At 38.3% G+C, this 65,140-nt stretch overlaps 1 protein-coding gene across 2 annotated transcripts; it reads right to left on the bottom strand.

Annotated features, from left to right (window-relative positions):
• Nucleotides 1-4,578: 4,578 nt before the first annotated feature.
• Nucleotides 4,579-45,649, bottom strand: LOC107187289 (tribbles homolog 2). Of its 2 annotated transcripts, none has more exons than XM_015575363.1 (4): nucleotides 45,528-45,649; nucleotides 31,754-32,497; nucleotides 19,983-20,284; nucleotides 4,579-6,791 (listed from the first exon to the last, which is right to left on the bottom strand). In XM_015575363.1, exons 2-4 carry the CDS (start codon nucleotides 32,042-32,044, stop codon nucleotides 6,332-6,334), a joined length of 1,053 nt encoding a protein of 350 aa, XP_015430849.1. In that variant the 5' UTR covers nucleotides 32,045-32,497; nucleotides 45,528-45,649; the 3' UTR covers nucleotides 4,579-6,331. The 2 variants fall into 2 exon arrangements, with proteins under 2 accessions (XP_015430849.1, XP_015430841.1); XM_015575355.1 differs by lacking the exon at nucleotides 45,528-45,649 and adding an exon at nucleotides 34,628-35,141.
• Between the last annotated feature and the right edge of the window lie 19,491 nt (nucleotides 45,650-65,140).

Raw genomic sequence — 65,140 nt, 5'->3', positions numbered from 1 at the left:
TATGCACAGTAAATAAATTGATGGTTGTCGAATGCCTGCAACAAACAATGGGTTAGTAACAAGAGAAAGGACGAGTATGAGACGCGCGCCCACCCTCCGCGACGGCTCACGAGAAAGTGAGGAAGCTAACGCTGTTATGTATTGGGCGTACGCAGGTTTGTTCCCGTTGAATTGTTTTTGCCGGCTTGAACGACCCAAACACCAGATGGTACGGCCAGGTACGCAACGTCACTAGCGCGTTGGACCGACGGAGAGCACCGATACCGCGGCACGCTCTACCGTACTCTCTCGCTCGCACACCCATAGACCACCAAAATTCTTCGGCACGCGTCAACACCGACGAAAAGCATCGAACCGCGGCTCGCTTTATCGCTCTCGCTCGCATGCCGTGACGTCACCCAATTCCCGAATCCCGCGGCTACGAGATGGCTCATTACAGTAAGGCATTCCCGCAAGGGAAATTGTAAACCGCCGGCCAAAAGGTAGATTTGATAAACTATTTATGAAACTACATTTATTCTGAATCTATCTGTTACAAATATACAAATGTAAGGCAAGATATAAAAACGAATAAAACAAGATCATGTAAAAAGTAACATTAATAAAATGTTCATTAACGATGCATTTAGAATAAATGTAGTTAAGTGAAAAAATATATACTTTTACGTTTCATGTTTCATGACTGTCATATTTATCCCTTAGCCTTAAACTGAAGCACCGGATATTTTTATTCCCGTCAAATCATATAGATACACGCAATATGAATGGAATATATAACATTTCATTTGTGCTAATAATACTCAGAATTCATGCTTTATCGATAACGTTAGGTATTGTTACTAAAATGGTAACAGGGTTACGTAGCCCTATGAACGTGGGACAGAAAAAAGCATTGGATGATAGATGTATTCTATACCTAGTCGGTGGTTATATCCTATATAGTGAAGGAATAATTAGAAACAATGAAGAATAATTAATAACTTAATTATTATAAATTATAATCTACGTGTTACCTAGCAAATCATTCTTTTAGAATTTTTTGTTTTTTTTTCTACTGATTTTTACAAACACAAATAGTAATGTAATTCATCGTAAAATCATATTGAATATATTTTTCTGTTTAAAGATCAAGGACTTACGATCGCAGTGAGCAAATTCACTCTAGATAAAAAAATCGCAATCACGGTCGTGAATGAAGTTAAATCACGACCGTGATCGTTATTCGGCGATCACTGTGATAAATCACCGTTAGTGATTTTGTACGCCATCTCTATTTGTGTTACATTCTTGTTAATTTCCAATCTTACCAATCATTTCGAGTTGTAACTTTATTATAATTACACCACGGAAACACTGCAAATTTGCAACTGTGTTAAAACGTGGAAATTGTATGTTCACATTGATAAAGTCTTGGATATTGAAGAAAATGAAACTCAGATTACATACCCCGTCTTTTCAGGAATTTTGTTCGAGCGTTATGTAAAAGAGTTTCGATTATAATATGTGTAATATCTTATTTCCTAATTTACGACTGAGAATGATTAAAGTTGTTCAAATGATTAAAGCCTCGTTTTCCTTTTAAATCAAGTTTGTAATACTAACTGAAATTTATATTCTATTTTATGTAATAAATCATTTTTAGTTGTGAATAACTTTTACCACAGGTCGTGAAAATTGATGTCTTCAGAGTGACTGTATGATCTATTTTTGATACACTACTAAATAATTGCAGATACTTTAAACCAAAATAAATCTCGAAAAGAAGGTACAAATTATTTCACTCAATCCATCATGTTCATTGTAAATCAGTGCCTTTGACATTCAAGGATATTCTATTTTTACGTAGGAATAGGAGCTATATGATGAATCATAGGTTTTTCAACAATAATTTATCATAAACGCCACTTTATTTGTCTATGTACAGAAGATTTTATTTTAATGTTTCTAATTAACGATTTAGTAGGACTTAGTGGACTGAACTTATATACATTTTACCGTCGATGAACGCTCTCACCATATTACCCTGACTCAAATGATACGAGGAAATCGTGCACTGAAACGGCCGCTTCCAGTGCACAGAGGATCGCATTAGAAAATATAAAAGAAAAAAAGTCTCTTACACTCACATTGTTCGGCACACGTATTCGGATATCTTGCACTTAACCGTACTGTCGCGTAGTTACAAAATAGTTTGTATAGATATCAAATACAAGAACACTTGGTACTTTCTTCAAACCAAAACAATCAGCGAAGATCAGAGGGTGTAATCGTTCAATATGAATATTTCTGTCAATATTGACTTTCCGATGATCCCATGAAGTTACAGGAATCTTTAGAGACTAGAGAAACCAAAAAAGATATATAGTAAACTGCTCGTTGAAAATTGTTGTAATTTACAAATTTACATGTAAAAAGTTTGTAAAAGTTTATTGATTATTGACACAGAAGGTAACAAACAATAACGAATAGCATATGCCTTAAATCGTGTGAAGACGATTCTTCGATGTTTCGTTAAGCAAAAATTGGAACTATGATTTTTTGTGAATTGGTAGAAGTATATTTTTTTCCAATTTTTGCTTATATATATTATTGACATTTACTTCTTTTTTTTAATAAGACAATATTTAACATTTCAACGAGTTCAATACATGAAAGTCCAAATACAAAGACATACGAGCTTTTTACAAACCAAAAAATAATTTTTAATACACAAACTGTGTCCAAACAATAGTGAGTGAAAAGTACATCACTTTGTAAAATACAACATAAATGAAATTATATTTCTATCGTATCCTACCAAATTTTATAGAACCGAGAATGAATTAGCTCGTAGGTCTGCGTTCACAAAGAATCGGAATTAACGATCATCTTCCATTAGACCTTCTCTAATGTTTTCCAACGAAATCTGTTTTTAACCTAGACCATCCCTTCCATCGTCGCTTCGACAAAACAAGAAAGAAAGATTTGGGACCAGACGGTCCTTCGATGCAACAGTTAACATTTAACCCTTTATTTGGTAAACTATGGGGATAAGATGAACATGGCTTTTAGGCACAGTCTGTGCACAAAAGCGTAGACGAGTTTCTATTCGATATAAATGTTATTAAATAACATCACATGCGAAGGAACCATCACGTTCTAAAACGCCAAACCAGTATATATGTCTTGTAGTTCACGCTCGCACCAAGTAACAGAAAATTTTGCGTTCAGAAAAACATAAGATATTCGGTAAAAACATTTTGTACGAGGCTTCAATGTAGAAAAAGGTTCGAATTTTAATTAAAACGTTCTTTTACTTAACGACGTATTCGGATACAAAAAAGATGGCACATACATATATGCATATATTAGCTTACAGTTAACAGAGTTTTGCCTAACAGTGTTTCGATTATTTAGAAATTTGCATAATTTTACATTGAAGCTGAAATTACTAGATACCAAGCAATTGAGACATACAGACATTACGATAAATGCCAAAAATATATGTATTTATGGCATACGAAGGAAAAAAATGCTATCAAAATGTGTACACGTAGAATCAGAGAAATGACCTTAATACCATAACCTTGATAATCACTGTATGATTAGTTGTCGACATTCTGTATTCTACTAAATAGACTGCGGATGATTAAACAAATTTACATTTTCATAAACTTATTTTCAAAAACAGGAACTGAAAAGATATTTAAAAGATCTCATTTTATTCTACTTTATATTATTCATATATGCTGTAAATGTCCAAACATTCGCAGACTACTAATGATCATTCTCATTTCCACGTTCATCCATTATACATGTATTGATAACTGCTTTGCTCGTACAGCAGAACCTAGCCTACGATGAAATTAATCGGTATTTATGGTCCTTCCTTAACTCTGCTACGATCTTCGAGTCCTACCATCGATCCAATCACGTTTTCGTTTTTTTAACGCTGTTTACACACTTTTTCGTTGCAATTTTATTCTCGTGTTTTCAGAAATGTTCTTAGGTTTGCGAAACGTGTTAGGAAATTGTAACTCATCTGCTTGTGTTTCCTTTCGCCGTTGTTATAGCGAATGTGTAACTGGACCGAGGATCGTTGCAGCGTTAACCTGATCTTATAAACATAAATCAGAGTGAATGGCCAATATAACTTTAACTTGCCAACTCAAACAACAACGGACTTTACCAACGCCTCGTACAAAAGTCTTTTTGACCAAGTAATAGTTTCTATTTCGATCGTACCACACATTAAAACAGATACCTTGTACAGGTATACGCTCTAGAACCTATACAGTGAGGTCGTAAATAAGAGCCTTAAGATGGTTCGTACCTGACTCTCTAGTGAATAAAGCATCATACTAATAATTGGTATTAAACACCCGCTAATACATTTTAATAATATATAACAATTATATCTATGAAATTCAACGACATTTCCATTGATCATTCATCATTATATTGTAAATAAAAAATATAGTTTGGTTAGTCGTACGACTCTACTGTGCTCGTTTTTGGTACGTTTCAGTTTTAAAGTTAATTATATTCTCGTGCATTATAATTTAGAAAATTAGAATTCACTAAAACACATAATAAGTACAATATTTATTAAATGTATTTGTATTTCGCGGGTATGACCCTACTTCATCAACGTTGCCAAGTCCTCCACATAGTCCCAATAACCATCCAATAACCTACATATCCTGGACTTTATTGTCAAATATCTTCCTGGAATGTTCGGCATGGTACAAGATTTAGTTTATTATCAGAAACCTCAAGATTTATACTTTCAGTGCCTAGTTTTTAGTTAGCAGTTCTAATTTCTGTGAATAGAAAAGATTATACTTCCGGTAAGAAATCGTAAGACTGCCATAAGAGCTGTGTTGAAAACCCAATTTTTGACAAACATTTTCTTATTTATTTGATCGGCGTCCGAGTTTCAAACTATTTTTGTGTGTGTATTTCGTTCTAATAAACAATTTGTGTGAATTTTATTTAATTATCTAGTCGTTCGAATTTGGCACGAACCACCTTAAGTGGGGACACCGATAGATGTAGCCACACCCAGGGCCGTACGCGTCTTATACAAGTAGTGCCCTGAATGTCAGGCTGCAAAAGTCATTTGTGAATTGATATTTAAAATTTCTGCCAACAGGCCTTTTATTAACCCTCGGAAGACGGACTTTTTTGATGATCGAATAGATGGTGGTACCTACGTCCAGATTGATCCCTACTCATCTAGTCTTTAGATGTGTTTTGAAACGAATTTCTTTAATACAATCTGGTCTTTTTATAAAATACTGATGCAAACAACTGTACGCTTTAGTTACTGTTTCTGTAAGCAGTAATGGTGCGTGAAGTTTCCGAAATCTTGGGACAGAATGTACCCAAACACCGTCATCGGAGGGTTAAGACTGTACGATATTAAGTCTCCATCGTCTCTTGCTCAATAACAATTGAGGGATCCACTGCAAGTGAAAGCTATGCCACAGAACACGTTGAAACATGAGATTTTTATTAATTTTGGCACTTCTTGGTGTCTAGTTATTATCCCTTAATTTATAACTACGTGACAAAATTCCTGCCTGTGCTACGAAGTACACTAACTTTTCATAAAAGCCTTAACAATTTCTCACAATGCTATTGTTGTGACATTGCGCCATCTTGCATTGGACCCTTCAACTACCGTACTGGGAAAGATTAGCCTGCAGTCGGTTAAGAATTAGAACTCATCCTTTTTCCACGTCTTCTACTAATTATTGTATCGGCGCCCGAAACTGTGTAAAATTTTGACTCCCACCACAGACGAGATATAAGAATAGGCCTAACATGCAATGTAATTTTCTGTCTTATGCTTCGGGGGCGTCAGAAGCCCCCGTACCATTTCAGTAATCCATTTCTTGCTAGCAAAAGCAGGGTAATAATATATGTATCGCTATATGCAGCCACGGGTGTGTGTGTGTGTGTGTGTGTGTGTGTGTGTGTGTGTGTGTGTGTGCAGTGCGTTATCACGGTGTCGATCGTAGTCCCTGAAATAGAAAACTTTTATGTAGATGTGCGTTCGAACCAGTGTGATTTTCGTGGGACATCAAGTCCCGTAAGATGTTAGGTCTATTCTTATATATCGTTTGTGTTCCCATCAATTTTACGACCTCGCTGTACAGGTGTTCCAGGTTACACGAACGTATTTTTTCCTGGTACTCGGGCATCGTCGGCGACAGGGAAAAGAAAAAAGCCATGTCCCCCCTAAATCCAGACATCGGTTCCTAATGTCCGTGTCGGCCAAACAGAGGATTAAGACGACAAGCTGGCTTCAGCGTGCGCGGAATATAACGTTCTTCACCCGGAAGAATCAGTCTTGAGGATTGTTAGGTAGCTCTGGTACGACTTGATCCTGACAGGAGGATCTGCTGTTGGACGACGGTGTCGTGCAGACTCGTAACGGTTTCGAGAGCCACGGGTGTCTGGGCACGTCCTCGGCGTACGGTCTCTCGGCGGGCTCTTTTCGCAGCAGCGAGCGGATCAGGCATCGTGCCCGCGGGCTAAGACACTCTGGGACTGCGAATTGGCCGCGGGAGATTTTCGCGAACAGGGACGCGTGCTCGGCGTCGTTGAACGGATAACGACCGACCAGCATCGTGTAGAGAAGAACACCGAGGGACCAGATGTCGGCGGCTTTGCCGGAATAGGCCCGGCCCGAGCGTAACACTTCTGGCGCCACGTATGCAGGACAGCCACGTCGGTCGGTCAGTTTGTCATCCCCGTCCTCGACGATCACGGCGTCCTCGAGACTCTCCAGACGAAGCCGTGTCCTGGAAACGAATAACATCGATACGTTAGGAAGGTTGAATTTTTTTAGATTCCAAGGCTTCTGTGACCCAGTCGAGAACCGACACTCGAGAGAAAAAGTCGAAAGTATGGAATATAGGGTCATTCCACCCGGAATCGGACACTTTTTGGAGTAACATTTCGAATTCTGATGAAATTTGGATATGTTGTTGGTTTTCGTGATACATACATGTGGCTCGAAGGATTTTGGAAAATTTTAACAGTTGTTGGTTTTACAGCTGCTTGAAATATAGCGTCAACCTTATTTTTTTATCAATGAATCGTAACTGTTGAAGTAACGAATTGATCGAAATGAACTTTGTGGGCGCTTACATGGCTAAAAAAACATTTTTTAACCATTGATTTTGTAATTGTTTTAAAGAAATGCAATTTTATAATAGCGGGGTACTAGTGAAAAATTTGGAAAGAAATGAGGTATAGATATAAAATATAGTCCTATTTGTCCTCTTTATGGACAATTTTTTAGAATCTGGACCCTTTAAAAGTGGCCGTGTGAAAATTAGTTAACGCTGTGTCGATGCAGCGTTAACTTCAATTAATTCTCATATGGCCCATTTCGAAGTGTCCATATTTTAAAGTATAAGTAGGAGTATACCCATATTTTTTTTTCAAATTTTCAACAGTGCCCTCCCTATTATAAAATTGCATTCCTTTAAAACAATTGCAAAATAAATGGTTGAAAAATATTTTTAATTGAAATAATTTTTAGTATGTATGCACCTTTATGTCTTCACTGTACGCACCCACTAAGTTCATTTTGATCAATTTGTTAATTCAACAGTTATGATTTATTGTAAAAGGTTAACACTATATTTCAAACAGCTGCGAAATCATCAATTTTTAAAGTTTTTTAAAACCCTCCGAGCACGTTTATATACCAGTAAAGACTACAACATATCAAAGTTTCAACAAAATTCGAAATGTTAATTCAAAAAGTGTCCGATTTCACGTTTAATGACCCTATATAATTTATTCGTGTAAGTCTCTCAATTTTTCGAGTAAAATCTCTTTTACGTATATATGTTCATGCTTACAATAAATAAAGTAGATCTCTGGATAGACTCCCCGACAAGCGGGTCCTATTGATATCATAGGACGCAGGGCGGTACATATTATTTCGTTTCACCCCCTGAAGAAGATAATGCCGGTATAATGACAACACTAATTTAGTTAACTTCACTAGCATTTGTAAGATCATTCACACCCGATGTTTAGGTCACTCCTTCTATTCCTCAACATTCTTGCTCGTATTTTCAACAGTTAATGACTCAAAAACGAAACGTCGAACGCAATTTCATCGTTCTTGATTTTCGTTTCGGTTTTCCGTATAGAATTTGTTATCCTGTATCCACACATTTTTATTAACCCTTTATAGCCCTGTGTGACTTAGAAGTCGCATATCGATATATCGATACTTTTTTTTATCTAATTCAATTTTATAGCGTATACATTGTGTTCTACAACCTCTATTTGGTAACCTATAAGATTCTTTGCAGCGAATATCAACTCCAGCTCAAGATATCGGAGTAATAATAAACTCTTTGAAAATTGTAAATTTCTATTAATTGATATTTCTTGGTTTGAGGTTACATAAATTTTTCTATAGTATACTCCTTCTCTTTTATAATATACTCTTATATTCTCCACCAATCAGACACGATCACGAAAAATCACCGTGATTAGGAACGAACGTGATCGAATCACTCATGATTCAGGAGTAACAGTTCACACCACCTCTAGTGAACATATCAGCGAAACGATTTCTGACCTGACCATTGAACTCTATATCTGGAACGATAACTGTAAGTATTGGAGACGACGCCGCCCTGTTAGACAGACAACACTGTGTGAGAGGTATCCCTATTTCATTCTTACACACATCATTTCTGAACGTACAGTCGCATCTGTGTATATCTGCCTATACCCAAATTTAGGGAATGGGGGAAGGATATTATACCCAAATTTGGGGAATGGAGAAAGGATATTATACCCAAATTTGGGGAATGGAGAAAGGATATTATACCCAAATTTGGGGAATGGAGAAAGGATATCATACCCAAATTTGGGGAGTGAAAGGAGAGGTACTGATATATACCTTCAAAACAACTATCTCCCTCAGGCCCGGCTTATCTAGGGTTTTCCGTACTCTGTTATCGTTCTAGGCATATAGAGTTCAATGGACCTGACCCGTTCATGCGAATCGCCACGGAAAAAATGGAAGACGTCAAAGAGACCGTACAACCTTTTACGCGTGTACGCCCAAAGGAGAGGTATTTTAATGTAGCAAGAGGACACGGGGATTGAGCCATCGCGCTTCGCGTAACCGTCGACGAGGCATGCCTCTCTGGCGGTGTATATATATATATATGTGTGTGTGTGTGTACCCGTGGAACACAGGGGGCACGACGAAAGGACTGGGTGAAAGAAAGGAGAGTGCCGGCCGGCAGTTGATCAACCTGCAACGCGGAAGTCGCGGAACGCATGTACGTAATATTCCCGTGTCTCTTGGGTAACCCCCTCACCAAAGCTTTCCACGATGCTTCTTCTCACACTGGTTACGATACCCGATCGATACGCAACGGGTAGCGTTGTCTTCTTGCTCAAGCGTCCCAGACTAACCTCCCTCGCCCCCCTCAGGTCGATGAATAAGGAACGAGAAATGAGTGAATCGACCGATATATGGTGGCGTACGGCGAAGTTCTGAATGCTTCTTAGGTTTCTTCAGACCATACATTTCACTTTTCTTCCCCTAACCCTCAGAGGACGGGGTTTTTTAACGTCCCTACAGACAGAGGTGCCTGGACCCGTTTGGACTGTTTGGACCCTTATGCCTTCTTCTTTGTAAAAGTATTTTCGATGATAATTATTCAAAATCTGTTTTGTTGTAAATAGTTCCCAGCCTAAATTCGATTTATGAGTTGATGATTGCGATGGAGCTTTTAAAAAGTTGGATCTAAACGGACCCAGGCAATGGCGTCCTATTGTGAAGTCATGCGATTTTCTTTGGTCGTGTGTAGTTCAAGAATTCTTGTTGTTAATAGAGGTTATTAACGGTAGGAATCGGTGGTGTTGCATTTTTTAATCTTTTTTTTTTTTTGTATAAGATCGTGCTGCTTTCATGTTAGACGGTCCTTTAGTTTTGTTAGCACAGGGTTGAAACTGTAAAAATTAATTTCAAACTGTCGTCGAAAAGAATTGTGACAATTGAGACGGTATATGTCATCCTTCATTATTTTTTTTTATTACAGTAACCCGTTGTCGTTCGAACGAAGCTGTCAGTTGCGAGACGAGGGAACTTTGAAATCGAATTATTGCCAACAGTAACGTTCTTAGAATACATTTAATACAGACCCGGCGGGAATGCGCGTACGTAATATTCTCGAGTCTTGAGCAACTTTAAGCTCTCCACGATCCTCGTTCTCATATCGTCCGAGACACACTCGGTCGATATGTAATGGCGAAATCGTTAGGGAAGCGCACATGCGTCGAGAGAAGAAAATATATAATTGGTGCCACGGGGCACCCCGTTTCATCACGCAGACACACCAAAAAGGCAAAAACAAATTGTATATCCAAATAGGCCGACGACTAGTATATGTAAAGCGGCAATTAATCTTTTCTTTAAGTGCGACAATTAACATACAGTTTAAATAACTTATAAATAAATCAACTGATTACTGTGCAATTAAAAAAAACAAATTGCAATTCGTACATCCCTATTTCGTGTTGTGTGATCATCGGTTGAACTTCCGAGCAGCTCGTTAACACGTCAGAAACTATGGAAAGTGGCCCAAGTCAGAAATCTTTAAAACTGGAAATTCTCGCTTCATTTCGTGTCACCGAACTATTGAACACGTTAAGCGTCATCATGTAAAAATAAATTATGTTTCTTTTGGTTACTTTGTAAAAAAAAAACCCCGAATCCGAATGAAGGACACGGTATCCAAACTGATACAGGTGTCCCATTAGGCCAGAATGTATCCATTTGGATGCAAATGGCGTTTAACTTGTTAAATACCGTTTGTCAATAATTATCGTCGTACAGAAATTCAGTCGATGATCCAGATATTGAAACGGGAAATTGAAACATCTCAAAATGCTAAATAGATGATGAAGGTGCTTCCATAATTGCTGGGCGTGCTTCGTATGAGTCGATCTGGTGACTTAGCTGTCGATAGTGATGGGCTCTAGAGCACTTCTTATGATACTCATTGGAAGAAAGTATTTGAAATGCTTATGTAAGATGCTAAATATTCATCAAGCTTTCAAGACCTATCGAAACTTTTGTGACTCACAAGACCTACTAAAACTTTTGGGACTTTTAAGGCCTACCAAAATTTTTGAGACTTTCAAGACACTATCAAAATTTTTGGGACTATAAAGGCTTTCGGGACTTACAAGACTTTTAGGACCTATCAAATCTTTAAAGACTCAAGACTAATCAAGACTTAAAATTCAAGACTTATCAAAACTATCATGTTATGGCCGACTGGTTCGAATTTCCACACTATTCACTGAACAATTTCGAATCGTTTCGAAATTGAAATCCAAACGCCTATATCACTAGCTGTCGAGTAATTAGCAATACTACTACACCCGTAATACTCAAGAATCGTAAAAACCTGATTTTTCATGAGCGAAGACCCATTGTCATTTACTGGAAGTCTAGAAGGATCTACGATCGGCCGAGTATTCTGTCCAGACCATCCTCCGTTTCCATCCCGTCTCAGCGTATCGAGTCGAGGAGAAAAGGAAGGGACAGTCTGCCGCGCGCACGATCTTGAAAATCCGAGCGCGAGTGTCAACGGCCTCGAGTTATCGTTTCCGAGAAGGAACCCGGTTTCGCCCGGCACAACCGCTCCGCTCTCTGGTTCGGATACACGAGAGGCACGGCTGTGGCCCGTACGCGCGCGCGCGCGCACGCGGCGAGGATAAGCTGCCGCAGCTCGGCAGCTTTCTTCGCAAACTTTCACTGGTAAGCAAACTACTCCTACGACACGCGGCGGGTTCAAGAACCCCAACGATGGATTCTAGCGCGATGGATTTCCCGAGAGGCTCATGTATTCTCGTGGGAGACAGTTGAGTCTGGAAAACGATTAAAACTTTGAGCCTTATAGACGTTCAAATTCTCTGTGGACGTCATACGACGTCTTTGAATTTAAAAATCCCACAAAAATCGATAGTGACGTCTACCGTTAGTATACATATACAGGGTGTCTCGGCTAACTTGATCACCTCGAATAATGACGTAACTTTATGAAAATTTTGGGACCTATTTCATTTTCAAATTTTGCACTTATGAGCATCATGGGCCCCTCCTTATCATACAACTTTAGTAAATAAAGTTTGTCCATATCTTCTAAAAGTAACGGAGATATCCAAGGTGATCAAAGTTGTCGGGTCACCCTATATATGGCCCCATGTAATTTCAAAAATGGCTCAAATCTTGTTCCGTCACTCTGACGCTTAGTGTTCCGTTACGTATAAAACCTCTAACTAACGTTTCCCTAAAAAAAAATAGTTCACGCCCCATCACCCAGAATCTAACAAGAGTTCAAGAACTCTTTCGTTTCGAAATCCAACAATAATCACAACGATAGGTAACCAACACATAAAACTGTCCAATTTGAAAGTTTCGAACGTCAGAGCCTTCAAAACCGGAATCGTAAAAGGAAGTTAGTTTCCAATGATGAGATACGTTTCGACTGGAATTCGATTTATAGTTCACAGATGGGGGGAGGGGGGAGGGCAGCAGACGTTAACCTAAAAGACTTCCGGTCGGTGTAGATTATTCCTCGAGGCGTGGACGATGTATGCGTTGTCCCTTTTGTGTTATCAACTAGTTCACTGAAAGAGTGAGACAGAGAGACATACACACTTGAACTCCATAAAAAGGCACATCCGGGAAATCGCTGATTCGATCAATCGATCGGTTCACGCCGGTGTCGTTGGAACGGAAGGCGGCGGGCGGTGGCAAACAAAAGGCGCCAAGGACTTTAATGGAAATGAATTCTGGGCCGGGTGTCGCGCGTTATCGGCCGATCGATCGGTCCAGGGTCGAGGAACAGGGACAAGAGGAAGAGGAGCCTAGCTCGTGTCAAGAACCTTGATGCCAATGAATTCTATGTATGATGCTGCACGCCAGAATTAGACGCGAGAAAAGACCAGAGTCGCCGCAAGCCGTCTCGTTGTTGGGCCAGAATTTACAGGCGAACCTTTGTCGAGAGACAGAGACACAGACAAAGATCTTCTCTCGTTTTTAAGGATACTGCCACCGTGCATATCTGATCGCGTCGTCGCTCCCGCGTCACCTCGTGAACGGCAACAGCCGTGGATGAATCCGTTTAAAAAGAAGAAACCGCTGCTGCGTCCAGAAGAGTACGGTTTTGATACGATCGGTCATTGAATTCCAAGCGAATTTCGACGAGGGAGAAGAATAGACCTTTTATTTTATGGGAGTTGGTGGTCCACTTAAACTGTAGTACCGACACCTTAAAAATAAAGTTTGTCCACATCTCTAAAAGTAATGGATATATTCAAGATGGTCAAAGTTATTGGGCTGTCCTGTATACTATCGCTCTGTGATAAGAAGAGGATGCTTGTGGATGTTAGTAATAGGATGAGTAAGTAGAAATTCGGACTTTGGGAAAAATAAAGGTGACTAACATGTTTCTGGGGCAGAGCAACGCGGTCGCAGTTATTCATAGAGTGAATCAAAGTCAATGGATACCTAGGTTGGTCATCTAACAGAAAATTGAAAATTTTACATCTCGTATGACTGGAACGATTCCAAAAAGAGTTCATTCATTCTTTTCGATGGATATTTATTTACTAGTAGAAGATACGATGAACGGAACACTATACCGGGTGAGCCGAAATTCTGTATATTACTGTTTAAACGATTCTAGCTATTAATAATACTGTAAGTTAATCAAATCTTCGAATACTATTTTGTTGTTTTATTGACAATGTGAACATTTTGCGACGAAATTTTGGGCTCATTTACTATCCTACTAAATTTTTGTTTCGAAGTTGCGATTCAGGCTAGACGAGTAAATGCGAATCTTAAATTTGTGAATGGTTACTCTTATAAATAATAACTTAAAGTAGTAACTGCAGTGCTTTTAGTACTTTTCGATCATAAACGTCATGATTTACTGGAGGAATTTGTGCAGTACGTTCTCCAAGTTCTTATGGATTCGTTCAGTTTTAAAAATACGGAATTTTTACTGATTCCCTCGTAGTTCACGCAATATCAGATAGAAAATGTCCGTACAGGATCAACAATACCTAAGGTTAACGTTTCCATTGGGCGCGCAGATAAGGTGTGAACAAATATTCATAATAGCAAGCGAAAAACCTGACGTAAAGCCGAGCCAAAGGGGAACACAAGGATATTTACATAAGTGCGATTGCTGCAAGACGGAGGGATAGTTACGTATCGTATTGCAGGCTGCAACCATCGTAATCACGTTAGTAACAATTTATCGTGCACAATTTCATGTTCCCTGCGCTTTTCCAAACCACTGTTACCACAAACAATTACTTAACAAAATTCAATAAAAGCCAAGAAAAATTTTTCCTCGATTCCTTTTTCTGTGAATTATTTCACAACCCATGTAAATTATAACACCATTCGTTCACTTATTGACAAGTTTTAGATATTACTATACATATTAAAAAAAAACGAAACCAATTTTTTTACATTAAAACGTATATCTATATCTATCGAATCGATAAACATGAACTACTTTTGAAAATATACAAACTGATAAACTAATTTTTTCAGTTTCCCATTACAAAAAAGGTTGCAAAAGATTTGACAAAATGCATTTTTATCATCGTTATAGGTATGTACAAACTAGTAATTTCATCTGCTTTGATGGTTCTAGTTTTAACAAAAATCGCTGCATGTTCCGAATTATATGTACCAACCAAACAAAACAATAAACGGTAACTTGAGTATACATTTAGTGGAACAGAAAAAATTTCTGGATCTTCTATAAAAATAATCATTGTATTCACCTGACCTGCACAAATACTTCCATCACGCGACTGTATATAATTTTCCCATTTGAGTAACGTATAATAATTTCCAATTATATTTCAAGAGTTGTTCGTGTAGATTTTTGTGTGTTGACCTTCTTTTAACGTAGAAAATATCAGGTCCCTTCCAGCAATGTCGCGAAGTAATTGAAAATTAAAAAAGGAAAAGGACAGATAAATACGCGCGGTCCGTAACGCAATCGAGTCGCAGGGAGAGACGTCTGGACTCGAGAGGGTCTGGGGGAGGTGGAACGAACCACGCGCGTTTCCTAATTATACCAGCATTTCAAAATCTCCCCAGCCGATGAACCAATATGCTTTTCTGGCTTGCAACATTCCCTGTTGCTCCCTCTCTCCCTCTGGCCCCGTCGTCCCCCCTGTATCAACGGTGATCTTTCCTTCTTGCTTCTCGTTATTCTACGCGCGGGAGCAGTTCACCGTATGCGAGCGCAAGGCGCGATTGGCCAACACCGAACCGACACGACTCACACGAGTTTCTTGGTCTGGTTCGTTCTCCGTGCTTTTATCGAGGCGCGCGCGAACGACTGCCTGTTCTACCGCGCGCCGGTGTCTCTTTTCCACCGGTTAAGCTCGATTCCCAGTGGCCGCTGATCATGGGACGCGTCTTGGACCAGTCATCGAGGCTTGACGCTCTCGTCGAACGCATAGTGCCCATCGATATCGAATTATTTTAAATGAATTTGCGAACCTAGCCATGTTTTCAACATTAAAGCAGGATAGAAGAAGCTATTCGAATTGAATGAAACTTGGGACCAGTATCGCTGGACCCAGAATTATCTTATCCTAAGTAACTGATTGACCGCCATTCTGGTCATTATCATATCATTGTTATAAAGAATCCTTGAACTTATCCACGTTTCGAACATCGAAGCAAGATACAACGAGCTTATCACATTGGAGCTATAGTCGATCTAGATGACAAAAGTCTAAATCAATATCCTTAGGCTCAGAAAGATTGTATCCTTGGTAACAGGTTGACCGCCATTGTGGTCATCCGAGACCGTTATCGGATCTTTTCAGTAGCGCTCTGATGATGGCTGATGACCGGAGATACTAAGTTCTTTTAAGATGCACAACAAATAACTACGTAACAATGCAAAACAAGTATTCCAATTAACTCGAGTGATGACAGCCAACGTGTTAAGGGATCTAAACAATATTAATCTTTCGGACGGCGGTGTCAGGGTCCATTTGGACCCAGGATCTCGGAAACTTCACGTACCAATCCAGCTTACAGTAGTTTAATCCTTTAACTGGTAAGGGTGACTATAGTGGCCCACTTATTTTCTTGCTTCTAAAGCTACAGGTATAAGATTCGTCATTTATAAGAAGACCAGCATATCTTGAAGAAAATTGTTCCGAAACATAAATTCAATTAGCTAGCTAAATTCAAAAGCAATTCCTCTGATTCTACTTCAATCTTTTCCACCTAACAATCAGATAAAGGTACGTGAGTTAATATTCCCACGTTTTAATAAGCGCCTCTTTAGCTACAGTTTACTTCTTTTACTACTCATAACAATTTTATCCAAAAAAGGGGACTCTTTCGGAACTAGGTCAAAAAAAAATTTTTAAATGTAACAACCAATCCTAGTCTTCCTTATTCCCTGATCGATCTTTAGTTTCCTCGATTGCCTTCGAGAGCCTAGCTCGTGCATCGTGTATCGCGCGAATAGTCACGTTTGGCTGCGACGGCGAACACGCCTAGCGAATTGTTCGACGTGGCGTGGCTCTCGGCGTGGTCTGGCGTGCCGCGATCCGTTCGTTCCACGAATCCATTCTTGACCGCTGCAGCGTTATACGGGGTGACGACTAGGGTAAATGACCCATTTACTGTCACCTACCGAATTACTGTCATCCCAGACTGTTTTATTTAAAATAACAAATAAACGTTGTGAAGTTAAAGATAAAGAAAATTCTGCATGCACTTAAAACTGTTATTCATACAATAGAAAGAGCAGTACTACTTAATTTCCTTCCTCCATTAATTTTTGTAAAACGATCAAAAATATTTAGTTTATTGGAAGAGTAAAAACGACGACTTCCTTACTAGCGATGTAAACTACTACTGTACTGCGGGTGAAAGTAATAACTTTCGGAATATATTTTTGAAACTAATGAATTTATAAACAAAAATAAAGGTTCAGAAGGCTACAACAAATTTTTCCTTCAATGGAACATTAAATAATAATAAATACAAATAAAAACTTATGGTTTTGATTGGTTAATACAAACATTATGCAACAATGTCAGTGTCATTTTTTAAAGTGTCAGTAATTGGGTCTTTTACCCTAGCGCCGTCGCTTTCGGGGCAGAGACGTCGGAGGACCTTCTTCTTCGCGGCGCGTATGGAAGCCTCTCCTTGTGTGCTATACTTGAACTCCGGATGTTGGGGCGAGTTCACACGAAACATGGAAATCAGACTGATATTTACATTTACCAGGAGCTTATCTTCCATAATCTTTTGATTCGTTCAACTTCTGGTCGTTTCGAGGCATAATTGTATTGTAAATATATTCTTTCGCCTTTTTGTCGAGCATTTGCTCCAATATCCATTTTATAAGCTGTTGCGGGGGATTCAGTTGCCATTACATTTGACTACCTATTAGCAGAATTTTAAATTTCAGTGCTCATAGATAAGACGCCTATTAATTTATCCTTAGATCAGGGATATTGAAGAAATTTGAAGGCTCCACGATACTGAACATTAAATATTTTATAAGTTAATGGCCAGATGCGGCTGAAACAAATTTGATTGGCTTCAGAGTTCGAAGCTCTAGCATTGTGCTAATCATTCATTAAAAAAATTAGCGTTATCCCTGAGGACCTCTCCTTGTCAGGACCAAGAAGCCTTCGTACACTCATCGAGGATTTACTACAATTCCTAGGCTGTTAATCGTTGGATCTACTAACCTATTAAACCGCAGCAGGTAGGTAATATATAGACTGCGGATATTTATGCAAATTTGCAATTTTAAATATTATTTTATACGCACGAAAATTAGTTAGAAATTTCTTCCTACCAGATGTCTTATTGTGTTGATAATAATAAGCGAATATCATTGAATTTCATTAAAGTCTTTATTTTACTGTATTTTTCATGTTAACATCCGCAGTCTAATAATGTATTAACACTAATTTTGATATCAACCAAGCCTGACCATACATGATGGAATATTTCTAATCGATCTACAAGATCTTCCTGTACCAGGGACTACGTGAAACGAATAAAGAACCGAAATGTACAAAGGCGGGTGTATAAAAAACGTCTAAAAACAAGGAATCACGAATAGAAATGAATTTCAAATAGAAACACCCTCAGGGTCTGTTTCGAAGGCAGAGAATAAGACATGTGTCTATCGAGCGATAAACATCGCGAGAAGCTAAATCTGGGAGTCCAATCCGATGAAGTCATTCCCCGGTAAATGGTAACCTTTCGAACCGCTAATTGCGATAAATAATCGAATGAAAATAAAACCAGAAAATAGAACGGAATTCATTTGAACGTAGGAGGGCTTTAAACACATTGTACGTGTCCGTTACGAGTGAAGGGGAAGTTAATTTATGTAGGTGTGGAAGTACTTCTTTTCCCCCCGAGACACCTCCTCCTCCAACTTCCATATACACTCGATGGCGCAAAAGAATTACAGGCGAATATGGAAATGGAAAACGAATACGAACTGGTTTTGCTCTTGTAACCGGCGTGTACCCTCTCTCACTCGCTCGAAGAATGCTGCAGACGTTCGCGTGGGCGTACCATATCGTTAACAGTCACGTCAAATTAGCAGCTAGTTTCTCACCTCGCTACACACCCCCTATTTCGCGCTTTTTCAACGGCACCTTCTCGGTTCCGATCGAACATCGAACCCCGTTCACTACAACGAAGCAAACGCACGTGTTAAAATCAATTTTCGTTCATCTGAATTTGCATATCAAGACGCTGGAACTGGAAGCCCGTTTTGTTTTGTCAGAAACTGAATGTGAAGCATTTTTGCGCTAAAGACTCGTAGCAACTACTATCGTAAACGTAAGTTGTATAATTTGAAGAATTCAATATGTGAAATATTTCTGTTTTTATGGAACAACATTTGAAAGTCACAGATGTACACCCACGAGGAAACTCGGTTTCCATTAGGGGAAAAAGTGAGGTAGGTGGAGGGCCTCCTACCATATTTAGTTTTGGCAGTTACTGAAATTTATGCCAAATTAACATTTGGTTTAATATTTATTTCAGTACTTGAAATAAATATGAAAACTTAACTTTGTATAAACATCTGTAATCTAGCAATCATTTGTCGCTACTTTGTTTCTTGTATTATTTGTCCCAATATTCGGAACGGAAATTATAATTTTTAATTGTATTGGGTAAAGTAGTGTGAATAAAATAACAATTTGCATATAATTTCACAGTCTATTGAAGTAGTCTAGTCACCCTGCGTACCTCGTGAATATAAATTCGAATTTGTAAAAAAAATGCATGATACAGTTTAAAAAAAAAACAAGTTTGATTTTTATATGTACTCACAAAAAAATCTCATCAACTTTTTGCACTCAAAATGGCACCCCCGTTGCACCATTTGTAACACTTTACGTGGGACGCCCTGTATAGGTACGTACTTTAGTAGTTAATAAATATTATTATTAAAATACGTTCTGGCCTTTTAATTCCAAGTTACCGCGAAAAATTTCGATAATCATGAGTGGCCCTAATTCATTGGCCAAGGACTGTATACTTTCAGAAATAAAAAAGTACACGATACTGATACTTTCTTTCGTAATTTAGAATACAGCAGCCATATGGCAACCGTGGGAACGAAAGGGTTAATACAGACTCCTCTCGATTATCGTCTAGCTTGTTCTACGCGATTATTGTCCAAGCGTCATCCCCACCACTTTGTTGTCGACGCTCAGTCTTCGGTCAAAAAACGAATTTACGAGGATCTGAAGCATTTCTCTCTACAAGATTATTGTCCCGGGCGGGGACCCGTTGTCGGGACGATAATCGAGAGGAGTCTGTACTCTGTATATCGCGTGTCTACACCCTGTTTCCCCCTGTTCGATGAAATGGGGACTGTTTGTGGTCTCACCTTGCTTCGTCTGCGAAGACAAACTTCCTGAGCTTCAGGTCCCGTAGTACAACACCGTACTCGTGGCACGTTGCTACGGCCCTGGCCGCCTGCCGGAAGAGCCGCCTCGCCTCCGGTTCCCGCAGCCTTCTCCGCGCCCTTACGTAGGCGTGCAGGTCACCGTGGTGGCCCTCCAGCAAGAGGTATCGTCGACCTCCAGGTGTCTCCACCACGCCCGCGACTCCACTCGCCGCGCCGGTGCCTTCTAATCGAAGGTGAGCTTGCAACAGCGCCTCACAACCTTTGTCGCCCACGGTCAACGCCTGAAATTCAGGAAAACCGTTGCGTCACCAAGAAAAAACGCCGTTTTCTACGACCGGAGGAGTTCCGGGCTGAAATTTGGAAATACATTTGAGGGGGGGGAGGGGTGTTTGTGGTTCATGCCGCGAGGTATGTATCCGTTTGCTCTTTGGAGCCTGTCGATCGATGGGAATCGATAACTTTCCCACGATCGCGGGGTCGTATTAAAAAATTGAGCAGCTTCGAAATTTTGTATTTTGTTCAGATGGAATTGAAAGTAAATGTTCCTCGATTCTGGGAAATATAAAAAACGGGTTGAGATCGGTAATCAAATTCAAAGTCGAATTAAAAGACGCAGAAGCTAATTCAAGTAATATTGTACATTACAGATATTTATTTGGCGGATGACTGTTGTGTTTGTGAGCAGTTTTCTTTCATTTTTGTTGTGAAAGCGATAGAAAAGTGTCATTTTAATATTAGGGTCATTCCGCGGACAGTTTTTGGAGTCACATTTCGGATTTTTGTTTAAACTTGGATATATAGTCTTTAGGGATATATAAACGTAATTGGAAGAATTTTCAAGAATTTTAAATTTTATACAACTGTACAATTAACAATTTAAAAAATTTGGAAAAATCCCTCGAGATATTTAATTGTGATCGAGATATTAAAATTGTGTTTTTTACTAACAAAAACAACTGCTTAAGTAGTTTTTCGTAATACTAATTTGTTTAATCAATTATTGTTCAATATTTAAACCTCCTAGTAGTTAGTATCTACCTTAGTTAAACCTTCTGCGTTTTTGCGCAATTTACAATCTTTGCGTTCTCTTCTACAGTCTTTGTCTCCAAGCTTCAAACAGTTCCAAAATATTATCTTAAAATGTTGAAAAATTTCGATCCTCGTAATAAATTTTACATTTTTGGGACAGCTAATCAGCCGTACAAACAGTTTCAGGGCTCCTTAAATTTCATTCCACGTCTCAAGACATCCCAAGCACGGTTCGAGTCCCATCATTGACCCTAATAACTCGTACCCTTTCGTACACAGCTCCGTAGCACCGATCCCCGCCACGGCTGGCCTGATACGCAAATTTCTCCTCCTTAATTTTCACATTCAAATGGGTAGCCGGCTGCGAAGTATACTCGTGAAACTAGTTCCTGCACACAAGATCCCCCATTAAGGAGCGAATCACGTGAACGTTCTCAATAACGCGGACAATATCTGCCATTGTGCTAGATAATTGTACGTTAGCATTGACCGGTTAATACGGATATCCGCAGCAGCGAGCGGGACAATACAAATATCCGGATCCCTGGGCCCGTCTGCTCTCTTCGACATTTCGTCTCTATTCGGTACCTACATAACGCTAATCTTCTGCTTTCGTTTCGATTTATAACGATTTTCTCTTGCAACATTCCGTTCGCGTATTGTTCCAAGCATACTGTTATCTGTACTGATAAATTCGGTCGAGTAACGAGAAGCGCTTAACTGTTGCAAAATGTGCCTCCAATAGCCGTTCGAACATCGTTATCGGTTATCGAGGGATGTCGTGAACGATTAGTTGATGATCACCATCCGGGGGGATTTCGTTGGGGGACGAGTGATACGGATATTTCGATCGAAAACGAAGAAAATAGATACGATAGTTGTACTATGTATATTGCTTTATTGTTCATTAGGGATGGTAGTGACATAGTACCTACAGGTGAAAGTAAAATCATTTCTGATTTATTATGATTTATCTATCACATAAACTTAGATTTTTATTTCTATTAACAGGGTAAAGGCCATTATGTAAAAAAACTTAGTAAAGTGCTAAGAGAGTTAATCATCTTCTCTGAATACTTTCGTGTATCGACTGACGAGAAGAATTGATCTAATTACAATATACATATAATATATGTCTTTTAAAAATAAAGGTGTAGTTACATTTTGCACGACTACACTTATAAAAAGAGTATACGTAAGACTTGTAAAAAATCAATTTTGTTATATTATTCTCCCTTATCTTCTAGTTTACACCAGAATCACATGTTCAGCACGATAAACAAGAATCGATCGTTAAATCTTGGAAAGAGATTCCTGTAGCGAGAGAGTAATTCCATGGTAATTACGATCGAAGTTCAAGACTCCCGCCGCCAACTGTGCGTCCGGTTACGGAACGCTCGTGGAACGGTGTTGGTATTTCCAAGCAACAGGTTTAATTGATCTAATTAGAAATCGAACCCCGTTGATCGATCGAATACCATCGGAGTATAGAGTCGCGAAACGCGTTGACGAGTTTATCCCACCTGTACAAAAAGGTAATTAATCGGTCTTCCGAAGACTCGAGATTCCATCTCGCAGAACCGATTAGGAAACACAAAAATAGGCATTCCAGAAATCCCGATTGATCGATGTTTCCTGCAAATTATCGACGACGTTTTGTCGACCAACGAACAATGAGGGGATTTAAACGAGAGACTTAAGGAAGTCGATAAAATAAGAATCGACGTGGTTCGTATAACCGCTAGAATACCGCGTGAAGGTGTCGAAAAGTTGGAATTAACAAGTTAATTATTCTAATAGGGCCGGCTATAGTAGTTTTATATTTCATAAACTAATAGCTCTATAGAGCTGAAACAAATAGCACTGGCTTCGAAATTCCAAGCTCGATCATTGTGCTAAACCTAATTAAAAAGTCAACGGTACACCTGAAGGCCTCTCCTTGTTAGTGCCGAGGAGCTTTCGAACACTTATCAAGGATTTACTGTAATTCTTTCTCATATGGGCCGCGTGTAACCAAATGAATACAATCTATATAATTACTGTCTAAGAACGGATTAAAAAATGTAACATTATGTTTTACATATTTCTTATATTACTCTATGGGAATTTAAGAATCGTTAATAAAAAAAACAGACAGTGGCTAAAAGCAATATAATTTGTTTTACATGATCGCACTTAACCTGTTTAATTCTCATGTAATTCGGTGTATATCGACGGAAGACGACGACTGGTGTCACCGTAAGCCCGGTTTACAAAACCACTCGATAAGGGGCCGCACGAAATCTCGGCTACTTTTGAAACTTTGTTCGTCCGGCCGTTCATCTCGCGTGTCGAAACCTGACACGATTTCGAAACACGGGCCCCCCATTAGTTTAATAAGGGCACAGTGCGTTCTTTACGAAATCAAGCCCGATACCGATCGATCATTACGGTTCAAAAGTTTGATCATCTTTCTGGACAAGAACAAACATTCCTTGTGACGATTGTTCCCGCCTTTCTTTGGAAATTCAATCACTTGTACCCATTTGACTGTTTCATAAAAACTGTAGACACTTCGGATGCATATGAACATTAACTGGTCCTAAATTTTTTAACAATGTCATTTGACGATCTTTCGAATAGAGGTGGCAACTGTTAGATGTAAAAGAAATCTGGGCGTTTTATTTTGAATCGATTTCCGATTTCACTACTTTCTCCAAATTATGGGTCACTGAAGATCCTGGAATTTCGGATTGGATAATTTAATATAGAATTTTCTTAATAGTACTTCGTAAGATTATTAGATACCCCTGTTGCTTCTTTTTATCGCAGAAAAGTTCACGGTTTTAATTGCTTCGCGGTCTTTCGTCAGAAAGACTAACGCAACTTTTTCACAAGGTCTTTCAAATTTGCCTTTCGATTGCGCCAACAAGCGCACGCCTTCTGTCCGACTGACATCGAGCGATTTATGGTTTGCGTTACATACGGTTCGAGGATCCGAAGACCTCGAGCGAATCGTAAATCCGAAGAACAAAATTAACTTCTCTTCACACCTTCGAGACCTAAAGCGTAACTTTCATGGGAACCGATAAGCGTGAAGAAAGTGTAGAAAAAGCAAAGAAAAGTAGCGCGAACACAGCCTAAATCGGACCACTTTGAATTTTACCGAACAATTGTTGGTATCTGACTTTTATTAGTTGATTATGTACAAAGTCCTTTATTCGTATGAGAAGTTGACACAGTTCTTTTTAGAGAACGACCTAGTTTGAATAATACCTCGCGAGCACTTAAGACGAACCTGTCGTATCCAGTGACCGTAAACAGAGTTAGCAAAAATTACGTTAACACGGATATAGAAACCTACTCTATCGATGTCAATTACACTTGATATATTCAATAATAGTGATTATTGCGTTAGCAAAACTTCGACTAACCTTGGACTTCCAAGGAGTAATGGAGTCATCACCGAGTAATATATAGGTATAACCCCCGTATAACACGGTTAGAACCCTAAAAATTGCCGTGATGAAACGATTCTCTAACCGTGTTTGACGGAAACCGTGTTATTCGAAAGTTTCCCCAAGTGTCTAACTGAGGTACGGGGAAACCATCTTATGGAAATACCGTGTTACATGAGGATTTACTGTTTTCAATACATGAATTGCTAACTACAGAAAGGGGACATATCAAAATGTTATCATTTTCAGAAGACGAAAATTTTAACATGTCTTTTTTCCATTTTCTATTTCCAAATGCTGTAATGTCCTTGATTTCTTTCTAAGTATGTTATAACTTGATGTATATGTCTAAAATATGAAGTTATATGTAAAACAGAAATAATTAACATTTTATTTATAACAAGAATGTCGAAGAAAAGAAAATAATGGAAAGGTTCCTTCGGTGATATTTAACCTATAAGTTCACTTATAAAATACATTAAATACTCTGGTGAAAATAAGTTATTGCATAGTGCTTTTTATGCACATGTTTTTATTTTGTAAGAATAAACCAAGAACCAAAGAATCACCAAAAGCTAAAAAGAAGAATGTTATGCGTAGGTCAAGATAGAAAAGCGTATGCAATTTGCGAACTCTACAAAAAATATGTATGTGGCGAACATAAAAATGCTATTTATATATGTAATAATTGCAAATATGTAAGGAATAAGTTAACAAATGTAACTAACTTTTTATGAAATATAGTTTAATAGTTTAATAATAACAATTAATTGGAGTGTAAAGAAAAAATAGGTAAAATATCACCCGAGGGTCTTTCATGTTATTATTTCTGAGGAGCGTATGTGGGTTAAGATACATTTTGCACCTCCTTCACCTCGACTGATAACCTGGCTACGCCCATGGATCCGCACTAAACGATCCCAAACTCTCCCGACGTCACAATATTTTGTTCGTCGAGGGACGCGTCTTCAGAAGCTGGACATGCGGGTGTTGCGAAAGCGTGCCCCATGCGAGGCTCCCGAATGCCGATGTAATCGTCAATTAAATTAAACGGCCCTGGCTTTAGAAGCGATTATGAATAACGGGCAGCGGCGATATGACGATGTAAAGGCGCGGTGAGGCAAGGTGCAGCCTTGTGTTTGTTCACGAGCCGGTGATGTAAGCGGCCCACCGCCGCGCGCATTGTATAACGTGACGATTGTAAAATGTTAATGGAAACGCGCCGTAGCGGCTCGGAGCAGCTGGCCACACGGTGGGAACGCGTGTCGCGGCGTTTGTGCGCACGCGTCGCCGTTGCAGTTCGCAGGGGTTAGAGCGGCGGGCGCCACGGGGTCTGCCCGAAACGGTGATATTAAAACTGTTTACAGTCCGTTCGAGCGGGATTTCCAACGCGTTCCAGTCAAACGACTCTGTGATCCCGATAACGGAGACGACGCAACATTGTCCACGCGCTCGCGATAGGAAAAGTTCCGACGGTCAGACTCCCTTCCTCATCAATTATTTATGAGATGCATTTATGTACTTTGTCTATATCCGCGTTGCAGCGTCGTGGTGTGAACAAAAAAAAAAAAACAAAACAGTGTAGAATGAAACGATCCCTGTGTGGTCTGCTTTGGTTACACGTGTCGCGTCAGTTGAGGTACTTGTCTATCCCCTGACACCCGATCGTCGGCGTGTTGGTCAGTGGTAATCGACGTTAGGGACGTCAAAGGATGTGTTCTTTAAGGCAGTTCGAATAGTAATATTTCAATGTACGTGTAACAATCTTTCGAAGAATTTTCGTTCAACCCTTTTCGTACTTTAGAGCCGATAGATTGTGTGGGTTCTCTGAAAAATATTTTCAGCCAATCCGTTTTCCATTTTTAATGTAATTAAAAGACTTGCAATGACACTTTATTTTTGTAATATAAGTTTGTATAGAGGAACATATGTTTACTGTATAGAAATAATAAAATAAAAAAAAGTGAAAATGTCTTCATTTTTAAGAGAAATATGTTAATTTTAATAGATACCTCAATTTTTCAAGGTATTTCTGTACGGTACCCGGAAAACTTATAAGGTACTGTAACAGTTAAACAGGAAACTGATCGAGATCTATTAACGATAAGGCTTAAGAAAGGGTTGTCACATTACAATTATTGACTGCGAAATCATGATTGCACAATGAACGGGCATAAGTAATGACAAAATAGAACAACAGTTTGACGAGTATATCCGCCATATGAAAGAATAAGTTCTTTAAGAGACTAAGATCATTGTGTTATTAGAAGATATAGATACAAATTTCCAAAAGAAAATTCCACCGTTAAAGGGTTAAATTCATCGCACACGAGACAACGAAACAACAACAGTTTAATCCCATTCTTCGAGTTAAGAATTAAAGTGATCCGTGGGTGAACTACCGACAATTATGATCCAATTCTATCATCGCGAAAAAAACCACGTCCTAGAGCAAATCCAATTAGACATGTTGACGATCTCGGAACAAGTTTCCCGTTCGCAGGCTTCGATGGCGTTGGACATTAAAAGGGAACCGTTGCACCTCGATGTTTCATTGTATAACTGCCATTGGAAATTGCATACTGCTGCGCCCCGTGTAATGTATGCGCCGTCTCGGTTTATAACTGTAATCGTAACAGCGCGTGGCTCTCAGGCTTTTTTAATTCGCACCCGTGCACGAGCTGCTGCTCTTACGTGCTCACGTATTTACGATCGATTCGAACACCTGTTATCTAACTCATCCATGATGTGCACTGCGAATTACTGCATATATTACCGTGCGCGTGGAAAGTACGCTGCGCAAGTCGACCGAAAGATGTGTCTGTAGTTATAAACTTTCTGTATATGTTAATGCTATAAATTACTGGGAGTCATTTAATCAGCTTTTAAGGAACTACCAATCACTAAATAAAATTTTAATTCACAGTCACAAGTTTCAATGATGATCCAACAAAGTGACCTGAGTAATATACATAACAACTATTTTTTTTTAATTCTTATTTGAAGGAAAAGTAATAGGGGTTCGAGGAGGGAAATGTTAACGTACAAAGAAGTCACTACATTTAGAAAGTATGTAATATGAGTGTAGTTTAACCCTCAACTGCAAGACTATGTATTCGTTTCGGAGACAAATTTGAATTTTTCTTTCTCTATCACAACCTGAAAATAAAGATATCTTTCAATTGGTTATTAAAAGTGTTACAAAGTAGTCGTCTAATTGTTCATTCGTGAGACTAGTGATCTGTAGTTAAGGGTTACCATTAATTCAATTGTTAGCAATATAACAACAGTTACAAGAGACGAAAATAAAATGGCACAGTGGTATCCTTCTAATACAACGGATTAATTACATTACATTAAGCCGACTACATATGTTATATTGATTACAGTAGATTTATTGTATTAGTTTATGAATAAATTTTGACATAAATTAGCTGATGTGCTAAAAAAGTGACTATAATTGTTACCGCCGATTTCTAGCACTACGAAGATAGGTGGACTACAATGTAAGGCAAGAAAGTTTACAAAGTGTATGAATTATCGTTCCAACGTTATCCGTGAAATGTAAATAGCTGCTGAACTTTCTAACACGATAAATAACACAATTAAAATTTTCTGGAGCGCGTGCCCCGTTTTTGTTGGAAGTGTACACAAACAGCTACCCGGAAGATTTGCCCGCGTAACAAAGTGCACGAAAACATCAAATAATATATTACTTCGAAATACAGCTGCCAGTTACGTCAACAACCCTGGGAAGGTTTTATATAGCGGAAGTAACGACTGCGCGCGATCGGTTACGACGTTGCAACGTGTTGTATAAAACAACGGTTCTCAACCATCAAAAAGTCTTATTAACACTAGAACTCTCAGCCTTGCATGTCCACTAAATTAAATAGTACAATATCGTAATGTACATAATATATAATACAATCTAGTATAATATAAAATTCATAGTAAATTAAAAGTCAACATAAATTCCGCTAAAAGCACCATTGTAATTTCAGTAATAGTAAAATAAGAAATCTGCAATCTGTCATTCTTATGGGTTTGGTAGTTCTAGTGTTAATGCTTCAAGAACTAACGATACCATATCGAATTATTCACGTGCTAATGAAGAATATTGTTTAAATATAAACCTTACTAAGGTAACTAAAAAGATTTCTAAGTCGGATAAGATGCAAAGTTCATGAATATAATTTCTTTCGTGGGTATTAAAATATAATTCGGAAAAATTCATAAAAGTGTATAAAAGTTGACAATCATTGGAAATGTAGCAGGAAGCTTGAAACTTAACAAGAAATGATTTCTTAAACGCACGATCACCTATTGCAGTACGATTCCACCGGTGACTATAACGAAATGCTGTGAAAACCATTGTGCGACTACAAATAACGCGTGAGACAGAAGTCTTAAAGGATTAATCGGAACAAGTCGACACTACAAGGAATCGCCGACATTGATCCATCATTTTCTTGTTTGCAACTCTGTCCATCTGTAAATCATTTCCGTGAACAGTTTTATCTGTTCCGGGAGGAATTTGCATAAAGAGCAAACGTTCGAAGATAGGAAACCAGCACTTTCGAGAATCGCCGTAAAATAAGTAATTTCTAAAAATGACTATCTGAACTGAATTTCAATTGTAAAGTTTCATCCCACGATTCTTGAATCGATTATTTTTTAATTGGATAACTCCCTATCTGGAAGCATAATAAATTTTAACTATTTCAATCAAAATCTTGATGATACACTGAAACTGTCACCTGTTCCCAATCGATCAATAGTGACCTACAAGTCCAACGATAAAGGCGCAATCCTGTTAAAATATATCGTTTAAAGGAAAAAAAAAAGCTGTAAGGATTCCAGATTTACGCGCGTCTAAATGTCCGACGTATGACTTTAAAAACAATTTCCAGCGGTTGAAGGTAAACGTTGCGACACCCCCAAGGTTCGCGTTCTTAAAACAGCAATGTTCATTAGAAATGCAACAACCACGGGATTTAATTGCGAGAAATGCGGTGAAGGTTGACGCAACAACATTCTGAGGGACTTTTCTCAACGAGTGACATACACACGAGGCCTACGACACCCGATGACAATGGGAATAATGGTCGACGGTTGCGCGGGAAGAGACACCGGAATGATACTTAGGGGATCCGCTACCTTTTCCAGCCGGTATAACCGTATCTACGGTCGGGGGACACGCTCTGGAAAGTACTGAAACCACCGTTTCTGCTTCTCAACGTCCGCTTCCTGTCCATCCGCGGATCTTTATCTTCGACAAACAACATATTCCATAGATAAGCTCCACGTGGTACACAAAGATGAAAGAATTTTTACATCAAATTCACGAATGTTAACACATTTGTAACGTGTTTTTTCTTCCTCGGCTAAGTCTGGAGTAGCTATTTAGTCTTAATCTCTTAAAAAGGGGGTCCTGACAAGTCATCGCTGAACCACGAGAGAGATAATCCATACCGTGCTACGTGAGTCACCAATGATCTAATGTCGAGTCTTACGGTATAAATCAGAAGAAAGACTTGGATCAACTGGATAGTCCTATTCAACAATGAATAATGAAGAAAAACTTGATAAAAAGGTGAATAACTTTCGCTTAGAACGGTGCTTGAGTAATCTTTGCTACTAGTTATACTGGAAAGCATGCAAATGAACAGCAAGATCATTGTGGACATATTTGAAAGAGGCTAGTCCTTGAGATGCTGTGTGTCTTCCTATGATGAATACATTATTTATCATCCAAGTTGTGACACTAAAACTAATAAAGCTTATGTAACGTTTTGAAGTATTTATTTACTGACCTCCACTTTATTCTTAAAAGTTCTACAAACAACTTTTTCGTATGACTATCTGAATTATTGTGAAGAGTTTGTAAGGTCTTACATAAAGTGTAAGACCCATACAAGGAAACTGCTCTATGCGTAATCGACCAGTAGAATCGTGGATCATCGTAAACAAGAAGCAAATGAATCGTATCCGGCGCGAACCAAAATAAAACCAGACCAGCTAACTTTTCGCCATCCGGGGTTACGTATCAAGTGGCATCGACCGATAACGCGTGAACCCTCGTTCCCGGTCGACCTGAATACGGAACGAAGAGAGCCTGCAGGCGACAGTTTAGAAAGGTGATTTTCATCGATACAACGCGTAACTTTTATTGGACGTGTTTCTTGCACACCTGCCTTCGAGTCTTACGTGACACATATCCTGAAGGCAGGATGCGTTTGCTCTATCAAGGATAAACACGGAACGTTTCGACATCGACGATTGGCTATTTTTCTTCGACGACCGTGTGGTATCTAACGTTAGATACTCTTCTTATCTCTCGTAAACCGGTGAGATTTTAAGTTCCGAGATTTCTCCGAGTATGATCTTTACTTCCATTCTACGCGACTTGTTATTGCAACTTTTCCGTGTAGGAGAAAAAGGCATATAATCCAAACAAAGATGGCTGCCGCGGTTTACCGCTGACATTCATATAACGGTAAGTCATCATACATGTTGTGTAAACTAATTAGCCGTAGAGCACATTGTTTCAATAATTGGTTATTTTAATGAATCTTTTATAAATATAAAGGGTATAGCTGGTTCGTTCATTAGTAGTTGACTAAGTACAGTAATACAGTGGATTCCGGTTATGTGGGACATATCAGGACTAGTGTCCTTTGGCACGATTAAGCGGCTGTCCCAATTATGCGGAGTATCACATAGGTAAATACGGTACATTCGATTAGGTTTTGTTCGTTGAGTATTGTTCCATATAAGCGAAATCCACTGTACTTCAGCCTGTACCTAATTTCAAGTATGAATAACTTGAATAATACATGCAACTTTTCGTTTCGTCAGTGTAGCAGTAGTCATGTAACGTGCAACGTCATTTAACGTGGTAGTCAACAAGTGTTGCACAATTATCTTCAATTATACTGAATACATATTGCAACATTCGTATAGCTTCCTTTGTTTTCACGTGAATTCTTCACTAGCTATTACTAATATCACGTTAATAAATGAATATGTTTTTAAGTATTTGACATTATTTAAATATATACATATTTATAATTATCGATATTTCTACATTTTTAAATTGCTTCCATTCAAAATACACGCTTCGAGGTTTTCGATCCTTCCCCTTTGATAATACCGAACGTATCGGATTATATTTATCGTAGTGACTCTTACCCGAAGCTACTATATAATACCATCGCGTGCTATAGTACCAGATTAAAATCAATAATATTGATATCTTTATTATGAAAATTCGAAACTCACCTTCGCGACAAGTTGTCGACCGGTGTGCACGTCAAGGCATCGGTACAGAGCGCTCCCCTCGGCCGGACCAAGAAGTAGGTACCTATCCCCGAGTACGGCAGGTCCATGGTGATCGGTGGGCAACGGTTCGTAAGTAGGCAAGACAACTGCCGGCACCGAGTTCGACTCGTCACTCGTCGGCTGCTGACTGATGTCCTGATTATTGTTCGGACTGACCAGGAACTTTCCATTGTTAGTGCGGGTCACTTGCAGATGTAGAGGATGCTGCCTGCTAGCGGCTGTCACTCTCATATTGTGCCGGTTTCACAAACACGTCACCGTTTTTCACACTACACTACTACTTCTTCCCTTCCACACTGCTGGTCCTTTCGTCGTGGTAATTTTTTTTATTTTTCGTCCCAGACAACGCACGCATGTGTCTGTACCAAAGCTCGAAATAATTTTCTAACTCGTAATATTGTTTGTTGTTAGTCGGCCGTTAAAGCAGAAAAACCTTGAACACACTTCACACGTCACGAGGTTACCAACACGGTAGCTGGCGACGGTTTATATATCGATTTAAACGGACCGATTAACGCCCTTTTAAGCTCTACGGATACGAAACGCGTGTATAGGTACGAATTATAATTATAGTTAAGAATATCACTTGTGCGGGGGCCCACGCAGAGTTGTTTCGTGTTCCCGGGTGGGTCCTTGGACGGAGATCTTCGTGGGTGACAATCGGTCACTTTTTACGAAAAAGCTCTGTAACATATACAAACGAAATAGAGCATGAGTAAAATTGCGTAAACGAATATTTTGTAGTAGTAACAATACCAAGATCGATTTTGAAATTATTGCATAAAATCGGAAAATTTGTGGTATACATTTTGGACAATTTGGGTTTGCGAAACAGAACAAAGCACAATGATACATTGTAACGCGTAACATTGTACAGCCAGTTACATGTATACATACATAATGAGGCTCAAATGACAAGAGTTCCGTTCATTAACTCTATGTGATTCACGGACAATTTCAAGACATTTCGACATTCGTCCTGCCTTGTGCACAATTTCTATAGAGAAGGGGACACCGTAAGGTCAGGGATATCGCTATAAGGCGGTTGTTGCGCTGTAACGTTCTACCCAGCCAAGGAAGGCAGGTAGTAGAAAAATTGTAAAATATGATGCAAGAGAATCCTCAAGCATTTTTAATGTCAATACTGTTAAACCGAATTTCTATCGAACGTTCCCCTGATTTGTTCACATCTTACGTATCGCCTATAACCTAAAAATGGTTTATTACCTCATTTTGCGTATTATTTAAATACACTTTGCATATACATATATATACGTACATATATGTTCGAATATTTTTGAATTAAATTTTGAAGTTAAATATGTATGTATATATAAAAACTGTGTCCCTTGTCAATGTTTAAAATGATTAAATAGTTTGTTGCAATAGTAATTTTAAAAAAACGTAAATAAATATAACCTTGTAAAGACTGTTGAAATTCGAAGATATGTACGTAAATACAGTCTTTCGTAATATAAAACGTAAATTTCGCTGTGACAAAAGATAAAAAGAGTTCGAAACTGAGAACAAACTTATAGGTTACCGGTCATGTTTATTCGCCGCAGCGTGCAGTTTCATTTAACTTTTGATTATTGGTCTTGGGATAATACGAAATCGAGCAGTTAACCTTGGCAACGGAAAAGAATAATTTGGTCACGTAATCCGAACTTCGAATTACGAAGCTGACTTGGTTGCTCGAATTTATCGTTGAAATGAATGTCGACTATCGAAACATTCGCGAAATCGCGCCATGATGATATCAACGCACTTGCGCAAAACTCTTGACGTTCCAAAGATCAGGGATGTGTGTGGCGAGAAGTTGTATGTATTCGTTGCCACCTCCTTGAAAGATACTCGATATGCCCGACCCGCGACTCTAATTCGTCGTCTTTATCTTGAAAAAATTGTTTAAAACGCTCGTTCCATTCGAATCACACATTACAAACGGACGGATATTCGAACGCAGAGGACAACCAATGTATGTGTATACCAGCGAGGTGGCTGAAGCCTTGAATCTAGTGAGCGTCTCTTGTTCGCGTTTATTGAATGAACGGAGAATCTGACGAAATAGCGAGCTTCGAATTAGTAAAGCATTGCGTCCGCATGGTAGCGCGTGTCGAAACACGCGTATACTTAAACACGCACACCACCGAGTAGATAGCAGATATCCTTCGGTAAGGTCAAAATGGCGGAGTTTCAGAGTTGTCACGGCGATATTGCGAGCACCGGTTGCATTAATAGCGCACGAACATGACGCAATACTGTGAAATAAATTGCCTAATATGTCCGCTCGAAGCAGCCCATAATTTCCTATCGATGGATAAGCGCCGGCGTTAGCGAAACTTCCGACATCTCTTAAGAGGACAGTGACAACACACAACTGACACATTTGATCTTTCGGGGGGACACGCAAGCGGACAGCTATTATTTAAAATTACAAGTGTTTCCATAAAATATTAATATATTGATAAGATCCTCGCGACAATGGTTTTGCTGTAACAATTCCAGTAACCGAATCTCTTAGTTCTCAAAAAATTGTCAATTACAAAAGTAAATGACCCGATCGGAAAACAAGAGCAGGGGTGCACGGATATCAGGGCAAGCGCACCAGTGTAAATATACGATATAACCAAGAGGCTGACATCGATCCGGTACGCGTCGGTAATAATCACTGCACTTTGCACTGTACTCACGCGAGGCCGATATGTAAAATAATACGTGTACGCACACACAATTTGTGACTCTTTTCTTTCTATTTAGAAAAGCATATTTATGTATGCTCCACCGGTGTGAAACAGCGTCAGCACAAATTACCTTTCAATGTTCTTCTTGTTGTGTCGCCGTACGTTCCTGAACGGGAGGTTGGGTTTTTGGAGAAACGGTCGGACGTAGCCCGAGTTGCCCCCAAAAACGTTGTTGATAAACCGCCCGTCTGCTGGAAAAGCGAATCCCCGGAAACTTCCGGGCGTATCGGTTTTTCGAATAGCGCGCGCTGGACCAAACCTGGCTTCTTGCAGTTGGCCCTACCTGGGATGGTGCTGGTAGTCTCTTCACGGTTCTTGCAGGTTCGTTTTCCGACCAGCCGTCGTTGTGCTGGATGTTTCTCGTCGTCCGTAGCAGTGGACTGCGGAGAGGTACTTCGAGAAAGACTGGAGAGCTGAGCGGTTACGAACAAGGGAGAATTGTGCAGAGAGATTTGTATCCCGCGCAACGGACGGTCCAACGTTTTGGGCCGACCCTCCGCTCAGAAACGACGGCGGCAGCAGAACGAACAAGCACAGACCGACCGCGCCATAGTGCAGCAAAGGACTGAAGCCACGGTCGCCGCCTCAAATCAACCCGATAGACTCGGTGAGTAAAGTGGTGGAGGGAAAGGACAGATGCGCATGCGTGTTTCACGGTCTTTACAGTATCGGCGCACGAATCCGTCCCCATGGATCGGCGCCCTCGCGTGCTTTTGTGTGCTCGTGAAAAACGTGACTGAATTTTCGAGGGTCAATCACAATAGACCTTCCTGCGGTAAGATGTCTCCTTTTCTTATAATCCTTATGAATCGTAATAAATACGCCCTGCACGCGGGAAAACGGAAGGGCTTGATATTCTGTACTGAACGTGCTTGTATCGTGTCGGTATTTTTAAGTCTTATCATTTATTACCCGAAATTACCACAAAGACATTAGTTATAATGCAAATACGGATTTTATTAATTTACTTGACCGTGTTACTGATTCATTGCTGTTGCGTCTGCCTTCAAAACATTTCTAGCAATATACTTCTGAGTTACATGTAATCTACGTTAGTGATGCAATAAGGGATATAGTTGTAGAATATTAGATATTAGTTTGTAGAAGCGCTGTCCTGATAACGAAAACGGGGCCTCGCGAGGCAAAGCTGCGTCACTGGCCACACCAGTGCGTATGTCACCCAAAATTTCCACCGGTTGACGTCACTTCGACCCCTAGACATCATACGTCCAAATAAGGATTTGTCACCCAAAAATTTCACCGGTTTACGTCACTTCAACCCCTAGACACAGGCGTCCAGATAAGAATTTGCCACCCAAAAATTCAACTGACGCACCACGTCCCAACCTAAAATTCTTTGTTATCGAATATGTATAAATACTGCCGCATTTCCACAGCTCGTTAGTCTGAACTGGGAATCGATACTTATAAGTTATATTAACCAGTGTAATATTCTTGTATTAGTACTTGGGAGTTACGGCTCTCAGGAAATAAATATTTTCTTTAAGAGTTTTTACGTGACACGTACGTGGGCATCCTAAACCGCGACGCGCGGTCATACATGCAAATCTATCCGTACGTTTACAACAGACTATCTGTAACACTAATTACTGTTTTTTACATCACTCGAGTGCTGGCAACTCGTTGCAACTTACCGATGAAATTTTCCACTTGTCCGGCAATGTGCTTCCTAACGGAACATTTACACGGGTATTTTTCGATGTGAAAAATTCCCTAGATTAAAGATTGGGTTTAATAGGTCGAATTATATTCAACAGCGTTTTCAATCGGCGAAAACTAGTCGTAAGGTAGGAGATTCTGTCGAGATATTCGTTTCATATAAACCACATGCCCTTGACCTACCTTAACGTTCCTTAGCAACAGAAACAGGCGTGTTTTGAACAGTCGCCGGTAACTAAGGGCAAATAACCTCACCTATGTATGTAACTACTTTGATATGACCGCGAGAGAGTGTATCATTCTTATAGGTAGCTGTTTGTCACAAATGAATACAAAACGTGTTGCTTTTTTCGAGTCATTTCTTGAAATACACTTCATAACACTACTGTTCCGCGAAGAAGCAAAGAAATCTAATATGCAAAATTATAAAACGCATGGAAAATGGAAAACTTATATATGTAGATACGGAAAACCGAATCACTTAATGACGTATCACAGATCACACGTAGCATATTTTATGACAATAACGTATCATTAGAAAATATTTTTATTTCAATTCGTATGTTGACTAGAGCATTTTAACGGACATTTTTTTAAGTAAGGATTTGAATAAAAAATTAAATCTTAATTTTTCGACACATAAATTTGGCGTCTTTGTATTTCTGGAATAGTTTTGTAGACTGGAAAACCTTTATATTCAATTCAGTTTCCGGTCAAACAACAACGGTAATTATATAAACGATTTCCGTTCGACGGAAACAGTGAAATTAGATTTCCGGTATGGAAATCAAGCTCCTAGATTTTACAATACTTAGCGTAATAATAAATATCTGTGTTTTAAATTCACGAAACGTTACCACACCGTTAAACGATCAGAACAATGATCATTTTCGAAAACTGACTACGTTAAGTAAACCATCTGTCTTCTGAGATACGAATCACAACTGTATCGTCAAAACAAAACGATCATTTTTGTCAAGTAATATCATACGGTACACAACGTAAAATCGTTTAAATCTATTGCAACGCGAGGCATACATCGGTAGACTCCTGGTAAAGGTTCAATTATCAAATGAATTCTGTCGCTGAGGGCCTCGATGGTATACGATCTGAACGGTAAGAATCATCCCGAGTATGGCGTATACTATTTGCCCGAAGAGATATGGCCGATTGCGTGGCGTTTTGATCACGCTCGAGCTCAGGCCAGGCCTTCGAATTTCCAAACCAGCTCAGCCTCAGACCGGATATTGGTTAAGCTAGTGCCTTTTTTTTTAACGCACTTCTTTCTGCCACTTATACGTGGGTGCCGGTTGGATCATTCCGCGGGATGATGATTCAACCGAACGAGAGACTTGAACGAAAATAACGTTACGATGGCTTGTGCCAGAAATTCATCGGTTTATAAACATAAATAAATTGTAGATTTTGATTTTCTGCAATTTGCAACCATTTTAATACTTTGTTGTAAGAATTTGATGAAGAAAAAGAAAAATTTTTCAGTTTCGAACAGTATAAATAGAAGAATATATTTTTAGCTGAATTGTGTCATTGTATTCCCAGGAAATATTAAGTTTGATATTTTAAAATTTAAACAGAATTTAATTAAAATTTTAATAACATGAAGGTAAATTAAAAGAAATTTAATAAATTAAAAATTTTAATATGAAAAGTAAAATCACATTATATTATTGTGCAAATAATCTCCAATTGGAAATAACAATTACATTGATATTAAGTCATACAGTGATAATAGCATATGTCTTATGTGCATATTTTTATTAATTACTGCATTCATAAAATTAAATACTACAGGAATTATGTAAAAATGTAACGAAATTATATGATATACCATTAACGGGGGAAAAACGGATAGACCGTAATCGCCGTTTCCTGCGTCGTATAAAGGATTCCGGTGAAAAGAAAAAAAGAATTTTCTCGTTATCCTTAATAGGTTCCAAGAAAATAGCTTGTAACACTTTGTAGGGACCACCCTGTAGAATGTTAAGTATACAAAACGACGATTCTCACTGACGTATCGTATAAGTATAAGCCACTTCAGTCGATCGAATGGGGAGAAGTAATGTATATACTTGGCATTGTCTATGTTTAACCAGCTACAAAATGAAAATAACAAAAATTTCAAAAAAACTTGTCTTTTAATTAACAAGTTAGGTTTCTTCTATACAGAACTATGTTAGATCGTGTTTAACATGGTACTTCCGGTAGCAATTGAATCACGTTGAAAATTTCTACGACATCATAAAAAGAAAATTAACGACTCAATGGAAAAAGTTCAACGCGAACTTGATATTCCAGTAAAAAATGTTAAGACTCTTGTGTTCTAATTCGTTCCATCTGTTAACTAGCTAATTCTTCATTCCTGAACGTTCAGAAAGGTGCAATGAAAATGATATTCGTTAAAGCAATTTTTAAAATTAGGAGTACAAATGTAAATTTCTTTCTCATCTTAAAGATATTATTCAGCTAAGAATAATATAAAAATCTTTACTAAGTTTCATTGAAGTTGTATATTTGATTGTACTTGACTTCAGTGGTTAAAAGACGCTCATGCATATTTCACGCAATAAATGTGAATACAGTTGACATTTAGATTGTAATATATGTATAATTTATACTATTGTAAGTATTACTGACAAATCGAATGAACGAACTTTTCAGCTAAATAAACAAAGAAACGAAAAATCATCGGAAGATATGGCGAAGCACGTTGACTCGTCTTTCCTAGTAACGAGTTAGAACAGATAAAGTTTCGAACGCACAATTAGTCTCGTTAGATCATCGTATCGGAACAAGTGCTGACCTGATACAATCGACACTTTCTGTACTAGTGAACGTCATCGGTACGAGATACGAAGTTCCATCTTTTTGCACAACGAAACAAAACGTGCACATTCCTCTGGTGGTGTACGCGAGAAAAAGACAGCCGGAAAGAGTGACTTTGCAACGTCAAACACAATTGCTACATTCTGTCCCGTTATCGGGGCTTTATTACGTATCTTTGATCAAATGCAATTGATACCGATAAGAACAGAAAAAAAGATTGATAATCTTCTGTTTAATGTTTCGCGTCCTTCGGCCGATCTCGTAAATTTTTCCACATTGTACATACACTTCGGAGGCCGGTCGGCTCGGAGCACATATTGGTCGTACAGACCGAGAACAACGATTTATCGATTTACAATTATTGAGTCTGACGTGTGCCGCAGTAACAGCTCCACGTAGATATCTTCATGATTTACGACAAAGAACTAATTACGAAACGTACGACGACGCAAGAGTCTTAGAAAAATTGAAGTTACATGTGTACACATTGTGAACGACAGTGTCGCAATGACCAATACGGACTTCCAGAAGGTCTCGTTGTATCCGTATTTTTCGTTTTCCTTCATTGATAAGTTTATTAACAGGACAGAGTGTATTATTCCAATATTCCAATATTTCCAATAGTTCGTCAAAATGTGATTAATAGACCGTGGATTGTGTGGATTTATTGCATTCACGATTGTTTAACCTTCAGAAATCATTCCCCAACTCACCATATGCAAACACCACACTAGTGCAAATAGGAATGTTTAATTTTGAATGATTAAGAACTTGAAGAGAATAAAAGCAAAGTGAACTTACAACATATACTTTATGATAAAATTTTTTGAGAAATTCAATGGAAATAATTGCAAAAGTGAGAAATAATTTTTTAACTATGAAAATTTCTTATAAAGAAATAATAAATTTTAAAACGAAGAGGCAAAGCAATGTTTCGTCAGGGCAATAATCTTATAAGGATCCAATCTTATAACGTTCCACGGTGTCCCCCCTTCCCCAGGGATAACTAATGGACAATAATCGTGTAGAACAAGCCAGACGATAATCGAGAGGAGTCTGTAGTGTGGTGTCTGAGGGTTAAAATACGGTACGGTTAAATGTTTAACTAAATTTATCAGGGATTTTCTTCTGTCGAACATTATAGGAAACTTAATAAAGCAAATAAATTTCTATTTGACTCCGATCTTTGTAAATTAGTCCACAAAAAACGATATTTGCATAAACATGCGTAGTCCGATTACAAATCATTGTTAACCCTTTAACAGTGTTTGACGAGTATACTCGTCATAAGGAAAAATAAAGTACCTTCTGTTATAAAAATTGAAATTTTTGTATAAAATTGAAAAATACATTTCTTTTATCAGAATAAAGGAATTAAATGGTTGAAGGATTGAACCTTTCATTTTATTAGATTTTGTACGTTAATATTTATGACAAATGCGTAATATCCGCAGTCTGTTGGCCCGTTAGCTCGATTATTCTCCGATTGTTCTCTTTTTTTCCTGTTTGTTGCGGCGGGGCAGCTTTTTCAATGCGTGATTAAAGAAGTCGCGCGATCTTTTGCCGGATATATTGCCGTCGAAAATTTCGTCATACGGTCTGGTGTGGCTGCAAGGCCGAGCGACATTTATCGCTGTTTGAAATTATGATAACGCGTTACGGTTCTCGAAGTTTTCGAGCCTCATTTTCTGAAAGCAATTATAGTTCGACCGTTTTGCTCTCAAAAGACCATTATCCCACGGAAGTGCCGTCGATTTTTTTTTTTCGGGGGGATTATTTTCACGATCGTGCCTTCAGCTGCGAAATTGATCATGATGTCAATTATCTTTTCGTCGCGTCGTCATACCATTCCAAAAAACGAGTTTAATACAATCTGAGAAAAAAATACGATTCTGCGTGTCTACTTTGTTTTATCGTCACAACGATGTTTTGGATGAATATTATTCCACCAGTAGTATTATTACAAAATATACTTACTAATAACAGATTTTTGTAATCGAACTTTAAATATCCGTTGAAAAGAAATGGTTTTAATAGATGAAACATTTGATAGGATTCCGTTGGTAAGTAAAGGGCACGTCATTTAAATTACTGATAATAATTGATAATCATTGGAATAGTTGGAAATGATAGATTGTTTGTAGATTTGTTTTTTATCGGTTGTATCTGCAGGAATTCTTGAAGTTTTAATCTCTGATTTTACGATTATTAATACTTGTTTTCATTCAAGTGTAATTAAAATTTGTTGGGATTAGGGAAACTGTGAAAGACTCACGAGATCTGGACAAACACAGTCGTTAATGACTTTTTTTCGATTTTAGTTTGCTCTGGCTTTAATCGTGTATTTCTTAATATTAAAATGAACAATTGCTTACTCGAAGGAGTACAAAAGGTGTGCAAAATACTAAACTACATTTTAATATTCATTAAACTATAATATTCAATGTATATTTTAAATTCAATACAGTGAGTGCCGTGGGTGTCACCGATGACCCCCACTCTGGGCACTGTACTTTTCGATATTATTAATATTGGACTCTAAACCGGTGAATTTCTACAAACTAAATGTCAAAAGTATGATAACATAGTTGACTTCAATAATTTTATATAACATTTTATTCTCATACACTCTGTCTAACGAAGATTTCCCTTCAACACTGTGGCTGAAACTAGTGTTGTTAAAATGAGCCTCGAGCCCTAAAGCTTTAACGGCTTGAACCTTCAAGGTTCGAAGCTTGAAATTTTATGTAGTGAAGTGATGTACAGAGCTCGAGTTTTCGAAACCTTAAAACTTAATCTAAAAGTTTTTAGCTTTGAACTTTAATATTACATGAAATTCAAGCTTTTAAAACTTTAAGGGGGAATAATAAAAAAACGTCCAGAAAAGCGTGTTTTTTGTAAATTAGTTTTGTAATTTTGTAAATTAGTGTAAATTAGTTCTGCAATCCAAATATGTATGGACAATACGTTAAATGTAATACGTATTAAAGATTATTAACATTATTTTTATTCGAATACGTGTTAAACATAAGAGTCTTTAAGGCTAAGCTTTATAGCTTCGAAGACTCGAGCTTCATACATCACTAGCTAAAACGTACGAAAATCCTCCGGTATTCAACGTGTTAAACCGACACGTTCGTAATTCTAGGACGATGGATCGAAGCGGATTTTCGTGAAATCCTGAGACGACAGATTGTTGAATTGTACGAGATATACACAAGGTCACTCGGAGTCAGATTGATAATTTCTTTTGGTCGGTCGAAAAAACATGCTTTGAACCGAAAGTATATACGTGACGCGCGTCATGCCGCGACGAATTTCCCGAAACGGGCTTTACCTTTGCTCCCTCTCGGCCATTCGAGGCGCGTACACGCGCCGAAGACGACGCTTCATGTCGCCTGATTACCCCAGGAATTACTCATCGGCGTGTACGTGTGCACGCATTGCTGACTCGCCTGCCGGAAGACAATGGGGCACTGTGACGACTGGGAATATCAACGCCGTGATTCGATCAAAAATGCCTGAGATATCTGTCCACCTTGAACCACGCCGGCAGCCAGGGGTTTTTCAGATAACACCTGGTTTTCTGGAATCGTGACTCTGGTCGTTGCTTTCGCGGCAGCTTTGAGAGAAATTCCAGGTGTCTAACCCGTAACTGCTGCTAAGCTATTATAGGTACGCTCACACTGCTAGTAGGTCAAATTTACCGGCTTAAATCGTATTTTCTCTATATGTATTTTCATTACATCAAAGGTTATTAGTTACCACTAATTACATCCTTAAATTTTCCCTTATAATATTTGTTTCACTACACCCCTCCCCTTTATTCCTAAAAAGTATGTATATACATATATGGATATAAAGAAAACATAATAAGGATATCAAATTCTTAGTTAAATAATATTAAATAAGAGCGATACTGTTTTTCCACCCAGGTGGCCAACAACCCACAAACGGCCCTGCCTACTAGAGACGTGATAAAGTCTTAGTTGATTCACAAATTAGTCTCCGAAAAACTGTGAATTTCAATAAAATATCCAAAAGTTTCGATCGCGATCGAGTAACAACAATCGTTTTTTCCAACGAGTCACACCGACATTCCTCAGACAGGTGACACCGTTGCGTTTCGAAATTCGTCATTGTTCGTGATTTTGCATCGGCGGCGCGGTGTTTAGCGACAATCATCCGTTTCCACCGGCCTCTCGGTGAGTCCTTTTGTAATGCCTTGTATAAACACAGCGAGATCAGGTTGGCCGCAGGTCGCAGACGGATGCTACGCTCACGGGCGTTCTCTCGTCGTGTCGTGGCGAACGAACCGGACGCACGATTATGTTCACGGCCGAAACTATTTTTGCGGATGCCTCACGAGACGAGACGACGGCGGCGGGAGGAAAAAAAAAGTAATGACGTAGGCGGTCGCCCTCAAAAAATTGTTTCTTCCGGTGACTTTCAGCGATCGTTTCGGTTTCGAAATGATGCCCGATCTGCGTATTTGTGTAATTATTAGTCGACCCGTTCCCTCGTGTGTTATAGCGATTAATTTCGGAAAATTTATATTTAAAATTAATTTTGAACAGAAAATGTTGAGGACCAATCAAGAGTCTGGCAGGGAAATTTGAAAAAATTTAAAATATGGTGTTAGTTACTTTGGCCTGTGATCGATTCAGTTAACGGAATAATTAGGTATTCATCAATTTAAATTATTTTCAAAATCATTTCAATCGTTCTGTGACGATTGTGTGACCATTAGTTAATGGTTTGCTTAATTATTCAACGGTTTTAGTTATTTTTGAGGAGTCTCGTATTGATGGCATAGGTTCGTGGAGTAATATTTTTTTAAAAGAAAATAATTATTTAGCGAATAGATTCTTATCTAATTTTTCGTATATAATTGTTTTTGAATGTTTCATCAAATATAGACTGTTAAATTAATTTTCTTGAAATAGTCTATTATGTTGTAGCTTGTAAATTTGTGATTTCTTTTATGGCTGGAGATACTACAAAATGGCCAAGATCTTAAGAAGTGAGAGTGTTAACAACTCGGACTGTCATTGGGATTATTATTGTTTGCACTTTCAGTTGTAGCGTGATTCACTTCGAGTTGTAATGCTTTTAGACGATCGTAAATTAATGTTTCGCCTGTTAACATATCAGCTAAAAGATTAAATCTATCAAAAACGATTAGTTCACCGACGTGTAGGTGTGTTTATTGGAATTTTGTTTACCAATGTATAGATTTGTTTATTAAAATTTTGTTGTTATTTTAAACAAGTTTTGTTAATTGGTTAAGTGTTTACTCAATGCTCAGTTACATATTTTTAGACACATATTTACAAGGTGATTGCGAAACGTCTGAAAGATTTTTTCGTAGAATGAGCTGTTTGAAGAACAGATTGCATCATCCGTACAAAACACTGGTAATATCGATGATATTTTGAATTTTAAGAACCTGCAGTTTGACTCGTATATCGATAGGAATGAATTTAAAAATCATTGAAATCGATGAGGTGTGCCCTGGTCGATATATACTTACCATAAATTTAAGTGTACAACTTTATTATGTTAATATAGTGCAATGTTCTAGAATTTTCTAATCTTGTTAAAATAATTTAACATTGTTTTTAGCGATGATTAACAATACTTGTAGGAGTTCGAGTGTTTTGTCGTAATAAATTATCTGTAAGGAAATTCTGAAAGATTTATGGCTTTTATTCGGTGTAATGAAGTGTACAACTGAAAACGAGGTAAATGTAAATGCGGTAAGTCAACCGGATGCATTCTGGCAATCTGACGCAAAACTTCAACAATATTGCTCTCTTCGTATCACGCGTTTATCGTAAATTTTATGACGAGGTTGCATCATGAATTACCACACCTCGACCAATAAAAATGACAACAAACAAAAAAGGATTGTAACGTATTCATGATTTAAAGAAATAGTAAATGTATGTGTGTGTGTAACTAGAAAAATTATTCACCCAAGTGACTACATACGTACTAAGTAGAAGAAATCTCCGTTTCAATAACAAAAAATTCAAATTTAGGGAAAGTGAACTATGGGACAAATTATTATTTACGTTAAATAATGTGATTATTATTCACGTTAGATAATGTTTGAGCCACCTGCATAAATTTACAATTTTAACTGTATTTTTTACGATTACATAAGCAAAGTTCAATTTCTTTGTGTATTTTTAATAGACAATTGTCAATTAAAGATTATCCAATGTAAAAATCTTGGTAATGTGATTTTATTTCTACACAAGCATAAAAAAAAAAACTTATTTTTCGTGCTGTGACTCTAATAATTTGAGCACCCACTGTATTGTTAATATAGTAAAAGAAATACAGGAAATAAATTCCTATCTCGTTTCGACGTTTATAAATTAATATATAGAATTATGCATCTATTAATGAGCAGGTAGAAAATTAATCGGCATACATACTGCGTTGCGTACGTGCGATACAGCATGCCGCTGGTCTCTTTAATCAGTAGGGTCTCCTGATCCAGTAAATCTTGACACTGATACGCGATCGTGAATTACACACATATATGTATATACCGATCACTGACGAAGGCCCCCTTTACGAATGCAAGACGTCGACCGAACTATGTTGTATGTACAATTAGGACTGTCCTATCCTGAAAACTGTGGTAAATAGATATACCCACCAACACACAAACACTGTTCAGGTATTCGTCATATGATTGTACGTACCTACGTGTACGAAGTGCAATACTTGTTGATCATCTTATATACGGTGATTCAGAATGACTGTAAGAAAATTTCGTAGATTAGTTGAGATATAATTATATAGATTATTTAATCGTTATTAAAAAAAAATGGTCGTTTAAGCATAGATTGTACTTTTAGTGTCTGTGGTAGTTTGAAATTCGTATGAATAATATATTTATTGATTTATTAATTAATGTTCGTTCTAGGGCATTACACGACTTCCTATACTAGTTTCCTACACTAATTTACATTCTTAGTATGAATAGTATGTAATATTGTGCATACAATCCGTTGGTTTATTTGAAGTATTTATTACAGAACTGTTGTATAATAAAGAACCTGTGAATTTTATGAATTTATAGTATTTACAATTGTCTAAAACTCAGTGTAAGAGAATGTTTAATAAAGTTCAATGAAATTTTGATTTTACTTGGAATGTGATAGAACGCTTAATAGAGTAAATAACTTTTACATGAGCTTCAGTGTCTACGAATTAGTTCGAAAAAATTATGAGTAATAAATAATGTATACGTTGGTTTTTGTAAATATCGATTCGTCTCTGTTACATCACGGTTCTGTGCATCGCTTCCACACGGTTGCGGAGGTTCTACTTTTCGTAAGAGAACGATCATGGTGCAACGGTCTCGTTTAATTCAATTCGGATTGCACCCGATTACAAAAACTGCCTTTCCGATATCCGATCCCACTGAATCGTATCGTTCACTATTTTCACAACGTGGTACGATGTAAATTCCGCGTGTAAAGCCGGGTTCACACTATACAGGGTGTTCGCGATAATTTGTACCATCGTTTTTTTCGTAAACGGTAAACATTAGAAAAAAACCGAAGAGGAGGATGTTGTAGAATATTTTACTAGTAATACGATAGGGTATCTAAAGTTTTTGTATTTTTAATATTTTTCTAGAAATAAAGGTGACCTTAATTTTTTTAAATGGGATACTACATATTTTTTCTAGTTCAACCATGTAGTATACTATGGTCTTCAGGGTCATACAAGGACAGAATTATTCACCTCACAAACATAAATTGCTTAATAAAGAGAGAATTATAAAATAGAACGCCCGAAGATTTCCTACAGTAGACATACATATAATTATTCTCCAAATTGTTTATCATCGTAATTAAACAAAAAAAAGTTTTGTTACGATAGAAATTTATTCAAATGAATAAAATATTTCCGTGAAATGCAAAGTTTATTTCATATGAACGTTGTTCCCTCGCATATAAATGTTTCACACCGTGGACAATTATTGCCTCATCCTCGCATAAATTCTTTACGGATACACGGCCTTCTATGTAAACCGTTCATTTTCGTCAGTGAGATAATACGTGTCGCAATTGCACGTTTAGTCACGTTAGGTTGCATCCGATTGCGGGGCATATGGTTTTTATCTACGCGAGCCTCGGTACACTAACCGTGCATTGTCACTAGACTGCGGATTTTTATGGAAAATAACATTTTCCAAAGTAATTTATAAAGACAGGAGCAAATGTAGAAATTTATTTTTCCTCTTAACTATCTTATTGGGTCCTGACTAAAATAGAAAACTGATTGGATCCGATGAAAGTTTTGTCTTTTATTGCATTTCACTTAGCTCTATAGGCTGTAAATGCATAAAATCCGCAGTCGAATTATCACCGACATCCGTTAAAATCGTGAAAACACGAGTAGATTCGAATCGGATTGATTAATAGTGGAATAAACGTGGGGAGAATAAACTGACATCATATTCTGACTACAGAACAGGTGACATCATATATGTAAGTTGCACCGTGTTGCATTAAACGGATGCACATGTGCAAGTTGCCCCTTGCTGCATTAACGCTACATCTACCGATGATGTACACATATTTATTTCTATCAGATCGATTATCGTGACAACTTTTTTGAAAATATTTCAATCCTGAAATTAAACCATTTCCTCATTTGCATATATTGTAACAAAAATTGCGAAAGATCTGAAAAAATGTATTGTTTTGATATTTTATGAACCATCGTTATAGGAATCTACTGATCAGTCCTTTTGACTGCTTTAGTAGTTCTAGTGTTAAAATAATGCAATAATAGTAAGAATAATAATAGTATCGAGAAAGAAACATTGTGTATTTTTCATAATTTCGAATAATTCTTTACCTTCTATGGATAGAATCCTATTGTTTTTTTTTACTTCTCTGTAAATTGAGTGCATCTGACATATACAGGGTGGACCACCAAACGTGATCAGTTTAGATTATTCTATTGTTAGCTGTTCGATCAAACATTTCTTTGGTTAGTACATATAACATGATTCAAGGAGATCTTTAAGATGATTCGACCAAATTTTTTTTCTTAACCTTTCTTTTCCAGAGTTTTCAAGGTTACCATCAGTTTTTAATGGATAAACCTGTAATTTTTTGACGCCCATCTTTTAGCGGATACTGAGACAAATTTGACAAGCATTATAACAAATAATTTGTTTTCTTCTAAACCAAAGAAACATTAAGAAAATATCATTTATCTTAATTAAAACGGTGTTCAAAATTGTGTCCATTAGCTGTACATAATACACTCGCGTAAACGGTTAAGCAACGACTGCTTGTATAGTGCTGTAATAATCGCTATAAAATAATGCCACTCGTGTTGTCAGTATTCGCGTTCCATGCTCGAATGATTCGTGCCGCTCGGCCATAAGCCGTACAGCAGCGTAGCGGCAAGAATTATTCGTGGAAATCGCGCGGGTCGCGAATTTTCGTAAGAGGAGTGGATTAACACGGTGTGTCTGGTTGGCGTATACCAGACGGATTGCGATTGACTATCGGCGGCACGGTGTCGTGTTCCTGATGCAAACGTTGGCCAATGTAGATCGAATGTGCCGTTACGCTTTTTCCGATCGTGATTGCACGACTTAACGCAACTTTCCCGCTCGGACTTGGCTCGCCCGGAGATCTGACTCTGGTCCCCCAGGCCTCGATTGAGAGAAAAATTCGTAGAATTTTCGTGTCGTTGGCCGTGAAATTGCTGTTCTATGAAATGAACAGTGTCAGACATGGCAACTATTGTAAATACTATAATATACTTAGTAATAGTGCCCGCAGTATAATTAGTAAATTAGTATAGTATAATCACGTAGTAAATAGTAATTATATGGTAGAGCTTCCTGTATTCGATCACCCGTTATCTGAATATACAGGGTCTCAGATAACTTGATCACCTCGAATGACTGAACGATACAGTTTATGAAATTTTTGAGCCGTGGATTTTAAATGGCATCAAGGGGCACATGTTATAAGGTACATGCTTATTTTGTAGGTGGAGGTATTCCAGAGATTTCAAGGTCACCTTGATTTTTTTTAACAGAATGACGTATTTTTTGTACCGTAGATCGATAGGGTATCAAATTCTGAGTACAAATGTGTTGACCTTCATACGTCCTAAGCCTAATAGTTAACGAGATATTTACAAAATAATTTTTAATACGTACTTACTATTAACAGTAAATCCTCGATGAGTTATCACCCTGAATAATAGTTTGAACCCACGGCTAGGGTTTCAACCATAGCCTATACAGGGTGTCCCACGCAAGATATTTTAACTTCAGTTTCCAAACATTCTAGGTTTGAACGTTTCTTCTCTATGTCTTTGCTCGTGTTTACTAACTTAACTAATTCTACTCTTTTAAACTAATCATTCTTCGACCCAAGTACTTCAATACGGTTTCGTAGAGAATTCAAAAATGCATCGAATGGTGTACAAAAAAAATGTATACTTCCATTAAAAAAACTAGGGATAACCGTGAAAATTTCTGAAAGGCCTCCACTTGTGGAGAAAACACATACCCCACGAGCTGTATCACTGGAAATCATTAAATTTGTTCTAATAAAATTTCCTAATATTTTCTACTGTTTTAACGCTATAGCTTGTCCTAGTTGTGACACCCTGTGTAGCTCCGTGAACACAACCAAACTCAAACTTCCGTAGGCTTAAAACCCTAATTCCCGAAGAGTCGCTAAAAATGGTATTCACTGACCAGGTCGTATAATTCCCTCGGTACAGGTCCCGTGAGATTTACGACAAGGTACCTGGCCAGTTTCCTTAATCACGGACATAACCCGGCGCTACCGTGTGCATTAATGAACGGGCCAAGCAAGGTGGACCCATTCAAGGTGGGGACCCATTCAAGGTGGCCCGTTTGGGGTCGGGGCCTCGGTCGCCTCGACCGATAGCCCAACGGAGTGCCGTGATAAAAATGTGTACGGCCTCCAGGTTGACGTGGCTTCACGGCCTCGAGACACGTCTTTGCGGGGACTGAACGCGAGCCACGGACAACGAAACGGTCACGTTTTCTGGATTAAGCCGGCTGAGGATGCCCGAGCGGGGCCCGAAGACTCGACCGACTTCCGGCGGGGTCTTGTCTTCCTCGAAAGGGATTACGAGCATAATGGGGGGACCGAATTGTTTGAAGGTGTATATCCATCGTAGGGATAAAGGACAATCTTTTAGTTAGAGCTGTTTATTTCTGTGAAAGTCTCGGTGTATCTTACGACGGTATACCTTTTGTCAACGGAAATTGGGGACAGGTATCAAGTATATACCACTTGGTAGAATTTAATTCAAGTAGAGATATAAATGTTAAAGCGAATGTTAACACGTTAAACGCTATGGCGGTCCCTGGGGACCGCATTTTGACGAGACAAAGATTTGATAAAGATAAGTTTTTTCGTTACTTTTAAGCTGGTTTTATAGAATTTTGTATAAAAAGCAATTTAAAAAGTTTGTTTAAAATTATTATTGCAGTTACAATCATTATAGTATATGAGCCTTGGATTGTAATAAACTGTCTTTAACTTGACATTTTAACAGTAGGATTATCAGCGTTGATTGTATACTAAATTAAATTGAATAATTTATTGGAATGTTGAGTATATAATACAATATAATATATTATAATGTAAAATGCACGAGAAACTAAAAGTCAACATAAATTCCAACAACATCGCTGTCTCAGTAATGTATGTATACGATTTCAGTGATTGTAAAACAAGAAATTTCAAATTCGTTATTATAACAGGTTTGGTGTTTTTAGTATATTTTCTTGAAGGTAGCTTCCGCGTTTGGTGTCGTATCTAGCTGGGGCTCCATATGGCGCCTTACACTTTCTATCAATTTTACCAATTTAATTTGAATGATTAATATGTTAAACTACTTCAAAATTCTTAAATGGAAAAAAAATGAAGAAATGAGTGGAAAAAACAAAATTTTTTCCTTATTGTAAAAAAATGTAATTTTTTTTAATTTTTAAGAAAAAATTGGAAAGTTTGTTGAACAAATCAAAGGAAAACAAGCGACGTTAATGCTCGTAGCAGACATGCGCAGAAGATATTACCGAACGCATTGCAGCCTTTGCATACTTTGATCTTAATTTTTAGTTTTATTCGATCGTTAACGTATCTTTTTTCCGTGCCATCATAATCTCCGTAAAAAAATCGATAACCACCTAATTTTTTATGAAAATGTAATTTTTTGTAACTAAATAAGCGATTAACATCTTCGTATCAACTAGGTACAGTTCCATAAGACTCGTATTAAAAAGAAATTTTTATAACGTTTCTTTTTCAATAACTATATCGTAGACCTTTGCAATTTTTTGGTAGCAATCGACAGTTGAAGCTTTTATGAATGTTCTGTTAACCTTTCAACTAAATTTATAATTATTAAAAATTAGTGAGAGCCACCTTAACTGCTTCCAAACTTTTGAACGCTAGTGTAGATACCAAAAAGACCGCATGACGGATGGGGTAACCTGATGATCAGTAAATAAACGTCCCCTCGCTTGTCTGTCTTTTTTCGGCCGGACACATAGTCTAACCATGAAGAAGTTGGTCAAACTGGCCCCCCACTATCAAGCGAAAACGATGTGCTAGACTGTTATCTGCCCCCGATAGCGGGGCCCCTTGTGTGCCAGGAACAGAAACGTAAACGCGGAAGTCCTTGGTCGGTCGGCGACTCCGTTTCCGGCGATAGGAGCTCTTTATCGCTGTTAGTTCCGGAAGTATTTCCGATTAAAAGCTCCTTTAACGAACGCCACGTTAACGAGCGTACGCACGTGCTCCTCGAGTATGCTACCTCTTGTTTGCTCCTTGGAATTTTTATTTTTTGTTAGCATTCGTAATTATAAATATGTAGTGGGTCATCTGCAACGTTCGTGTCGATTTTTGATAGGTAGTGCTTGAATCTATTGGAACAAATGAAATTCGATAGTTGCTTTTCATATGTTTTTTGAGAGACGATTCGTTGGAATTAGTGGATGAGACTCTGAACTATTTTAAGTCGAATGTGTACGTGTGCCGAAAAATTACAATCACTTCGAACATGATTCGATGCTTGGAATTTTTTGAAATATTGATCAGTCATGTATCATGCGTTTTGATTGGTACTGAGTATTTAAGGATTCGATAGATCCTGAAAGTTTTGAAAATCTGTGTATTATGACCATATATAATGTTATGAAGTAAAGGCGTGGGCATTTACTCATATTTAATTTTCCGAGCACCCAGCATCCCACTACCACCACCCAGTGTTAATGTGGCTTCCATGAATTTTTAATAATTATAGATTTAGTTGAAAATTTAACAGAACATTCTTAAAAGCTTAAACTTTCGATTCGTGTTAAAAAAATTTTATATGTAATTTGGTAAAAAGTTTCAATTTTTCCGTATTTTCCTAAAAATTAGGGTACTTTTAAGGGTTTAAATATCGAGCGAGTCGTTCCATCTAACTGGTGCGGTGCATCGTTCGTATGTGTCGCCGCTCCGATGTCCACGGATTTCACGGTGAATGGACGGCGCTCGGCCGTCATTGTCAAATGTCGCAATCCACCTCGAGCGAGGTCGGTTCTCGAGGTTCGTTCTCCTCCTCTTCGATTCATCGGTACAAAGATGCAGTTGCGGTGGCCCGTAATGGCAGTCTCGCATAATCTTATCTGCACGCCTCTCTTTGATCTTCACGCTGATCGGATTTTAGAAATCCCCTAAGCACCGGTCCTCACCGTTCCTCGATCCTCGAAGACCAAGAAGCCGACAAAGAACGACCAGACAAAGGATTGGGCTCGTTTGGGAGACGCGGTGTATGAATTCTGGGCTTTTTTTTCGAGCAAACATACACGAGGACTTGTTTCAAGTCCGAATCCTTTTTCATCGTGTTTGAGGTGGGTTCAACGGAGGCAAGGATTAGCGATAGAAATGGCGTGCAAAATCACTAACGGTGATTTAACTTCATTCACGACCGTGATTGCGATTTTTTTATCTTGAGTGAATTCGTTCACTGTGATCGTAAGTCCTTGATCATTAAACAGAAAAACGTATTCAATATGATTTTACGATGAATTATATTACTATTCGTATTTGTAAAAATCAGTAGAAAAAAACAAGAAATTCTAAAAGAATGATTTGTAGGTAACATGTAGCGATCCTCTAGTTGCTTTGACCAGCGTACAGTGCAACCGTCAAAGTTTTGTTTACCAAAACAAAACCAGGTAGTAGTATCATACAGGAAATATGTCAACATATCAATTTTTAGCATTCGTTTCGTTTCTTTCGCACGATTGGCGCAACACGGCGACAGTAGCGATCCTATAATCGTTTTGTGCAGTGTATTCAATTATTTCGTTACTGTCGACGTCTACGGACGAATCAGAGAAGTCGATCGAACTGTGCAATTGGCGCACAATGGCGCCCAGAGAAGTTCAATCAACCGGACATTCCTGAAGCTGTGTTATCGATAAGGATTGCATCAAATTGTTAATTTGCGTCGTTTGCAGAGTCACGCCTTTTAGCTCGAATTTTTGTGCAACCGTTATCCGCTGCCGGAAATTTTTGCTGTTCGTAGCGTTGTTAGGTGTCCACTGTCTCTCTTTTCCGTAGGTTTCATCGAAAAGTGCCGTAACAAAGGGGTTCTATAAGCTGTTCGTGTAAAAAAAGAGTTTTTATGCGTCATGTCATGATATTGGGTTGGTTTAAATGTTCTTATGACTTTTAAGTCGGTTGACATATTGATTTCGTTACTTGGCGAATTTGTGCAATTTTCCGTGTTGTGTAACGGGGATTATTGTCGGTTAAACACTTCACTTGGTCGTTGTGGATCTCCTGAGGCCAACCACGGCGTAGTGCATCTTGGATCGAAAAATCCCTGGAACAAAGTTTCGCAAACCATTTGAGGCACATGTATTTTTTTATGTGTCTTTACTGCGCTGGTGTGTCACACTCCTTTTTCTAGTAATTTTAATTCGAAAATTACAATATAAAATCAGTTATTTTTACGGTTATATGGCACATCCGAAATGTTTGTTGTTCACTAATGTTAGATGATTTTAAGATATTTTTTATTAGGGAAAGAAAAGTCAGACCAGCTGTGGTAAGCAACGTATTAAATCTTTTTTTTATTATTAAATATTAGTCATAAAATAACTATGTGCTTTCAAGGTTTGAGCTAAAGTTAGTTGCATTTTAGAGTGCCTGAAGGCAACTGTCGCCGAAAATCGCACAAATTTATTAGCAGAACGAATATGTAAAGTGCGGGTCATTCCAAGTCAAGCGGATTACTTTTGTATACAATTTCAGGGATTTTGCTCAAATGGAAATATGTCACGCTGCGTGTGAAAGTAGAGGGTGTTTAAGTCATTATTTTGCTGGTTTCGTAATTGTTTAAAAAATACAGACCCAAAAACTTGGCAATTTTCATCAATTTTTACGAAAACTACCGTTACAAAAGAATTTTTATCTCAGTAACTATTAAAGATAAGAACTTGATTCTTATTTCGTTTTGATCGTAAACGCTCGTATAAAGAGTTCGTACAGTTTTGGGGGGGCTAACACTTGGCGAACCGTAACTCTCGTGTCGGACATTACACGCGCGCTCGCGCACCGACACGGTGACACAAATTGGTCCCATCACGATCGATCAAAAAGTATCGTTGCCGCGGAGTCTGCATTGCGCAAAATGCACCTGCCTTTGGGGGACCACGCCGAAAATACACGTGACAACACACTTTTCAACGAAACCCAGAAAGAATCCCGAAAATATAACCATTGACTTAACTTTACGAAAATTCAGTTCCTCGAGGCTCTATTCGAATTTTATATTCAGTTTGCGTCCTTTCAAGACGTTCAAGACGTTCAAGGTAACCGAATATTAATTCAAACTTCTGAGCTATGAAGTACATATGTCTTCTTTCTTTGTCCATTTTAACATAATCGCTATTGATTATTACATCGACATAACGAAAAACCCCGGCCAATCAGAGCGCTAGTCTGCCAGCTGAGCTCTGATTAGCCGTGGTTTTTCGTTAATATCTCGTTAACAAAGTCTCGGATAGCATTTTTGTTAAGGAAAAACTTGTTACAAATCACCTCACGAGTCTCCCATTTTCGGGTCCTCCAACATTTTTGTTTCATCCTGTATAATCTTTATGGATTTGTCGTGAAAATAAAAACTTTATTTAAAAATAATATATTCTCAAAGTTTCAAAGAGATTGGTTCAATACTTTCTTCGCAATAAATTCCCAAAAATTCGTTCATTATTAACTGTTAACACCAGGCTCCCCCTTAATACATGCTCACTCTAAGGTCCAGATATACTGTTCAAGTATTGTCAACCATATCTTTACTTCAAGATTCGATTGGATTCGTTATCAACTGGTAAATCCATCGTGTTATTGTACAATACAAAAAATAAAGAGTATCAAAGTAACGACTCGTGTCCAAAAGATTCTTACTCTTGGATCGAATTTCACGGCACACCGTGGCAGCTGTTTCGCAAGAGGCCATCCAACTGAATTCTTTCGCAAGTCGACCACGTAGCAGTCGTTATCTACGACTCAAGTGAGAAGCATTCAAACAATAATCGTTCTCGGAACACCGGCGGGCTTTATCAGTTGCGTACCCGTGGCGTGTAACTCTTTACACTCGAAACCTTTCCGGAGCACCGTTTTCATCGGATGATCTAAACCGAATGGTGTTATTTCAGCAAGAAATAATTGCCACGGCAAATACGTAGCTCTCGCTGTTGTAAACCTATCGATGAAAAAGATTTAATTGTTTATTCACCGATTTCAGCATTGAATTTCCGAGGTAAAAGTTTTTATGTTATTTTTCTGGGAGTATGTGGTTAAACTGGTTCAGTGATATTATTTTAAATATGAACATGATTCCCGTTATATGTAAATATTTTAAAATGAAGTAGTTAGATATACAGTAAATCATTTATGAGTGTTCGAAGGCTCCTCGGCACTGACTGTTCAGACGTCATCCCCACCACTGGGCTTGACTGGTTTCACGGGGGAACGCCCAGTGGTGGGGATGACGTCTGAACACTCAGTGCAGAGGAGCCTTCGAACACTCATCGAGGATTTATTGTATACAGGATGATTGATATATTTAATTTTTGCAACACTACTCGTATATAAGAATGAACTATCTTTATGGACAGCCCCCGATAGCATAAGATATTTAGCCACATTTATTGGATTAAATTCGTGTAGGTAATTAATGGTCGCTGTTTATCAACTGTAACATCACTATTACAAACATTATACTTTAATTTTGTCCTTATATGTACAATAAAACATTAATTTTAAATAAAACCCTTTTTTTAAGAATCATTGTTTCATTTTATGAAAATAAAAATTAAGAAATATTCCTTTTGAATGACAAATGTTAAGAAACTACGTATATGTATAGATATAAAAGTAAAGACTGCATATCAAATTCTTAATTAAATAATATTAAATTAATAAGGGCGGCGAAACTGTTTTTGTACCCGGGTGGCCAACAACCCGGAACGGCCTTGGTTACAACTTTATAACAGGCATTGGACAAAATTTGTCTTTGCATGTTTGGCTGACTGGGCGACTTAAAGAAGAGATGAAAAAAATATCTTCATTTTGAGGAAGTCTTGTCAAGAACGGAACAAGGACGAGCAAGATGGCGGGTACCTCTTGCATATCGTCTGTGGTTTCGCTGTCGCGATTTGCATCGTCTGCTATTCGCACGAGCGCACGAAGCGGATATGAGCCTTGCCGATTCGTGACACGAACGTGGCACGAATTTGCCTGTATCCGGGAATGGACGTCGATCCGCAAAATCCACCGGCGGGGATACGCGGCCTACGCATCCGGCGAGCACCGTGCAGGATAAATACCGGTCTAAAGTCCTGGACGAGGACACCGGCGAAAAATTCCGGAACCGGTTCGCCGGTATTTTCGCTCGTGCCCCGTGTTACCGGTCGCGTAAGGATGAATAGTCGATGGTAGATGTCGGGAAGGAAAAGGAAGAGGATACAGGAACGAAGCACGCCGGTTGTTTTTGCTGGCAAGGGGGAACAGGACACCACGGCTGGTCGATCGAGCTTCGTTTCTTTTTCTCTCTCCTTCATCGAACAAGGTTAAATGCTGCGCAGCGTCCGCCATATTGATTCCAGTAAAACCTTCCTTCGAAAACCGCCATTTATCATCGGAGTCGTTCGATTGCCAAAGTGATTAATTCTGAACAAAATTATATTTAAAATTTCTTTTAAATATAAAAGGAAATATATAATTATATTTCACGTGTAAAAGAAATCAAGAGGTTATGCCTAGTCCGGAGGTCGAAGAAGAGAGTGATTTTCGGGAATTTTTTTTTCAAAAATTGTAAGACATTTAAAAAAATATTGTCGTATTCAAAATAGTGCATTTTAGAGAATTTTTCGTAATTTTTGTATTTAAACATATTTATGAATAACGAAGTTGTGGTCGATCTTCCGGAGATCCTTTCGAAAAAAGTGTTTTGCGGTGACCACTGCCGCTCGGTACTAGATAATCTGAACATAAAATTCAAAACGAGTTATTTAGTATATCAAATTATCTAGTGTTCGAAGGAACGAATTTTCGAAATATCGAGTTGGAACAAAATGGCGGACGTTTTAAGGTAAGGTTGCGATTTTCTACGAAAACGTCGTTCCGTTTTTGGTCAATGTAAAAAATATGCAATGAAAAAAAGGTACTCCTAATCTATAATTTCCATTGGTTGTTATATAAAATTTGCGGTTTAGTATGTAATTTGGTAAAAAAAATGGCCAACTTCCGTGAACAAATTTGTGGGTTACTGTAATTACATCTTCAAAAACGGCTTAGCGTCAATTAATGATATCTCAGGATTTATTCAGCCTATTCACTACAATTTGCACCAAGTTTCGTTAAACCATCGCTCATTTAAGTCGCGACCTCCGTTTATGAGAAGGAAGATTACCTCGACTGAAGACCTCGGAACGATGAGATGAAGGAACTCTGGAAAGGATACGGATCCTCCCACGCGTGAATGACGCTCCCAGACGACGGAAAGGCGGCGTCGAGATAATACCATGAGATATCAACTCGACTCGCAGCGGATGAGCCTTCGATGGATTAACGATCCCGGAACCGTGAAATTCATACGAGCTGTTCGAATGATTCTTACCGCTGCACAGTGGTCCAGAATAAAAATTTAACAGTTCATACGCTTATTTAGCACCAGCAATCAAACGTTGTGAAATTTATACATTGTATTCAAACAGAATTCATTTTGTAGAATAAATATAGGTTGAATAGCAAAATTACAGCTCTTTCTGTCTTATGATTTTGCCCCATTTAGTCCCATTTTTACATACAAGTATATGTATTTCTTTGTTTCGTTTTTGCAAATCAGAGTCCCAATTTAATAATAAAATTTTGTATTCACAATTTTTTATACCTAACATTTTTATTAAGTAAAATAAATAAAGTGGCAGTATTGGGGAAACTGGCCGTAATTGGGACATTTACCCTATGGTATCAATGTTTAAGCGACAAGAACCATTTGGGCGTTGTCCATAATGTGGCCCAACTAATTCTTGCCGCTTATACCGAACCAATATACGGCTCGAACGGCAAGAATTATTGATGAACTGTTATTACGTTCCTGCGAATCGTGATCTCGCTTTCTCCGTGGACTTTCGGGAAAAGCTGATCGCAGCTTGTCTACCAGCGAGATCTATGACCTTTAACGACTACTTTCTACTTTGGAGTTTGCGTACCGTTGAGGTTACTTTTGCTGTAATTTCGCTGGTTCGGCTTCTCTTGATATCTTCGAGAATATAGAGAAATAGTTTTGGCTGCTTTGTTGTAGATTCTGTTAATTGTACACTTACCTTAAGAATAAAATAATTATACAATAAATATATAATATTCATACGTGTGTTAAATTCAGTTTAGACTCTTCACGACGAATCGGACTCGAACTCTAAAAATGAAATATCAAAATCAGCAAAATAATGGTTTCGCTTCGACCTTTAGAAAATGGATAATATTCACGTTTGCTAAATCCAGTTTAGAATCGTCGAGTCTGACTCGACATTATAAGACACGAATGGGTTGAAGCAGAACCAAAAATAAGTTTCCAGCAATTCAATAACAAGCAACTTTAGACACCAACGCATGTCAATGATCTTTTCGCAGTGATAATTAATACATGGTTGGCGGGAGACGTGAATCTGCGTCTTTTGTTTTTAAAGTGTTGATAATAGGGGACGGCAATTCACGTATTTTCTATACTTCATGCGTTATCGTATAAGATATTGTTCTTCAGTAATGAAGGGACAATCGACCATAGAGCATCAGTCTGTTGTGTGTATGAATTATGGCTGTATAGGGTGATTCATAAATACATGCCAATATTTCAAGGAGTAAATCCACACTAATATAAGAAAAAACGTCATATGAACATATATATGTTAGGTACCTTAGTTTTTGCGTTATGGATGATTAAAAAAAATGTTCGAAGTGCCCACCTTGTGCCCCAACACACGCCGAAATTTCTATAAAGTCATTTTCAGTTTCATAGATATTTTCAAAATACAATTAATTTTATTGCTCCATAGTATCTGTTTTCTTTTTTAACTTTAATATTAACAAAAATTCATGATAGTGTCCAATCACCAAGATGTGTCTAACCACTGGGACATTTACCTTACTCGTCACACTGTGCGATGGTCTAAATTCCCCAATCTTCTCTTATACCTGGGATGAACAGTAACATCGGGTATCGAGCCACGCGATCGGGGAAGTTTTTCACGAAATGGATTTTCCAAAGGATACGGGCATCCTGCCGGATGACAGCCTCCGTTTTCCGTTTGTACGTTGTACTGTAAGGCCGTGAGCAGCTGCCGCAGAAAGCCGGACGAGGAAGAGGACGGTTTAGGGAACGTGAAAGGCGGACAGAGTGGAGGGTGGAGAGGGATTCGACTCGTTTCGCTTTAATTTAACCGCAACCCCATGGAAACGTATGCCAGCGGTGCGCCACAGGGAAAAAGATGTACCACCGGTGCACGTGGCGCATTATTTTCGGCCCCAAGAACGAAATTGGGACACTCTCCCCCATCAGTCTGGTTCCGTGTAACATATCTGTTGAAACGATCAGTATTATCCTCCCCCCACCCTTGTTCCAATATGCAGGGTGTTCCGTTGCTCGATGGGTTCCTTGGGAGGAAGTGTGATTTGGGGAAGTAAAATCAAGAAAATATTGGAATGTGTCCGGGATGTTCGTGCTGGTTTCCGATAGGCAATAGCAGTCTCGAATCACAGTGTTACGTTTGTCTCCGTTTCCCTCTATTTGTTAGGTTGAACGGAATGTTTGCATGTTTTGGTTGTTGTTAGATAGAGGACACATTAATCTTCACCACGAATATTATAGTAAAGAGATAAGTTAGAACCGTAAAAAAATGTTGTTTGTGGTGTTTTTGTCCAAGTAGCCTTAAATAAAGCGCAAGGCAAGTGAAGCTTTGAAAAACAGAGTTGGAAGTTGTGTATGTAAAATCTGAAGATACGATCATCTGAAATTTTTCTTTCAATATATATGCATGGCTCTGTTATGAAAATATTGAAAATTCGATAATTGCCTCATTATTTGTTGAACATCTTCATCTAGAGCAGGTTTGTGTGTATATTCTTTGTTTTTTTTTTTCTTGGTATTGAAAATACTTACACAAACTGACACAACTTACAGAACTGTAAAATCTCTACCTTTAAGAAATTCCTTTTCAATTTTTTACAGTATACTCGTAATGCTGTACAGTCAAAATATGTGAAAACAAGAAAAATTGATTTTTTGACATTTTTACATGAGAATGTACCCCTAATGAATTATGTGATTGGTTGTTACAGTAAGAGTGACATTCCGTAGAAAGCGCAAAAACTTTCCGTTCCATCCGATATTTGAAAACCCTCGATTCAACGGGCTGGAATCGTCGATTGTTATCGCGTAAACTTTCCATCGTAACGGAGGTGGCGCGACCGCTCGCTGAAACATTCTTACGTAAATTCCGATTGTTCCAGTGACACCGTAATGATCGGCACGCAACGGGCGTGACGTTTCATCGCGGTACATGGGGCGTTGCACTCGAAACATGTGTAAATATTGCACCTGGTATGCGCTTACTGATTCACAAGCACTCAATAAACGACGACGTTTGTACATACCTACACACCGATAATGGATCGTCGTGGTTGCATCAGATCGCCGTTTAGAGACAGAGACAGAAAAAACAGGGGATCACGGAGAGAAGAGTAAAATAGTAGAAAAAAAAAAAACCAAACTGTCACTAATCAATTCTAAATGATATTATTCTTGCACTGTCTCTAAGTAACTTTGAAGCACTTATACTGATCGGAATTGGTTACATATAGTTTTTTTAATCATAACATTTTTACAAACGACAAACCCGAACTAAATTAAAATCTTGACAACACTACTCAGAGTGATGACCTTGACAACATACCGAAAAATCATCGGAATCGGACGTACCTCCCTTACTGTAAACATTTACCTAATAATCTATAGTAGTATAATATGTGAAAATAATATTTTCTGTGGCTCTTGAACATTCAAAAATGTATAGAAAGTATTATATGTGGCTGTTATTATCGAAGAACTTGCTCAGCCCTGGTATACTGTATCATGAGAAAAAAGACGAATTAACTCGTCTTACTCGGTCAATAGGCTGACTCAATTCATCTCGAATGAAAGGGGGGGGGGACACTGACGCATCGTCAGCCGCTGGCTCAATGGCGCACGCTGTCATCAAGGTGGCACCGAGCAATGGCACGTTTCAAAGTCAACCCGATACCGGGCGGCCGACCGGCTGGCAGCGCTGACAATGAACGCTCGAATCGTTGATTTTCGAGGACACTTGACGGGAGAACCGAGCGAAACGGCCGCTCGTGAGAGAGAAATGCCGACCTCGGGCCGAGGTACGCGGTTCCCGCGTTTCATAGACCGCGACATCGGATCTGACAGACGGTGCTTGGCGTTTATGGCACACCGGTCCGCAAATTTTTTAAAAGCTTTTTTTAAGAACATTCTTAAAAGCTTCAAATTTCGATTGCTACCAGAAAATCGCAAGGTCAACGATAAAATTATTGAAAAAAAAACGTTATAAAAATCTCTTAGCCTTATGGAGCTGTAGTTGATACGGAGAAGTTAATCAGTTGACGTTGAAATGCATAAAAGATATTGCCAAACACATTGAAACCTGAGTTTGCATACTTTGATCTTAATTTGCAGTTTCATTCGATCGTTAACATGTCTTTTTTCTGTGCCATCATAATCCCCGTAAAAAAATCTATAACCACCTAATGTTTTATGAAAATGTAATTTTTTGTAACTAAATAAAAAGTGATTAACTTCTCAATATCAACTACAATTCTGTAAGGTTCGTGTTAAAAAGAAATTTTTATAACGTTTCTTTTTCAATAATTTTATCGTTGACCTTGCGATTTTTTGGTACCAACCGAAAGTTGAAGCTTTTAAGAATATTCTGTTAAATTTTCAACTAAACTTATAATTATTAAAAATTATCAGGAGTCGCCTTAAAACGACAGTTTCATACAGGGACTTAAACCGGTATGATTTTAACACCGGTATTATGCCATCAAAGCTATACCAAAACCGATATATTACCTAAAATCGAAATAAATACCGGTATTTTTTTTTATTTCTATAAGTGTAGGGCTTATATAGTGTAAAGCGAAGGATCAACCTAAAATACCGGTATTTTACGTTTCGGTAGAAGTCACTGGTTTCATATACGGCAAATCCAATATGTCCGCAACTGGCCACGCTTCTTCCTCTGAATCGTAATTGGTAGAGGGGAGGGATTAACGCTTTTTCCGTACACGTGCACAGCGCTCAGAAAGGTGTTACGAAGCCGATATACATATACAAGAAGTGCAATTACTCGCGTGTCCGCTCGCCCCAGCCAACTCTTGCTCTTGGTTGCGTTATAGACGCTCCCGATGCGTTGTTGCGGCCACGCAGGAAGGTGACGCAAAGTCGAAACCGGTCTCAAAGAAGAGGGATTGTAATAAGTACACGCCGCTACATACATATAATAGACATTTCGGAGGAGCACGACGAACAAACATTTTGTCCTGAGTTTTGGCACGCCTCTATTTTCGGGTCACGTGGTCGCGATTCTTTTCACGGTCATGATTCACCTGGCGATCGTTTTATTCGAGATCTCTGGTGACTTACTCGAATAATCGATCGATTCTAGGTAGCTTGCAACGATGTCGAAATATTGATGATCGATAATGTTTCGTTCGTTTGACCGATAAAGTTTAACCCATTAGGATCCAACGTTGATACGTTAACCCTTTTCGATCTGAATTTTCTTTTAAGAGTAAACAAAAATATTTGATTAGACATTTGAATTCAGTAGACCGTTTAGATAATATTTTGTTGAACAAAGTTGTTTTAACTTTTTTAAAAAAAGATTTGTTATCCAATTCACTAGAACTAAACCTACTAAAAATATTCTGAATATGAAACAATTCATGGATTTGCAACATACTGTACCTAACGGTTCGTTAAAACTGAACATCTACAATGAAGGTAACCCTCTGTCACATCTCCGAGTTATCACCTCACACACCCATAAATCACAATTTTTCAACTTCATTAGTTCATTCGGAACCGCATTTCAGGATCATACGATCTTCATTACCCCTTTGAAACCAAAATGAAAAGTCAATTAACCTAATTGAACATGCACTATCCATTTACGAATGTATCCTCCGAACGAACCTACCACATCGATTTTTCCGTTCATCGCGCGAAACGCAATCGAAAGACGCGCGTATATAAATTATCGTGCACGGTAAGTAGTGACGTTTATTAAAGGTTTACGTCAGTCTACCATGTAATTCACGTTTTTCTCTCTCTGGATAAATTCTACAAGTATCTCGTTCGATTGAATTTCCAAATACAAATTGGGAAGGGGAACGGGCCAATCTCCGGGCGGAGGCCGTGGAACCGGTGTCTTTCATGAATAACTCTCGTTATCAGGGCCGTTTCTCAATCGGTGGCCACGGCGGCACGTGAGCAAATCGAGCCAATCCCCCTCGTGTACGAAGCAACCGTTCGTTTCGCAACCGGAGCCACTCCATTCCGTACACGATAAAACGCGTCGTGTTCCACCTTGCTCGTCTCTTTTCATTTTTTTCTCAATCTTTCTCTCTCTATCTATCTCTGTCTGACTTCATGGCACCTGACCTTCGCCTCCAGTTCCCCAAACACGTTGGATTCGGTCGACGAAGACCGCGCGTACCAGACCGTCCCCCTTTGCAATATCGATCGTCGAGGTCAGGCCAATCTTAACGTTTTCTAATCCGTGTTAACGAACCGTTTCTTCATACACAAGGCACACAGGGTCACGTTCGGGCTGTGTTCCGGAGGCGACGAACGGGAGTGAAATCAAGGTGACGCGCGATACAGTAAATACTCGATGAGTGTTCGAAGGCTCGTCAGCAGTGACAATGAGAAGTCCTCAGGTGTAATGTTGATTTTTTAATGAAGTTTATTTGGGGTGAAGGGATGTAAAAGTGTATAAGTACATTTTTGAACCTTTAAAAAAATTTTTAATTTGCCTATGATTTATATTTTAATATCTCTACCTGATACTATAGCCTAAATAATTGGCCATTAATATAGCCAAAATTATTAGGAATATATCTGCTCGTATGAGTACCTACAGCAATTTAGGGTGGGTTTTACTAGATGCTTTCTAAATCTCTAAATATCTCAAAAGCATATTTACTGATCTACGTTATTAATGTTTTCACGAATCCAGTCAATCTCAATTAATCGGGGAAATATCCTTTGCATTTAAATCAATTTTCTTTCACAAAGTGTTAGAGGAACTTACGACTTACAATGTCTACCATCCTTCGTGCCTCTAAAATATGTTATACCCGGCCATTAACGTTAAGTTTGATTCTAT

Source organism: Dufourea novaeangliae, unplaced genomic scaffold (genome assembly GCF_001272555.1).
Source record: "Dufourea novaeangliae isolate 0120121106 unplaced genomic scaffold, ASM127255v1 scaffold14, whole genome shotgun sequence".
NCBI lineage: Eukaryota > Metazoa > Arthropoda > Insecta > Hymenoptera > Halictidae > Dufourea > Dufourea novaeangliae.
Note: the sequence above shows the minus strand (reverse complement) of the source record. Positions and strands in the feature narration are given on the sequence as shown.

What these genes read in the sequence shown, in the direction of transcription:
- LOC107187289 (XM_015575363.1), bottom strand. Translation starts at nt 32,044, where the DNA reads ATGAGAGTGACAGCCGCTAGCAGGCAGCATCCTCTACATCTGCAAGTG. An exon ending in GTCGACAACTTGTCGCGAAG is followed by an intron (nt 20,285 to 31,753) that starts GTGAGTTTCGAA and finishes CCTGAATTTCAG; the next exon opens with GCGTTGACCGTGGGCGACAA. An exon ending in GTCTTCGCAGACGAAGCAAG is followed by an intron (nt 6,792 to 19,982) that starts GTGAGACCACAA and finishes ATTCGTTTCCAG; the next exon opens with GACACGGCTTCGTCTGGAGA.